General features: G+C 42.4%; 1 protein-coding gene across 3 annotated transcripts; it reads right to left on the bottom strand.

Moving 5' to 3' along the window:
- Positions 1 to 19311: 19311 nt before the first annotated feature.
- Positions 19312 to 69741, bottom strand: insyn1 (inhibitory synaptic factor 1). Of its 3 annotated transcripts, XM_085765006.1 has the most exons (4): positions 68282 to 69741; positions 68087 to 68238; positions 66111 to 67808; positions 19312 to 20633 (listed from the first exon to the last, which is right to left on the bottom strand). In XM_085765006.1, exons 3-4 carry the CDS (start codon positions 66252 to 66254, stop codon positions 19815 to 19817), a joined length of 963 nt encoding a protein of 320 aa, XP_085621132.1. In that variant the 5' UTR covers positions 66255 to 67808; positions 68087 to 68238; positions 68282 to 69741; the 3' UTR covers positions 19312 to 19814. The 3 variants fall into 3 exon arrangements, with proteins under 3 accessions (XP_085621132.1, XP_085621140.1, XP_085621147.1); XM_085765014.1 differs by lacking the exon at positions 68087 to 68238 and having other exon boundaries at positions 68329 to 69741; XM_085765021.1 differs by lacking the exon at positions 68282 to 69741 and having other exon boundaries at positions 68087 to 68262.
- Positions 69742 to 72089: the final 2348 nt, after the last annotated feature.

Raw genomic sequence — 72089 nt, 5'->3', positions numbered from 1 at the left:
CTTTCAAAGTAAAAATAAAAAGTAAAAATGAATTTTTGCCGTTAATGAAACCTACATCATTTGATAATTTTGTTAAACAAAAAAAAGTTCAGACAGAATTATCAAGATTGAACTGACCAGAGGCAGTGTTTCCCAACGTTTGGGCCGCCACAGACTCTCACAAAATAATAACAATAAGAATTTTTAAACAGCGTTACATCACCTCTCATCTCTGCCAGTCAGTCCACCTGCCGTCTCTCTCGCGTGCGGTCGCATCGCACGTACACACACGAACGTACGCGCGCGCACACACACACACACACGTGCACAGACATGGGCACATGGACAGGTTGCGCTTTGCCGCTCGTAAACGGTAAATGCGCTATATCGCGCTGATTGTACAGTGTTCAAACCCCCCCCATCGGATAGTCCGACCACCATCGCTTCCTTCCTCCATGCAAGCAGTATTCCTTGCCTCCATGTCGCTGCTACAGTACAAATTGGTAACTCGGTTCTCTCTCTACCGCCACCCCTCCCTCTTCTTCTCCCTCTTTCCCTCTCTAGTTCGTCACGTCTTTTACCGGTGCTTTTACGTCGTGTCAAAAAAAAAAAAAGAAGTAACGAGCTTGTTTTTACAATGTAAGGAGTAGAAAGTACATATTTTTGCGTATAAATGTAGGGAGTAAAAGTAAAAAGTCGTCAGAAAAATAAATACTCAACACACACACACGCACGCACGCACGCACGCACGCACGCACGCACACACACCGCCTTACTGTAATTCATGTTACCAATTGATTTGTTTCCTTCAAAATGGTTTATGAAGTAAACCATCTGTCTAACCAAATACCATCAACATGCACCACAAAGGGAAACAACAAGCTCAGTTTAATCAATTGTAATTGCATTGTCTCTTTCAACTTAATGTCAGCGGTGGCTCCTGTCTGTGCTCAGTACAAACATACTCCTCAGACACACGCACGCACGCACGCACACACACACACACACACACACACACACACACACACACACACACACACACACACACACACACACAAAGTCCATCTGATTTACTGTTCTGTACACATTGTGCTGACACAGAAAATCACACTATGCATCACAGCTCCTGATGAATAGACCCAATGCAAAGTTATAGTTGGGTTGTAACCGTGTGATATATGCAGGTTACAAAGCTGTATGAAGACTGCTTACACATGAAGAAGTATTTCCGGAACATTGATAAAACTTTACTTTAACAGAAACAGAGTTGGCAGGGTGTTGGACTTCAGATGAATGTTGACTGCACAGGATCCTCCTTGTTCAAACTCAAATTTGGATTGTGAATGTTTAATACGCCATTCAAGGTTTTTAATCTTGTTAACATGTTTGTATGATGTTTTTTTTTATTTTTTTTTATTTTGTATGATACAGTGGTGTGGCAGGGGAAAGTGGGGTCGTTTTTTTTTCCGCATTGGATAATGCAAGCACGTTAATTAAGCGTCACGTTACTCACGATTCATCAGCCACTGATATTGGATCCGTTATCCGTCAATCAAATGTCTGAGACACACACACACACACCGTGCTCAGTCTCGCCCCAAACATTGAATATCCCGCACGCTCGATAATCAATGATGATCAAATTTGCTTTCCTTACTCGGGTAAACTTGTGCGGCAACTCATGGAAACTCGTAGAAGGAGGCGCAACAAACAGGACAAACGTCCATTTCTGAATACCTTTAAAGAAGCCAAGACTCTATGTAAGAGAAAGAGAGGTTGGGCTCTTATTGGAGCGGTTATCATTTCAATGTTCTTCTGCAAATGGTAGACGAGCTGACAGACAAATTAATTTCGCTTTGGGGATTAATAAAGTAATTCTTATTCTTCTTATTTTACACCAAATTGTATTACACAGAAGGCAAGGCAAGGCAAGGCAAGGCATCTTTATTTATATAGCGCATTTCATACCAAGGCAACTCAATGTGCTTTACATAAAGACAAAACATTAAAGAAGCACCACTCCCTTGTGACTGCTACAGTATACTAACCATAACTTGGGTTTTCCTACACACACTCTTTCAGTATCTCTCTATCTGGCTTCCCTTGCTGGGTCTTGCTGGCTTCCGTTGCATACAGTAGTCCTGGCTGATCACCATGTCATGGTGTCATGCACTCTTTTTTTTCCATCAAGAGATGCCAACTGTGACCTGGCCTCCTAAACGATACATTTACAGAAGGGGTTTATTGGTGTTGGCCACAGTAGTTTCACTACATACTATACCCACATTATTTACAGAAGCACTGTTTACCTAAATGATAATGGGGAGAAGGAGGCATAGCAGCAACAGCACAGAATATTTACTGAGTCTGAGTGTTTTTTATTAAAATGACAACTACAGTCTGTAAAACAGGAGAAGCACTTTCACTTGGCCTCCGGGAGGAAATGCCACTGGATGCAAGACATATCATTAGCAAAATAAGGAGTCACTGCCATGGCTGAGTATTTCCACCTTGGAACTATAGCTTAATAAAGACAGTCTCAATAACACAAACAGAAAGACAGGTTTTCATACCTATGGAAACGATCCTGTCAACTTGTAGGATGGATTTCAGATATCTCATCTCAGATATTCATGATGCAATGGCAAAATAACAGTTATTAGAGAGAAGCCAGGTGTTTTTAAAGCAAAGTAAGATTCAACCATGCATGCTTCCCAAAATGTGACTATTGCACAGTTTCTTTGTAGTGGTTTTTGCAAACATATGCAGCTTCATTTGCTTCCCTGGTCATTAACGAAATGAAGAAATTAAAAAATGTAAAAAGACCCCACGAGCAACGAACAGATGCTTTTTGCCATATTTTAGCTAAGGGAAGTAGTTAGTATTATTACATATAAATACGGAGAGTAGCCTATAAGTGTGTCCAAAATGGCAAATCTTAAGGAGAGCAATCAAAGCATACCTTAAAGTTATCATTTGTTCAATTAGAATATGTTCATGACACATATTAATGATAATATGGATGGGTACCTTTCACATTTGAATTAATACAGTACCGATACTCGGTACCTGGGAAATGGTACCGGTACACAACGGTACCTGTAACCTACAGCTCTTTTGGTACTGCTTCTCATTTCAAATGGAGAGAGAGAGAGAGAGAGACCCTCCCATAGACCAGCGGCTAGCCTATCCACTTTCGTTGATGCACGCGATTCAAAGGTGCGTTCAGGTACCGAAATGTGGTACTGTTTGACTTCACGTGAATCGATACTCGGTACTTTGGCAAGAATCGGTCGGTAGCGAAGCGAACTGTGCTCTTTGCTACTCTTTTTTTGTGACTCACAATGTGACTGAATGTGACTGGACGAAATGCATTTACACAACTTGGTTGTGAAGCCAGTAGCATAGGTGAAAGTTATCAATGTATTTAACTCACACTGATTAACCCCCCCCACAAATTACAGTTGAGTGATCCCCTGGAATTTGAATTTAAGCCAGTTTGATTACTATTGACTTAAAAACTTACTAATTCCAGTTCACTGTAGCATTATGTGCTACAGTAACATTTTGGGCTCTATTTTAGTAAACTAGCGCAGGCGCAGCGGATCTGCCCTGCGCTTCGCCTTTGCTTCGCCAACGGGGAGTGTCCAGGAGCAGTTTGCAATTTTCCTTCATTGCACGGCGAAGCGCAGCGGGGCGCATACCGCCTACTTCCCTCCCACCGGCGCAAGTGGCATAGAGGGTGGGGAGAGGGTGTGGATTGGATTTAACACAGCCGAGTCAGATCTTCACCAATCAAATGAGCTCCTCTCTTCGCCTTTAAATCCGCCGCGCGCGAGGCGCAAGTTTGATTTTACTGTGGAAGAGGGAGGCAATTGACTGCCCAGCTCGCAGTGCGCACACGTCACCAAGACCTCACAGGCAGGTTTCCACAGTTCCAGGTACATTTAAATGCAATTAATAATCACAATAACCCCTATTTATTGTAACTATCTGAATCAGCACATACAAGTATCTATATCGAGTCCCAAGAGCAGGACTGTGAGGATGGATAACTGCATGTTGCTGCTGTGTTGACACTACACACTGTGCCGTTGCGATGATCCGCTATATTTATTTATTTACTTATTGATTTATTAGAGGGCGAGGGGCCGCATCGTCACGCGACCATAACAAATAAAACTGAAAACAAATAAACTATCATCTCTCACAGCAAGTGAGACAGGAGGAAACTGATGTTCTGGTCTGGTCCAAGCTCGCAGTGTCCGAATATATGGTCGCGCGAACAGACCTCACGGGCTGATGATGCAAAAGTAGTCTGGGAGGGAGGAGGTTATGATGTTATCCAGGTTTGCTCTGACATATTGAGAGCTGTTGCCCAGTAAATAATTAATTTTATAAAGACACTAATATTTAGTAACCTACTATTTAAACCCGTGTGCACAGATCACAACATAAACAAACAGCTGTGCGTAAAGGAGGCATCACGGAGCGTCTCTCTTTTTCTTTAGAAATTACCTGAGATGGGAGATGTGAATATCTGCTCACTATCTGATGCCGAGGCTGATTGTGGTTTGCTGTGAGAGATGATAGTTTATTTGTTTTCAGTTTTATTTGTTATGGTCGCATGAAGATGTGGCCGCTCCGCTAATAAATCAATAAGTAAATAAATAAATATAGCGGATCATCGCAACGGCACAGTGTGTAGTGTCAACACAGCAGCGACCCTCACAGTCCTGCTCTTGGGACATCCACGGCTGCTTTTTTGCCCCAGTCCCTCCCTGGTTTCATCTGTGTTAATTCAGTCAGGCTGAGTTTCCATTACGCATGACGACAGCCTTTGATCTGTCATCAGTGTGACGGGACAATCGATAAAGATATGCGTGTATGTGCTGATTCAGATAGTTACAATAAATAGGGGTTATTGTGATTATTTATTGCATTTAACTGTGCCTGGAACTGTGGAAACCTGCCTGTGAGGTCTTGGTGACGTGTGTGCACTGCGAGCTGGGCAGTCAAATTACCACTGCGCTGGCGAGCTTTCGGCGCACTCTCGGCGCTGTCTATTGGGAACAAATTGTCACTGCGCCAAGGTGAATCTGTCGACACCTCCCCCTGCTGCACGACCACTCCCACCTCGGCGCACAGCAGTCTGCCAATTTATCAAATCCGCTGCGCACGTTGTTGCACTGGACAAAAATACCACTGCGCCAGGGTTCGCCTCGCTGCGCCCCCCTGAGTTGCGCCAGGAAAATAGAGCCCTTTAAGTGAAGCTTGTCATACCTAAGAATAGCTCTGAAGCTCTTCTAAATCCTGGAGGAGATTGGAGACATTTAAAAAAGGGGGGAGGGGGTTTAAGATGTAAACATAATAATTTTTTTCATGTCTAAAAGTAATAACAGATACGTCACTGTGACAATTTTGGGCCAGTTAGGGCTAATTTCTGCCTCTCAGTTGCTGGATAAATATGAGCTCTGGTTTAGTTTATTCAACTGCGGCAGCAAGTAAGAAAAGAAGCTGAAATAACACATATCACAACCCATTTCCTTGTGATTAGGCATGCTTCTCAGCTGCTAACAGGATTTAAGACACGATAATAAAGATAAAAAGGAGACATTAATAATTTTGTTATGTTAATTAAAGGCAAGAGGATTAACAACAACACAGGAGCCTTATAAAGCAATAAACAGACAGGGGCTCTGACATTTTTCCAAAACCATTAATAATAAATGAATTTGGTCCCTGCTGCGATCAAACAAATCATATGGGATGAGAAAAAACAAAACAAAAAAAAAAACACTTTACATTCTCATTTCACTTGAGAGGCACTTAAATTTGAATTCCAGGCTCTGAATAATCCAAATACTATCATAAACACAAAACAGACATATTTCTCCATTTCTATGAGCACAACTACTGTAATTTATTCCCTCTCAGCCACGTAAACATTGAGCTGAAACTATGATCGGGTGCTTGACTGTGAGTAGTGGAAAATCCAGTTGTGGACTTTTCAGAAATTCAGTTTTAGAATAAACTTCTCTGGTCCTATTTGTAGGAAATGATTACAGTCCAATAATGAGGCTGCTAATCAGCCTTACACCATAACCTGCAGCTGTGCCTGTCTTGGTCATTTCCATTTTGGCTCCATTCCATTCAGATTCACCCAGTGCCATAGAGATAGAAGAGTTACGACAGCTTTTGATGTCGCCGCCAGAGCGGTCACGTGGTTTACTCCCAATAGTTCCAAACAAAGCTCCCACTGTCATGTTCCTCTATGGGACAGACAGCAGTGAGCTTGCTTTTGAATGGTAAAATATTAAAATAAATCGTACAAAGGTACATTTACAACTGTTTATTGGTTGGTATTTCATTAACTTAAAGTTTCTTGCCGTGCAGCCATAGAGTATGGACGTGGTCCACCGCCATGAGGGGAATGTTTGGAACTATTGAGGGCCCCATATCCCGGACGTTGGTCAGAATTATGTCCACCGTTTTTTTTACAATGGAGTCCTATGGAAGTGTCACCAGTATATCAATCGCTCTGGATTCACCCATTTTACACTGGTAGAATCTAACATTTAAACACTGTGTCCACCAAATGTTATGTTATTGGCGCTCACAGCGTCTAGTTTCTATACAGATCCTATGAAGTTTGACGTTCACAGCGCTGAGCACCCTCACTGGAAAACGCTCTTGGCGGTGACCATTTTTTCTTGCCACAGTCAAAGCGCTTTGAGTTGTAATCTGTATAACTTTTAGAACAGCGCAGCACTCGCCAATATCACTTTTCCCACTTTGACCAATCAAAATACAAGAAGGGGCGGGACATGGGTTAACAACAACAACACAATCGGATACATGGATCAGTTTATATCATGCACCCACACTTGTTTTGACGATAGGCCTACCTCAGGGTCCATGTCGAAAGCTGCTGCTAATAATATAATGTTTTCTTACGCTCGCTGTAGTGTTTACATTAAACAAGGCAGGAACACTAGCAACAGCAAGTTGCAGAGACATGTCTCACCTCATCATTATTTCTTTATGGCACTAGACAGTGCAGGTTCAGCCTGACTTAGCTAACCTCTGTGGGCTGTGTCCTTTAAATGATTCCACTCTTGACTCGGCAGTACAGACTTCTATATTTTATTGTACCTGAGGGTACAGGACAATTTCACAAGAACGGGATATCAAGACAGAGCCCTCTGTCTTGATATGACATCATGCAACTAAACGGATTTATTCTGCTTCTTATCTCTCTGCCTGTTGAAATAAGCCTTTGTGCCTACATTATCCAAACTGCACATAATTGCCTTAAAAACCTGAGATTACTATCACCCGGCTCCTATTTTAAACATTCTTATTTGCAGTTGTGGCAGGTATTTATCCGTCCCATCGTGTTTAAAATGGGTGTTTCTGTAATATGTGGTATCCATGCCGGTGTTTCACTGTCAGGATTTTGTCATGTGAGTCCTGTCTCATTGGCATGGCTTACTTACAGCTCTTAATGTACCAACATTAATGTTATTAGTTACACCTGTGCTTTTCCTGCAGGTTAAAACATCTGCCATGAGAAAAGGTCTGCTGGATGTTTTAAAGGTTAATGATGAGGGTAGTCACCACCTGTGGCTTTTACTGCTACACACTACTGGTCATGGTCATTGATTTGTAGACAAATGTCATGGAGGGCTGCGGACAAATTGAAATGCTAGCTGCTGGAAAATTACAGATAGTGTGAAATAGACAGCGCTGTGAGGAATGGAACAATATTAGTGCAACTGCTGCAGTCAGATGGCACATAGCAATGTGGCATTAGCACCAGTGACATGTGCTCGGAGCGTTTACCCTGAGTTGTATGATCAGCTCAGAGATGACCTAAGCATTTGATGGGGTTAATAGGGCGGCACGGTGGCACAGTGGTTAGCACTGTTGCCTCACAGCAAGAAGGTCCTGGGTTCGAATCCCGGGCCGCCCAGGGCCTTTCTGTGTGGAGTTTGCATGTTCTCCCCGTGTCTGCGTGGGTTTCCTCCGGGTGCTCCGGTTTCCCCCACCACTAAAAACACGTCGGCTAGGTTAATCCTCCAGTCAGTGCCCCTGACCAAAGGCACTGGCTCATAATCTGGAGTTGGTCCCCGGGCGCTGCACCGCGGCTGCCCACTGCTCCTCAGGGATGGGTTAAATGCAGAGAAAGAATTTCACTGTACTAGCTGTATATGTGACTAATAAAGTACCTTTACCTTTAATAGCCCAGCAACTAGGCTCAAGCTTTGGCCTGGTAAAAGCTGATTGATATGTTAAGATTGATTTTACATTTGTTAGCATAATGAAATGGCTTAGTGGAAATGATTTTCAGTGGTTTGGTTACTGACAGTAAAAAGCTAATGAAAATTTAACAAAGCTAGCACTGATTGCTGACCCTGAAGAAGCCAGAGGTGGATTAAGAAACACCCGAGCTGACCAGTGGACTGTTTCATAACCTGCGGCTGATGACAACGCTCAAATCGATTTGCTTTGTGTGACAAAAAAATACTGTGGAGGCACATTAATGCTGTTTTGGATGAATAAAGAGCTAATTTGAATTCTCGAATGTATGTTGGAGCTGGCTGTGAAGATGTGCTGAAGATCTGTTTAATTGATTTCATCTCTAGCCTCTGCTTCTGTGGGCGGTTGAAGTTTATTAACATCGCAAGATAAAAGCTAGCTATCACTGGCGTGTTCAGCTATTTTAGTCTATTCCTTTAGAGAAAAGAATTGCATGCCCTCCATCATGTTTTGCATGCAGAATCCTGGCCGTGTGTCTGAACAGCTGAGCTTATTTAGAGAACAGAGAGTATTATTGAAATCATATTTACACCTGGGCAGTGGGCGGCTCTCACCACTTAAATTATTCTAATTTACGACCATTTGAATACATGTCACAAATGCTGTATTCAGCTTCAGGATTGGCTGCCTGCAACAGCTGGCACATGCTGCTAGTCAGTGTGCCACTGTACATTGTGCCCAGGCACCCACTCTCATTCCATTCATTTTATTCTCTTCATATTTGAGCAAATGGTTTCTACATTACACCACACCACACTGTCTTTACCTGCCCTTCATTCAGGAAATGCAGGTTCCAAAGCCATCACATACAGGTAGTTGAACATTTGAGGTACGAAGGTGTGGGTATATGATCACAGTACATCCTGTGTTGAATGACAAACTGACTCACTGGAAAGGAAATTATGTTATCCTGTGTGGAAGTAGGGAACTGTGAAAAGGGCGTGGAATAAGTAAGGTGGCTAGTTAGGATGACCCTCCGGGGAGCACGCTGGACCCTGGACATACCCATAAAATGTATGAAAAATGATTAGGCTGTGACTAATTACCCGTTTAGTGTCGCCGAAAGTTGTTAAACAGACCATTGCCTTTTAATACCTAAAGTAAGGAATGGGATTAATTAAGCAGAAATGTATTCTTCTTCTCTGCCAAGTCTCTTTCTCACAGTCTCTAAAAACACCGTGTGATAGGGTTTGTACCTCGGGGAAATAGTTGGTAATGGCCTGAGAAAGGGATCTGCTTTTCTCAACTCAATACTTCTTTTTGGGTGGATGAATGAAAGTATAAGTACATGAGCAGCTGCCTCTATAAAATGGAAGGCAGAGGGAAAAATGGAATTCGGTAGACGGAAGATTTATGGCTACACAACTGTTCGTTGGAAAAGCACGACCTTTAAAGGTGAAATCCATAATGGTTTTTAATAAATATACCATTATTAATAGGTATTCATATGATAAAGAGTAGTGAACCACTAAAAATAGCACACATACCATGGTTGGAAATGGTCTACTCTGTATTCTACTGCTGAGAAATCTTGATTTTTGTTTGTCGGGTTACACCTTTCCGGTTGACAATACAAATGCTGTCTAACTTCATCACTTCAGTAAACACTTCCATCAGTCAGTGACATTTACGCTGCATACCAACAGTGGAAAGGTAAAACAAGCCCACAAACACAAATACTCCATCACTCTTATTGCAGAGTGAATTACAGAACCCTATTTATTTTGGCTTTCATCATTAAATAATAATAGTGGTGTGGGATGACATCCAGGTGGAGTGCAGCTTCTTTGGCTTTTTTTCCAAGCACCTTACATCTGTGAAGTGTGAATTTCAGCTGTAAAAGGATGTAAACAAATATGTTTCAGCCAGTTCTTTAACCATCGGCGCACATAGGGCCTCTGCTACCCATCAGTCTCCACTTTATGTTCTGATCTCACCTGACCCGCTGTCACCTGTTGCTCATCCACCATTGTGTCAAAACTTCAGTGAGATCACATATATAAACCTTATAGATCCATGTTGTGCTCACACCCTCCCCTCACCCTATGAGAGATCCATCAAAGATACTGACTGAAGGTATTATCTCATGTGAGATATCCATTAGGCAGCTGTGGGAACACTGAAGCATGGCATTATATGTGTGAAACACGATCAAAACAAAAAATGTTGTGCATTTATCACGCTGTGAGTGATTTCTCTGGCCTTCATTGAAAGTGAGTTAAACCTGTGCAGCCACCAGAGTCGTTCCTCAGCAGTTCCTGGAGCATTTTATCTTTAATTGCCACGCAAACAGCCCCTACGACTGTGTGGCAAACATCATGTAGTGCAGCAGTATTACCACAATTAATCACTTGCCATATATGCTCATGCTTTGCACTTCATTTTCCATAATGTCTCTGTACAGTCCTTTATTCACTCATCTCCATGGTCTCTACTGGAATGTGGGCATGTTGAATGTGGGTTTGGGTGTTTTATGTGGGCTAGGGTCACACTGGTGATTTTCCTGCAATATTGTCATTGGTGACACTTTTGTGTGCATTTAAATGTACTGTGGCAAAATGTGACCAATAGACCTTTTCACAGCAGACATCTTAACTTGTCAATGCAGGAAAAGCAGGTGTGTAACTACAGTAATAACACTAATTGTGGCTCCACTTCATTTAAATCTTGGAGGAAGTCATGCCAGAAAGCCAGCATGTACAATACCAAGACTCTGGCTACTGGTACACTTAAATGCAATACAACTTTGATTAATGTTGCTACAGTAGTTACACCTGCATTTATCATTTATTTAAGTATAATGTCCCTTACAGTATGCATGCTGATGAACAAGACAATATCTACGTCTTGGGGAGGAAGCTGATAGACTTTCAACTCCTGTCACTATACTATGTACCTTACAGCTTTTAAACGAGAGACGAGCTGACTGCCAGCCTCTGACACACCTAGTAATAATGCACTCAACTTGTTTTTCACTGCTAATACACTTACACCAAAAGGGACACAGTGTCCATTGTGCCCTGTGCGATTCACTAAGCTGCAATATTGAACCACAAAAACATGAAGTCCTTAGTGGTTGCTACACTGCAAAACGCACTCTGCACTTTAATTCTTTTACACTTACTTTTTCCTGGTTGAGATGAAGAGCATTTGTTCATCAGTTGGTGTGTGTGTCAAGGGCCGCATCGTTGTGATAGCGATAACCAGTCACATCAGCTCCTTTCAACTTGTCCTCTCCATGGCCTTTTCATAGTGCGGTTTAGGATTGATCATAACGAAAGATATGCAGCAGTTATTGTCAGTTGGCAAATTAACTCACCTCCTGGCACATGTCATGTTTTACTGCATCACCAGTCAATATAACACCAACCCAGTGCAGATGAATTTTACAGTTATTTCAGACATTTGTTTTTACATTGTTGTGGAATATTTTCGTCTAAGTTGTCACTGTTCTTCTTGGTATTCGCATGTTGCAACAGTTGGCCTCTTATAGCTCCGTGCGAGGTGGTAAATCTGGTCTGAAGGCAGCAGCCTGTCAGCTGGGAGATTTACACTTTACATGCTCTTAAAGTCCTGGTCCGACACCGAGGGTGCCAGAAACCCCTGCCAGATTGCCAGACACTAGGCCAGAAAAAGGCCCACACAGCCATTTAATGGCTCTGCTTTCTAGGCTTTATAGCCCATGCTGATGTACTGAAGACACAAGCAAAAGAGAGCATTGATTGACCACTTGGACAAGACCATAACTTAAATCAGCTACATTACAGGCCTTTTGCAGCCATAGGATCCATTTTAATTGAAAAGCAGTCATGTTTGTTTGTGACGCAAATTGGCATCCCACCGAGCATACTATCCCATACTGAACCCCACTTAATATCTCTATCTGAGGAATGAATAGTACTTGGAATAAGTAGGAACAAGACATCTATAAAGGGTGTGAGTGGACTCAGTATCCAATCATGTGATTCGCCGTAACTACAGCAGGAGAAAATGTATTTGGAAATTAGTGGCCTATATGTTGGAGTGAGTCACATATTTATCTCCTGTCTGTATAACCAAGCTGCCCACAATGCTTTATTTGTGGAAAATGTGGTAAAGAGGAGTTTTGGTTTCCTTCTTCTTTTTTGTGAATTAGCATTTCAGCCTCTGGTGCATTTAAATTGGGTTTGGCAGTGGTGGTGCCTCTTTAATTTATTTATTTTTGGATAATTAATGTATCCCCATCAGGTTCATTCATGTCTTTCCCACTCCTCCAAAAACTTGTCCGTTTGAAGACCTCCACTATTATATTGCCAGAAGCTGAAAAACACTCACAGCAAAGAATTAAAAATTGCTCCTTCTTGGATGACTTCAATCATTATCTGGACCTACTACATATATCAAGACCTTCCTTCATCACTTTCCTGAAAAATGACAGCACTGGTAGGCTGATGGATTTAAGGGTTTCAGCATTTTTTAAACATCCAGCAAAGTTGAAGTTGAAAAGTTTTAGAGCTCAGGTGGATATTATTCAGATGGGATTTGTTTCCCATCATTCATCTTTGCATCTACTCAACATTATATTTGAATATACCAGTGATTAAATGATGTGATAAGAGTAGCGAAGACTATGAAGCACAACATGCCAAGAACAGCGTCTGAAACTGTTTATGGACATTTTTTTTGTCCTCTCTGCCTGATTGTGGACTGAACTTAAAGGAAATCACTGAAGTTTTAATTAATTTGTGTTTATTCCTCTTGCTGTTAAAGCACCTGACTTAATGAAATCCCACCGCTATTAATCTTTTGACATACCTCTGAGCTACTTTGTCAGCAAGCCACCGTGAGAGCACAAACCAAGCTTGACATTTGACTAATTGCAGTCATTTGAGAATGATCACTGCTATAATGTATTGGAAATGCACAGCAGCATAACAGAACATTCAGGCGCCTCTCTCCGTCTGGTGACCCCCTTTACTTAAAAAAAACTTTGCAGTGAGTTAAGTACAATAGTAATTAATGCCCTTTTCTTGTTCTTTTGTCCGAGGTGCAGTTTGATTCTTTTTTTTTTTTTCAAGAGATGCTGAAGACAAGGAACCAGTCCCAGGCACAATCAATCATCCAGAGCTGCCAACATTTTCCACTCCCTTCTGTTTCATAGTGTAGCCATAGAAGAATGACTCTTACCTGTCCTTGGCACTGTGCGAATTGCTGTGTTTGAAGACCTCAGTCATAGCCTCCTGGGCTGGGGGGACTCATTACAGCCAGAGGAGACAAGTGCATAGGGATGAATGAAAAGGTGTGTGTGTTTGTGTGAGTGTGAAAGCAAGAGAGACAGACAGAAAGAGAGGATGGAGAAAGTAGTAAATATGAGCTATGGGGAAAGCCCCTTGTAAGGTGAAATAAGGGGCACTCGGGGACTCGCCTTGTACATTGCACCTGTCTTATCACCATTTAACTCTTATTTGTTGGTCTTACTAAACTGTCAGCAGTTCCCTGCCTTCTTGGCCTTTACCTGTAAAATGCCATGGAAATGCTGCAGGCTGCCAAACTGGAGCTGTCTGGAAAAGACTGCTGCCGCCTTTTCTTCGAATTCTTCCATGTATTGTCAAAATTAGATGTGCGCATGCACACACAAACACACACAAAGCTGCACTCAGCTCCATTTATATTCCGCCGTCCACCTTTTCAAGTCACTTAAGAGCAACTTCCTCTAATTAACACTTCCCTTTCACAACTCGCTAGTAACTTAGTGATTCATATTTCCTGATCATGCTGTTCTCTGAAACATGCTCTACCCGCTCTTGCAGTCGGTGTCAATGATGTTTCCTGTAATTGTGTATTTTTCTGGATCGATTCAATTGTCTCTTGATGTATTCCTCGCTCAGCTGAGCATGTCATTACACACATCATTTGTGTGCAATTTAATGCGGTATGCAATAAGGTTATATTTCTGTGGTAGTTCATTTTGAGGACCCTGAGCATTTCGGCTGCAGCTATTTTTCTCTCTGTCTCTCTTCACTTGCTCTCTGAAAATTGCCTGAGCAATGATTCCACAGTCCTCTGTCTTTGCTCGGTCATGCCACGTTTTTAAGTTCACATTGGGAGATATTCCAATTATCAGTCAGATAATGTGATGACAACTTGTCTCTAACTTTGTGCCTCTTAAAGGGATATTCCGGCGTAAGTTTAACCTATGGTCCAACGCACCGTGACACCGAGTTAGACCCCCCCCCTCGAGAGATGAAGTCTGCTGACCGCTAGCTTCTCTAGTTGTAGCAACTTTAGCAAGTCTATTTTCTCCACGCGCAAACCGCGATCAAAAAGCCACTCATAGCCATAAATAATGCTAAGAACAGCACCAAACTGCATCAACAGTACAAACAGGGTCCCATCCCATAATACGAGGCATCAAACACCGGTTATAGCTTTGCCTTGTTTCTATTGAAAAGAGACGAAAACAACTCACCCACTCTCCTCCAGTTATAATCTCTCGAGGGGGGGGGGTCTAACTCAGTGTCACAGTATGTTGGACCATAAGTTAAACTTATACATATTATGGAAATATCACATATTATGGAAATATCACTTTTTGAAGGCTCTTTAATTGGAAGTTTGGCTTGACTTCCGGCCCCCAAAATGTGATAATTGACAAAAAAATCAGTAATTTGCTGGCTCCCTTTTTAAATTTGCGTAATACCACCCCTACCTGTACCGGTAGAAGGTGTTGGGTGGGGCAAACAGTGGTTCATTTGCTTTTAAAGGGACAAGCATGCTGTAACCAGCCGTTCTGAACAGGGCTATTCTGACTGGATGAAAAGAGAGCTGTTATGTTTGATCCTTGGGGTAGGGTACCGAAGCATATCAAAGACACGTCTTTAAGACACCTGAGAACTATTTTGATTTGTGCAAAAGGGGCATAATATGTCCCTTGCAAAAGAGATTCTGAATCTCAATGGGATTATTCCTGGTTAAATAAAGGTAAAAAAAAAAAAAGTCTCCTTTAAAGCTGGGCTGTGCTGATCAATTCCTCCCAAGTTCACTGCATCTTGGAACTGTAAGCATCTTTTGCTTCATGCCTTTTTTATCGGATGTCGCAATTTTATGATGTCTGCTGAATCGTCGTTGTCCTGAAGAGTGTTTGTGTGCCATTGCATGCTCTTTACCTGACCTGCACTTCTACAGTATTCCCCCACGCAAGGTCTAGTACAAACACTAAAAATGATTTGGTGGCTTTATTTGATCAAGGCCTTATGGTTGCCTTCTCTTTGACCTATAGAATAATTATTGCCTCCTATTACCTTTCTTTGTTTTGCTTGACACACTGTTCAATCACAATGCCACGGTCTATGTGAAAGTGACAGGGTTCTCATTAACTTTAATTACTGTGTGCCAAGTCATCTGATGGTAGTATGCTGTCCCAGGAACCGCCCAGCCCCCCCTCCCCCCACTCTCAGCCACAGGCCCTGTCCTTCATCACCTGGGAAGGTCTAATCTTATCTGCGGCTGTTGCATGGCTCTTCATTAATCACTCCCACTGCCCAATCAAATGGTGACTGATGGTTGACGTGGCCTTGTCTGGCAATACTTCAGGTGCTGGTAGCCACTCTTTGGTTGGCCAGGGCAAGACCTGCAGTATAGATCCTGCGTGGCCCAATGTCACCGGTGTCGGTGTCTGTGCACAAACAAGCCAATATGTTCTACACGGGCCACAAAGTGTGTCAGGAAACCGTGTGGCAACTGTCCTGTGCACCTGAAGTTCTACACACTGTTCTGCTCCCTCTGACTTTGTGTCATCAGGAGTTGTGAGCTCTAAACCTGACTGTGGTTTGTTGGATGTGCATGGGTACTATACATTTCTGCTCAATGATTCAAAACTTTTCCACGTGTTTGATCAAACCTGAGACGCTGAATCACTCTCCCGTCTCTCTGTGAGCTGAGCTGAAGATGTGCTACGACTGTAGAGCAAAACCATGAATGGAAAAGGGGTGTGAACGCTTGAAAACTAAATATTTGCAGGTAGAAGAAGGAGGAGGGTGGTGGAGTAGAAATAGTTTGTTCTTGTAGCAGCAGGATATAAATGGCACAAAGATGAAACAAATCAACCTTAGGTAGCCACGGCCTTTAGCCAATCCATAGTAATCAGTGAGACTGCATTGAACTCTCCGCTTCATGGACCCTTACCAATCAGCAGAGAAAACAGATCTGTCATCTCCTTTCCTCTGCCCACTGATGAAGGCAAGGGGCAGTGAGAGTGAAGTGTGGTAATTATGTATGAAGGGTAGGTTGAGGAAGAGGCTGGGGGCGTATGTTGCCGTGTTTTTAGTGTCATAATCACCTTTTTAAAGTGGTGTTGCTCCACACTATTTGTCAGTCACTCAACACAGTGTCCCGCCGGCAGTAATTAGAGGATTGATCAGGGATGTGAACTAATACATGCCCACTGCTGATGTCAAAACACAGATGGCATGACTCACTTTGCAGCCCTCTAAAAGAGATTTTGTTTAATCTTGTCTTACAAGTCTGGTCAAATGACTTACAGGGGGGGATGTGCGGTGTCTGTTTGTATTGATCTCCATTAATTGCTGTGACAGTGAAGTATGAAATTCAGCATCAGGCATGTGTAATGCATAAAATATCACTTATCTCTTTGCTCGGTGCGGCCGCAAACATATAGACAAAATGCAAACACATATGCACATACACGTATATCGACACGCAACATCTGCTATGCAGTGGCATCACAGAACGATCCTCCTGGTAGGCAATGAGTTGCCATTAGCGTGCTCACGTTTTCATAACCTTTGGATGCCTCCCATCCTTGTCCTACAGAGAACTGAGGACAAAGCTCTGCCCTATTAGAGATGAATAATGAGCCTGTTGGCAAAAGAGACATTTTGCTAATGTTTTGTCCAAATATCTCAAATCTGTCTCCAATGATAATGTATTCTGCACCAGTGCCAAACAGCTCTGTATTTGAAGAGGTGATTTCATCGCCGATATGACTTATAAAATCTTTAGACTGGAAAAGGAGAAAAAAAAAACCTTCTCACATTGAAACGTCTGGCGGGTGTATAGGCATCACAATAAGGGCTTAGTTTGTTTTCCTGTAATTGATGCTCTGCCTGTGTGGCGGCATAGCTTTGTTTGTTTATGCTAATGGCTGTGATGACCTGTTGGTCCCCAATCTAGCAGGGAAATGGCAGCCAATGCTTTGGGGAGTGAGCCATTGATCTCTCTTCAGTGCCTCTTTCTTCACAGGTACTTGGGATTAACTGAGCCAGAGCAAGACAAAAGAAACCATTACAAAACCACCCCCCCCCCCCCAAAAAAAAGAGGAAATAAAAATCACCATATTACTTCTGGTATATGCATGTATAGCGCATCAGCTCCAGGCTAAGTGATGCTTGTGTGGCTTCTACCAAGCTGCAGTGTAAAAGTGCTCACTCTGCTTCCCTTATATAGGCCTCTTGAGGCTTGATGCTGCCTAAATAGCACAGCTGTAATTCCCCGAAGCAGTGCACTAAACAACTGGTGTACATGAACACACAAACGAAGGCAAAGAGCTGGGCTGTTAATGGGTCTGCTTAATCCAGAACACCTGATCATCCTCAGTGTTGCCGTGGCCTGTTATAGATCCTATAAGCCATGACCGAACGGTGTATCCAGGCTACCAGTGCTGGCATGGGCAAATCACTTTGTAAAGTTCTCAGCAGCGCCACTATGGTTGGTTAATTTTTTGAATGGTAATTAAGCTTGTTTCTAGTCACATTTTTTTAAACAGTAATTGCTTTTGTGAGGTTGTCAAAATCGTTGCAGCTGGGATGATCCGTTTCAAATGTATTTTCCTTTGACTAGTTGTTGATGCTTTGAGAGTAATTCTTCTGATGGAAACTTTCTTATCTACATAAATTTAGTCAAATATTTTAATGATGAATTGAATTATTGGTACCACTGAAAGCAACAAATGTCTTCGGATGTACAATGAAGAAGCCTGTGACTGCATATAAAGATAATATTTCACAGTGGTTTTAACTATCTACATCACGCTGAAACCTAATTCACCAACTCCCTTACAAAACCTGGAAGCATTGAGTTGGAGAGGGAGCGTCTTTCTGTATGAATGTATATGCTTTGACCATTTCTCCCTGCTGCGCAAGGTTAAGTCCACATTAGGTGATCACAGGCACAGAGGTGAGCTTCACAGGAGTCAGCAAGGATTTTCCTCTTTGAGACTACGGCATTTTACTTTTCAAACTGGAAACACAACATTAGGAAAAGTAAGAGTGAGCATACTGGCAGAGGAAGCTCACAAAGCCGTTCCCCAGGGTACATTATTGTTTGGAAAAAAGAAAAAAAAAGAAAAATCTTTGAACAGAAACTCTTCTCTTTCCACCATCAGCCCTCACTCCTGGACATACACTTTTTGAAATGTCAGTTCTGTAGGGCCACAGTTCTAATTTTTTGTTCCACTCAGTGTAAGTGAATAGGTCTGACTGTGAGTTTTTGTTCACAGTTCCCAGGAGAGTGGCATGCATACTCAGCAGAGAAAGACCTCTCACTGGAACCACCCTCTAACATATTGATCAGGAGTGGCTATTGGCGTTAGCCTGTGAATAAAATTCTGCTCTGCTGAGTTCACTTCCTGCTGGGCGCCTGCATGGTGAGACAAAACCTTTGACATTTTTTTTTTTTTGTGGACTCTTGTTTATCTGGGATCCTAAGCCTGATGTCGTCACCAGCAGACACAGGAAGACAGAAAATAGGAAATGTCACATTTGTTGGACCGCACATGTTCAAATTACTTTATCTGTCTTTCTGCCTGCCACGCTTACGTCCCAGCCTCTGCAGCAGACCAATAAGCCATCACATCAAGATGATTTATAAAAATCAGGGGCAGGTTAATAGTGTTGTTTTCTGGTTCTTCACTCAGTGTTGCTTCTTGACATCAAAAAGAGGAAGAGGCTTGTGCATCTGGATACATTTCCCCTGCTGAAAGCAGCAATACCCTTGACATTTAAAATAACCTGAACATGAAAAAAGACAATGTTTATACAGATTCAGAGTACAGAATGTGCAGCGTTTTGTATCCACATTATAGGAACAAGCATTTTTTTTTCTTTTTTCATTGTGATTTATACTATTGTACGAGGAGGGAAAGGACCTCTTCATACTCTTCATACTTCACTTCCAATTTTGAACACTTCAAATGTTCTTTAAAAATGATTGCTTTTGTAATCTCTGTCATTGTTTCAATGATTACACATAGGGAATCGATGCAGTGTATCTTTAAACAGTAGAGCAGGCACTAACCTTTTGGTCCACCACTAACTTTCATCTTTATGATCTGCTTTGCTTCATTTCATTGTGTTTTCCCTGAGCCTCAGAATGACTTTAGGTAGTCGAGTGATTTCCCATATATCATTTATTTATTTAGTAATTAATTTATTTGTGTATTAATCTATGAGCTATGTATTTAATATTAAATAATGCACAGTCCTCTTCATGAGATTTATGATAAACTTAGGGCTTTCTCAGTGGTCCTTTGTTTTCTGTTTGGTTGGAATATAGGGCAGTACAGTTTGGGTGCTCTTGTCAGAGACAGTTTGTGTGCTGCTGTTTCGTAACAGTTTTTTGCGGCAGCCGGGGTTTAAGAGACCTTTCCTGGGTAGTGTGTGAGCTTCCGTCATCCCTTTCATTGGCGAGGAGACATACGAAGGGTCCAGACAGTTATGGAGGAGCGAGTGCTCAGAGGAAGAACGTTTGGGGGCGACCGAGCTGGCCAGGAGACTGGGCTCAGTATCGCTCTCTGGCGTAGCACAACCACTCTTGTCCTCCTGTAACTCGTCTTGCTCCTCCTCCTCGTCATCATCACAGCACAAAGCGTGATACAGAATTTTGTCACTGAAACGCACCCGTTCTCTTGTGCCGGAGGTCCGGGAAGTCTTGTGGCTGTGTGTGGAGCTGCTGGCCTCCTCGCTTGATGAATCTGGAGTAATAATGCGGGGCCCGTTGGGGATGGGCAGCCCGCCATTCATCTGGGAGTAGACCGAGGCAGTGGTGGGGGGCGGGGTGGGGGTCTGCGTCTGGGTGGGGATGGTTCCGCGGCCCAGCTCCGGTCGTAGATCTCCCGGTTGCTCACCAGGTCTGCGGGCGGCGGCGCCGGCAGCCTCCAGGTAGCTGCAAAACTCCCAGCTATCAGAAAGCACATCCGCGTTGAGGAAGTCCAGCCTGAAGGCCTCTCCCAAACCCCGCTCGCTGCTGGACGTGCTGCTGGCTGTGGCCACCGTCCAGTCATCTGGCTCCAGGTCAAAGTCAAAGTCGGACGTTAGTTTATCGATCTGACCCACCACCTGCAATAGAAAGAGTGCAACAGGAAAAAGCTTGTGAGAGAATATAGAGAAACAGACTTACATAAAGTGGAAAAAGAGATAATTCAAATCCAGACATCTCTGAATATGTTTTTTTTTTGTTTTGTTTTTTTACAGCAGCATGTCTCTTTAGATGGTAGATGAACAGTCTGTTCTGACTGAAATATCTGAACGACCACTGGATGTTACTGGCACTAATGCTAGATGGATGATGAGCATAGTCAACGTAATACCTGCAATTTAGTTAGCTTTTAGCTCAAAGCGCCAATGTGCCAGCCTGACAGAGCTGATGGCGTAGCTGTAAACTCCCAGTCCAATTTTTGTGTCCACATTTGACATAACAGTGCAGACACGCATCATAAAACATTACATATAAAATATAAAACGGAACATGCAAAAACTGATTCTCCTTTTTACGGTTGTATAATGTGAATACACTCACTGAGCACAAAAGTTGACAAAAGTGTGAAAGAAAGTTAACAAGAAGTATTAATTGTGAAACTTGCTTTTATATAAATCTCTGTGACAGTTTACCCTTACGCCATGAAATTTCCAGATGCTTTATATCCCACTGATTTACCCCCCACAGGCAGGTTTAACAAAAGCTAAGATTTATTCACAGCTGCTAATAGATCTGTGTTTGCCTTTACAGCTTGCCATTAGACTACTTTTCATCCATAAATCCTTAATTGTTTGTTCATGGTTTTAAAAATTGTTTTTATTGCCGCCAAGGCCTCCTGTGGACAGGTGTTGTAAATTAGCTTAATACATGAAGACAGAATTAAATATCCACTGGAATGGGGTTGTAGCATTGAGGATGTGCCCTGACTCATCAAGGAGGCTTCTTCAGCTCTGAGACACAGGAGGAGGACGGTGGGGGAGAAGAAACTGAAGTGGCCTCTGAGATGAGTGGTGAAAGCTGCACAGACGTAGTTCAGAGATGTTTACGTTTTGTCTTAATGCTGTACTGTATATCTACCAGGATGAGTGAGATGAACCTACAAAGACAGACGTGTAGCTTTATGGCATGACCACAGTGCCTTTGCTGTGCACACAATGATGTATGTCAATTTAAGTGTCATTTGTAATGTGCATTTCAGACAACATGAACTCACATGTTCACCTGCTGCATGGAAATCTATCGCATAAAAGCATTTCATTTATTGTTGCCTCAAATTTAACCTCAGTGCTCCTGTCATCAGCAGCCACAGTGTTGAGTGTTTTCTGAATAGAAAGCACTTCAGCTGAAATCACACTGGTGTGCTGACAACACTTGCCCTCCATACTTGAGATTTTAGCACCTTCAATCAGCATGTTCTGCTCTCAACAGCAATCTATTGTAACATGAAAACACTCAGCATGCATGTGCTGTAGCTTGTAAATGATACATTTTCCCAAACCATATGGCAATTAAACCCAGTGGTTTTAACTCCAAAAAGTTCAGCTGAATAGCAGAGGCCGTGTGGTTTAACCATGAGATTTTTTTTTGTCTGCCCCTATAATTATTTGCAGTGTCTGCTCCTGCCTGGTTCTTATGACTACAAATGAGTATGGTTGTATCAACAACACAAAGTCCCGTCCCTGCATGTAGGATTAAAAATTCTTTATTCATTCTTCGTCCAGCTTTTGAAAAGAGAAAGTATGAGTCTGACTGAAAATGCAAACATAACGATAAAGGAGGAGTGCTGCTCAGCTCGCTCAGGTGATCCAAATGCAAACATGAGCTCAATGATCTACTGCAATTGAATCTGAAAAATCAAATAACATACATTTTCCCGATGAATCCTTCAAAAATAAGAGCTACAAATTGAAGATAGAGTAAACCTTTAAAAAAGAACGAGAGGGCTTTTGCTCACATTTTATATATGCAACTCCTCAATCCTTTGCTGTTACGGTGATATTTTGTGCTGTTAACTGAACCACCTGCATTTAAATCTTGCTACATGAGCCTGCATGCATGGCACCAGCTCATCAGTAAGTGAACTTCTCTGCAGATCTGCCAGTTGTGGCGTTGTACACCTCTCGAGTACCTGGACCGTGCTTCACTATTGGCTGACTGCCCGGAGGGAATTGGGCTGTATGAATCCTCTAATCCTTGAATTACTCAACCTGTTTGCCGTGTGATTTGCAGACTTTTTAGTCGCAGAGTTGTTAATGTATGACATTCCTCCGACCCGGAGGAGTATGAATAGCTTTGTTTACTTGATTACACAACTTGAACGAGGGACTTAATTCAATCAATGAGTTAAAAAGTTATCTGTCAAATGCATTTCAGATGTCTGCCATGACACCAGTACAGGGTACTGATTGAATAACAGCTATTGCAATGAGCAGCCAGTCATACTGAAAAAGTCTTATTTAACAAACAAACAAAACAAACAAAAAAAACTCAGACATTATGCTGCAATATGCTGAGGAAAAGGTAAAGAAAATTGCAGTTGTAAAGTTTATAGTTGATCATCACCCATATGTGACTGTTTCTCTACAATGGATCGGGACTGCTTATTATCCAATTTTATTATGCACAGGGTGTTAAAGGTAAGCTGTGCAACCTCTAAAGTATCTAAGCTAATTTAGTTTGATGACTGTCTCAGCTCTAAGGGTCTGCTGATTCTTTCTAGGTCACAATGCAGCACATGCTCAATGAAGCAACAATGAACACTAGTCCCTGCTTTTTCTTCCAGTCCAAGAACGTGTGATGAAGGAGCTCCGGAGTGAATTGGAAGGAGCAGATTGCTTTAGCACAAAGGATGAATGAACACATCAGGAACCAGTCATTAACAATACGCACAAAGTGTTTGAAATAGAAAACGCATAGTGAAAATCTAACATGAGTCTAAAATGGAGGGCAGAAGTAATTATGAGACTCTACAATCAGGCCTTTTCTATGAGAATCCTATCATATCTGCATGTCAGTAGAGCTAGCACACTGCTTTAAAATATTTTCAGTGCTAGTGTGCCCCTACTGTATGTAATAACAGGTAGCTGTGTAAAAAATAAACAAACACAGTGAGAGCAAACAGAATTAATCCAGTGCTCTTTCCCTCTGCGTTTTCTGTACTAACACTTAATAATCCAATACACACATATCTTATCAGATAGAATAATTGAAAACACTTGTGTGGGTGGGCAATGCACAGAGTCACATGTATGAAATGTAGACATAAAGGTTAGATACTCTTATGAGCTTAAATATTTTTGTTTCACTACCCTGAAATGTTCAACTCTGGATATGCAACTTGAAGCTGTGATGGACCTCTGGAGTCAGGCTGTGTATCCCCCATGGACTTTATGGTGCTATCACTCCACAAAATTTATCATGCAGTGATTGCACATCCTTGTGACTTAAAAAACTCCATTTGCAACACAGTTAGCAGTAATGTATAGTACAAGTGTGGGGGTTTTGAGTTTAACTTAAGTCTTTAATTTTCTCTCTGTGCCTCTGCTGACAACTTCACTTACTTCCCTGACTGTAAATGGTGTCTGGTGGAAGCTACTAAAAACTATGTCAATGGCTATAACAATATCAATGATTCTCTGGGTGTGAATGATTAGCACAGAAATTATAGCCATAAACACATAATTAGTTTCTTTTTCAGTAATAATATGGAATATGGTCTATCCGTTGTAGAGGCAGGATTGTAAAACCAGCACTAAGCAGAACTGATCTTGTTTATATACAGAGCAGTAACTGGAGTATTTTTTCCTCTCTCTCTTTCCCACTGCACACCATCAGCCTGCAGCCAAGAGTCAACTCTGGTCACAGCACCTGACACGGGGTTCAGTCGTTTCAGTGTTGTCGTCGGTGTTTTTAAAGAGACGCTGCATCCTCGGCAGAGTCAGGCGAGGGTTTATTACTGTACCTCAACACCTCTCTGAGATGATTGGGCCGAGTAATTGAGGGTCAGAGTGAAAGAGGGCACTTGAAAGCCTTGTCTGTGGCAGAAAGCTACAGTGATGGAAAAGACAGGCAAGGATAATCCAAGACAGAGTGATGGTCAGCAATGTAAAAACTCTCCTAAGAGCCACTTGTCGGGCAGAAGGATGATTTGGGAAATAGATTCGCTATTATTACAAGAGTCCTTCCCTCTAATATTCAGCTCCACCTGCTATCATGATTTATTTATTGTGAGTTGGTACCTGCCCCCCACCCCCACCCCCACCCCAAAGCGAGCGCCTGTCCTCTGTTACTGCTAATTGGAAATGTACTGAAACATTAGTGGATGAATAAGTTATTCAACTACGAATGTTTAATGTGTTGTTGGAAAATACAGATTGAGGTCAGAATCAGCAAATGTGGAAATGTTGGGTGTAAAATTGCCTCTGATGGGGAGGGGGCTGTAATCACACCGTTGATCTTTAAACAGATGTTTAACTTGAATAGCTTGTTTTGATGTGCATTGATGGCTCTGTGTATGAAAATATAATTTGTTAACTGGCAAGTGAACAGATGCAGATTGCTTTCCTTTATAAGTCTCTTTTACATTCCTGATGTGAAAATACTTATTTATAATGTGTCCTCCAAAGAGCCAAAAGTATAATGAATCACGATCACGCTCTCAACAATGAATTTGCACTTATGCCGTCAGGTTGGCGCTACGTGCTGCCTCCCAGGAAGACCAACAGGTATGCCAGGTCATTTGTTCCCTCAGAGGTCATGCTGTTAAATGCAGAACTGACCATGTGAATCTTTTTTTTTTTTTTTAATCTTTTTATCTTTTCAGAGAAATCTTTTTTTATCTCTTTATTCTTACCATTGTTATCTATTCTGCTCACTGCATTCTTTTTATTGCACTTCATTGACAATTGCCTTCGTGTTTTTATTATATACATGAGTATTATTTGTACATTCCTATGTCCCATCATGCTACCCCTGCTACGTGTGATGGGTTGTGTATGATTGACTGTATATGTGTGGTCACGGTGGAGTGTAGAAACTGAATTGCCCTTCGGGGTTCAATAAAGTCTTCTGTATCTGTATCTGTGTAATGATCTCAGTGGAGAAAGCGCTCATATTTACCAAGTCCACACTTTATTAGTAATTCTCGTATTCATAAGCAACGGACAGCTTTGAAACATACTGTGGCAATGCAGTTTGCACATATGTAAAATATACATCAAGTGTGAGTTACCAAAATAAATGAGACATAACATCTTCACTGGGTTCATTTGAAATGCACGCTGTATGAGTGAATTTTTCTGTGGGCCGCTTCATTACACTGTGTTCAAGTGGCCTCTCTCCATCTGTTCCTGTGCCACCGGTTCTTCCAGGAGTCATTTTCAGAGTACACGGAGAGATGTTTGCAGTGCTTGTTTGTTAATTATGCAGCATCCAGCATCTAGCATGGCTTTGCTTTTTTCATGGGAAAAATCTGAAATGTGTTCAGTGGAGCCATTCAAACACATCTAAGTGTTATTTCTTTCTCAACATGTCACAATAGATTTCCAGCCTGCCCCTGTGCAGCACTTCCGGTGCTGGAAGCAGTTTGTGCCAGTTAGGAAGTCTCAGCAATTATCAAAATGGCCTCGCACGCTGTCTTCGTAAGTAAAACGTTTGCAAATATTGTTTTAATGCAGTTAGCTCCTGCAGTTTTGCAGTTACTCTGCACTCTGTACCCCATGCTTATTTCCCCTCTGTTTAATTCTCCTCCAAGATGTGAGGAGAGGAGCTTTGGAGCCTCTCACATTGCGGTGATATGGTTTATCTTATCCTCCAGAAGCTAATGCATCACTCCCGAGTTACTCTGTAAGAACATAATTACTGGATTCACTAGAAAAAATTGGCCAGTGACTCGTAAACCTATGCTATCTCTGCCAGGCATCTCAAACACTGTTGAATAAAACAGCATTTTGGGAGCCCTTTGTATTTCGTGTTACGTACATAACATGACCCAGTTGCATGCGTGAACAACATGCAGAATGTTCCATATCAGCACAACACTGTTGGCCACATGACTTTGAAAGTTCAGGGCAGATTGTGGAGCAGAAGGCTGGTGCTCTGACTGAGCTGCACAAAATAATGCACACGTCTGCTTGCGGTCTTGACAGGGTCTTATATGAAGACTGAGACAGTAGCAGAGCATTTAGACACATTTTGTCCAAAAATATGAGTGTGAAATTACATTTTTACACTTTCTCTCTGCTTTGAGAATTTCACTGGAATTGTAATACAAGTGATTATATTAGCCTCTGGTCTTCACGTCACACAGCACACAAACGTACAGCCACATTTTAACCTTTAAGGAAATTAGTGTTACACACACTCTCAATGTAAAATGAAAGATTTTGCTCAACAATGTAGCAGCAAATTTCAAAATTCCAAACACACAAATTGTGTCTTCATCTGTTTGAAATATATGCACGAAAAAAGACCGGGCCCCCTCACTTATGCTGTGCAAGTGTGATTGATTGAACGTCCCTGAGGTGAGGTAAATGTGTATACGTGCATATGTTTCTAATGGCCTTTGTGGAAAGGTAAACACCCCGTATCATCTTGTGTGCATGTTAAAGTGATAACATCTGCAGACTGACACAGCATCAGAATTGCAAGAAAGTGTGTGGAGTGTGATCAGTAAAGAGTCGAATGTGCCTTTGTAAATCTGCTCCCTGCATCACAGAGATGCTGCTGATCATCCTCTATCATCAGCTTTGGCAACTTGGCGTGCCTTGTTCTTGCACTAACGATACAGTGCCATAATGAGCTAGGTTAAGTATTCATGTGTTTGCGTGTTTCAATATTTGCAGAGAACACTCTGCTCTACTGTATGTTTTGCTCGCTACGCTGCATGTGACACACTGTTAACGCACTATGGGACTAACTTGTCGATATGTTTCTGCAGCAAAGACAGCGAGACTAATTCCTGTATGCTTATTCTACTGGTGTATTGAGTGTTTGTAAATGCAGTTGACTCTGCAGTGGTCCGGAGAGTCTGTGGGTGGGAGACATTACTGACAAGCAAAGGGGACCTGATTTAGGTCAGGCCATCTTGATTGGTGAGATGTGTTGCATGGTGTTGGCACAGGGATAAAGTGTCCTTTGAAGTGTTCGCTGGAAGCATTTGGTGTAATTATCCTGTCATGAGAGGGGCTATAAGCCTGAGACTTCATTAGGCACATGCCTCCTGCTTTTTCATCTTTTCTCAAAAAAAAAAAAAAATGCTCATCTTTATGGAGGGCTTAAAGTGCTAAACAACGCTGTGATGAGTGTAGGGCCAATACCTCCTGACAACTCACTAATCAAAAGCATCATTACAAACTTCACTGGAAAATGTGCCTCATTTATCCCTTTGGGGCTTTAGAGGAGGTGGGCTTCTGCAGTCCTGGAGGCTTGGGAAATCAACCACTTCCTTAGCCAAATTTGGGTCATTAGACTGAGCAGACTCATCCACCTGCTGTATGGCAAATTTGGAAGGTTTATACTATTATCCTGGAGAGGTTATGGGTTGTACAATCAGTGAGGGAGCATGGGAACAGCAACAGGGAGGCAGCAGATGCAGCATGCGTGGTGCTGGCAGAGCACACTGATCATTTATTGAGGTTCTCCTTCATTGCTTCTATCTGTGTTGAGAAGCCTAGAGCCGGTAATGAGCAGAAAAAGATGGTAGCGCCACGCTACAGGGCCCCTCAGTCTGTCTGCTTTACTGAGATAGCACTCGGATTAGGCCTGAGTACTGTCAGGTCACGCTGTTCACATACAAGGGAAAAAGGTGTGTATGTGAGCACAACAAGGCCACACTGACCTGTTTTAATGACTCAGTCGAGTTTTCATTAACAACATGTTGTCTTGCTGTAGAAGGCCAGTAAAGATCCAAAGTGATTGTAGATTGTCGGAGCGCAACAAATATGTGTGCGAGTCTGTGTGTGTATGGTGGGTTGGGGGGCAGGGGTGAGTGCAGGTGAACTGTACTGGGAATCTCTCTGGCAGGGGAGAACACAACTCTACAGGAACCAGGTCAGCCCAATCTGGCAGTAAATCCCTCACACTGCTATTTCACACCGCCACTTTATCCACAGACCAAACCAGTAAACAGATAAGCAGTAAGTCTACACCTCAACGAGTTCTGTGAGGTCTGAATGTGCGTAAAATCTTTGAAGAATTTTACTGTAGTTAAAGTAGATTTCTCACTATAAATGTCTCATAATTCTTTAATATAACAATAAATCGGCACTACTTACTGTTTAGTGCTTAAAAATATCACAGCATAATATGGTGACAGTATATTTCCTGTGGTGTCAAACCCTCTTTACAGCTACTGTTATGTGTAGCAAAGCAAAGTGAAAGGTTGAGGTTGATTTAAAATGAAGTATACTACTGTACTAACCAACCAGAGTCACTGTTTTTGAGTCATCCCTTTAGGAGCCTTCTTTGATTCTTTCATCATTATATTGTAGTTTGTAGTGGTGTGAATAGTTCAGTTGAATTCAATTGAAAGGATTTCCTCATTATCAAAAGAATATTTTTAAAATCTTTGTCAGAGAGGACAGTTTTGACAAAATCTTTCTTAGAAAAACACCAAGTGAAAGTTTACATTAAGGACCAATTGAAACACTACACTCAGGGGTGCAAATACTGATGCAACTCATGCAGCCATAGAAAGGCACACACATTAACAAAGGTCTTCACCCTTGGTCATGAGTTCTGTCTATTACCCCTTTCCCACTGGCCAAAAAACCCGTTTAAACCCGCTAACAATCGGCTTTTGGTGGCAGTGGGAAAGACGCATAGCCTAGAAATCTAGACGCACCCTAGCGGCAGCAAAAATATTTGCTCCGTAGGTGGGTCTAGAAACGAGCCATAGGAACTTTTTGAGTCTCGAACACCGATTGTGTTCACCAATCACAGCGCTCTGTCTGTTTAGAGAGTCGTTGGGCGGGCTTAACGCAAAGCGACATACATTTTAATTGGCTTGTCAGGCTAACGTCATCCCGCTCTTTGCTCTGATTAGTCGTAGCGCTACCCTATTGCGTGCAGAGGCAGTTTGAAAGACAGCCTTCATCCCGCCCCTGGATTGAGCCGAGGTCTACCGGTCGTTTCCAGACTATGTTAATGATATTGTCTGGCTTGTCAGGCTAAAAGGCGCACCAGGGCTTGACGCTAAGCTTTTTTCCAAGTAGCACTGTGCTACCATGCTGAAAAATTTAGTAGCACACAACATTTTTTAGTAGCACAATAAAAATTTAGCAGTTTTGGTGAAAATATCATTTTCAAACACATAAAGTAGATTTAGCCTATAATCCTAACCCTGTAGACTAATTTTTAATGTTATAACTGGCTCTTTGCCTTAACAAAAATCAGGAAAGACAAACAATGCAAATATGTGTGAGAAAATAGAATGTTCATTACAACCAATATTAGTTTTTAGTTTTGCGTTGTATGTGTGTGCATGTGGCCCAGGGGTGGGGGTATTGATGAGCAGTGAACCTATATTTCCCTCAGTATAAAAAGCTGAACATTACATACAGGGCTCTACACTAAGATTTTTTAGGAGCACAATGAAAAATGTTTAAGTAGCAGGCAGGCTGTTTAAGCCTTAAATAATGCTGAGGGTCCAACATGACCCATTTTTACATTTGAGAACAGTAAAAACACCAAACATTTTTCCTCAACAACCTGTCACACAAGCAGCTCCATGTTGCCCCTGTGTGATGTTCAGGGACAGGTCAGACAGGGAGCTTTGAGGTTGAAGTTTATATGAATGTTGCACTGTGAGACTGTGCACATGTCAGCTGTTCTCACCGCGACAAGCGTTTTTTTTTTGATAGCTCCGCGGTAGCCTCGGAGGCCACGTCTTTCCACCTGCTTCCTTCGCCTTTCAAACGGGGCAGAGCTCCGTGTGAAACAGTAGGAGAGACACAGCCCGAGACCGTGTACCGGAGGAAGAAGCAGGTCGAACGTGCACGACAAAAAAGCGCTTCGCACCGAATGTGCGCTGCTACGGTGTCGCCTTGGCGTGCATGACGCGCGTCTACCTTGAAAGTAATGTGCGGAAAAGACGTTACATCTGAACGGCCCCGATGTGCACAAGCTTTAATCAATGCGGCGGCCAAAATCACCAAACAGGCAGGGGGGAAAATACTGCTCACGTTAAACAGCATGCAAAGCAGTGCATGCAGTTTCGGTCGGAGTCGCACTGATGCGACTGAATGCAATTTTTTATTCGCACGGGATATTATCAACTCGCAAATGCGAGCAAAACAGTCGCACTGTCGAGCCCTGCGCACTGACCCGTGTCAAACGACTCGGCAAGCGACACGGGTTGAAATCACCTTCAATCAGCTCGCCTCTGATCGGTCAACCCGCTAATGCAGCATGATGACGTGATGACGTTGAGCGTTACGTGACGTCATAACATCGAGCCAGTCGCGTCTCATATCACGTACCAAAATAAAGCGCTCTGCTCGCATTCGAGACTGGGATTTGATCCAAAGATCAAACAACACTGACCAAAAAAGATTGAAAAAAAGGACACAACACGTCCGTCGACATGTTGTGTCGACGGACCTCACCCTCTGCGGTGGGCGGCTGTGGCATGACGCTGTGTTTCTCGCACCGCGGATGAAAGCGAGGCGACTGGTTTATGCTCTGTCCGACCCCCCCAGCATTTTGGTCAATGGGAAAGGAGTCAAATGCCGATTGTTAGCGGGTCAACCCGCGTTTAAAAAACCTGCGTCGACCCGCTAATTTTAGTGGGAAAGCGGCTTATGAGGAACATACTCATATCTGTGATAAAGACACTAAAAAACAGCCAGCCACAATATCACTCATATAACTTTTTCTTTTATTCTGCAAACTGCAAACAACCCACTCGGCAAAATATTTTGCAGTGGTTATTGGTCGCTTCAATCAACAAATTCTATTAGAGTTAGCATGCAGAAGATATCACCTGCTCTATTTTTCTAATTAAAAACCCTCCTTTCCAGATTTGTGTTATGGCTCCTACCATGGCTTGTCTTCCTGGGCTGGGGATAGATGATATTGCCTAATGACAGTTTTCATGCAGCAGTACTGGGTGTTATTTCACAATTCCAGGGGTGTAAATGGATTTACACACCCCTCAAAATCTGGAATAACACGCCAAGTTGCCAAAAAAAAAAACTACCCCAAGGCGAACGTTTTTTTATCAGAGTAGAATGTGTTTTTACTGTTTTCTTGACAAGATTCTGCCGTCAGATCTCTCTGCTCAGTTGGTGGTGAGGAAAAATAAGGGGAGGTGAATATACAGTCTGTCTGTGGAGGATCAAGGGGGCAGCTCTGTTAATAACTCTGAGTATCATCCATGACAGCTGCCAGAGTGTCTTCAGTTGTTGACACAATTGTACACTCATGTCAACAAGTCGCAGTCCCTGCTAACACTCAGACTCACTGGTTCAAAGCAAGTGAGGGTGTAGATGTTTTGTTGCTGTGTGTTTCTGATATTACAGATGGTTTCTGTATTGATGGAACTCGTGTCACATATTGAACGTCAGCTTTACACTCTCAGCTGTCCATGCTGTTTTAATTTTTCTTGAGAAATCAGCAAACTTGATCACTATATAGCGCAAGAAATGCCTCGAGGCACAGTGCCTAGAGCTGCATGATGTTAGCTGATAGAAAACTGTTGCGATTGTTCTGAGGTCAGTGGAAAAACCCTCAAGTCAGTAAAAATTAGAGTTAATTCATCTTTTGAGAATTTTGCCTCTCAAAAGCCTCAACAGAACTGAATTTTGCGTAACAAGCCCATTTTTCAAAAACAACAAAATAGGTCATTTGTCAGTGCCATCTCAAACAACAAACATGGCTATTCTTGAAAGAAAAGTCTCATGCTCTTTCATGTGCTATTGCCCTTTGGCTACATAAGGAGGGAACGCTGTAAGGACTGAGATTAGATGTAAAATGTGAGCTCAGATTCATGCACTTTGTCAATTGTCCCCCCTAAACTCCTTCCAAAGCACCTTTTACTGTGGTGTAACAACTTCAAACTGCTTCTGCCTTTTCTATTGAGAGAGGACAGTCATTACCCGCACAGCCTCAAAAGGTTACTAAAAGGAAAGCACGGACTGAGGTGTAAGCGTCAACCAGCACTGTTGGTTTCCTGGTGAGGACAGTCTGTGTGATGTTGTGTGGGGCAAATATTCTAAACATGCAGAATGTACACATACAGTAATCTAAATACAAGTATTTGCAATGGAGCAAAAATATTCCAGTTGACGTGCTCTGGTCTTTTCACCATGCAATCTGCAGCCCTGCTCTATATGCCATGATGCATTACATGTACAGTGTTTTGAACTATGTGAACACGTCCCTTCCTTTCATTCAAATGTCAGCCATGAATCTGCTGTGCCTATACATGTACTGTAGCTGTAACTTTGTTTTTTGCAACAGCCATAGCTTGCTGTGAGCAGCATCAGTACTTGTTCACGCACAGGAGTCACATATCCTGATGAAGTCAGACATATCCATCAACAACATGCCAACGACAGAAAAAATAAATGCTGCACTAAAATGTAAATTAACTGCCCGTGTAGAACAAAAATAAATAAATAAATAACTGAATTCACCTAAAGAAGGAAGGAAAGCTAACCAGCATGCTCTGGGCTCAAGGGCTTTTCCTGTTCTAGCATGTGTACTGTATATTTAATGATGCTAATTAGCTGGCACCACAGAAAATATATGTGATTATTGATCAGTAATCAATGTTAGTAATCATCACACCTGCCACAAATGATTAATTTTATACCATTTTTCATGTTAAAAAAGAACACCGTCACGTTCACCTACAAGTTTGTACCAGGTCCTTGAAAATGTATTTTTTAGAGTCTTTTCAGTGCAGAAACAATAGTGCGTTAGAAGACACCGTTGGTGCTTTGAACAAACATCGAGCTACTGACTCTGCTGCCCTGTGCATTTCAATGCACTACAACAGTCTTTTCAGCTTCAGAGCACTTGTACCATTTGTCACTTTGGTTAAACTTGGGGTTAGTTTTCATTGCTGCTCATTGTCGTTGGGCCACAGCTTTGGAAGAAATGTCCAGGCTGAGAGAGCAGCAGCTAACCCCACTATTAATACAGGGCATGCAATCAATATGCCACTGGCATTTCTAGGTTTCCTTGGCCTGCAGCGGTTATCTTAATGGGAGTGTGCTCCCATTTTCTTTTATTGTGTGAACCCATATATCATTACCCACCAAATATAGCTGGATCTACCAATGCCGAAGTCAAAACACTGAGGCTCAGAGAAAAGCAAAAACATTTATGCAATTTATTTTTATTTTAACCTTCTCCCTGGGGTTTTATGGCGCTGGCTGTAAACGTCAGGAATTCATTTATAGATATTTGATTTCTGCACCATCTTCTTTGTCTTTGCTTTGTACTTTCAGACAAATAGTTCTTTGTGGTGATTATCAGCCAGCCAGTGTTTGTAGGGGCATTATTCCTCATGAGCCACAATATAAAAGAGCAGGACGATGTGCTGTGAAGGGCTTGACATATGAGCAGGGACAGATTTGTGTGGAGAGAGATCTTCCCCCTTGCTGCTCCCCCGGAATAATCTTGAAATGATACACCCTCGAACACATGCATTATTCTGCTGAAAGCCACTGTGATAATGAAGCAATGCATCTGGTCAGCAGCAAGGTTGCATAATACGTTGTGGTTTTGAAAAGGAATTCTCAGCTGCTATTAAGGCAGCTTCAGTGTGTGCCAAGAAAAATGTCATATATTTCCTGACGCCAACCTTCTATCTCCATGTGACAACGAACCGTGAGATTTCTGTTGTTTAGCTGTTTAACGATTTGAGGATTTTGAGTTAGGAGAGGCCTGATCTTGCAGTGAGGTTACACAAGTTGAAGCTGGTGTGATTTATTGCTGCCGTAACACTTCCAAGGTGCTATGATACGTTTATTCTTATGCCTCTTCTCACACTGATGTTGTTGCACTAAGCACTTATTTGTGGCCACTCCGTTAGCTTGAACAGATCTCCTCTCTGACCTCTCATCAACAAAGCATTTTCACCCTCAGCCTCCTGTGACTGTGACTCACTGTCTGGAGGTGTGCGCTGTTTAAAATAAACAGTCTATTTTACCTTGCTGTGGTAACACATACGTATACTATGATAGGATCTAACTTACAGTGACGCATTATCTAAAGGTGTTATTGACTTTTTTTAAGCTGCAAAACTAGAAGCAGTAATGGACTAATGACAGAATTAATTTAGTTAATTTGTGATCCATTAAATTAAAAAAACAAGAAGAAGAAGGTGAAAAAAAAAAGAAAATCACTAATCCTGTGATCTTGGACAGTGTTTAATGTCTCCTATGGTGCCAATAATAGAACAAGAGTACTTAGTAGTAGTGGAGACTTCAAGAAATAAATAAAAAAACAAAAAAACTGTAGTTGCTCTATTAAAAAAATAATTGGAGATTAAATTTGTGTACTCATAAAATGTTAGTTTGAGCTTTTACACCCAAATGAGCTTTATTTGGTGTGGTGCTAGCAGTTACGAACCAGAAAATGTGCCCATATCTCCGTGAAATCACCCTGGCTTCTGTTACTGTGTTCACAGTGTCGTTCTTGCGCTCACTCAGTGGAGCAGATCAAGGATTATTCTCTTGATGACATAACGAGTCTTGACTTTTTCTCTTTTTTTTCTGTGATAATAGAATTGTTCATGCACACATTTCATATGTGCTGTAACCATCATTAAAGAATCATAGAGAGGGAAGATTATTTGTTTGATGTGTGCATTGGGGACAGAACATTTCATCATTTATAGGAAATCAAACAACCTATTTAATTGTGCTGGGTGCTCGTTCGGGATATAATTTGGTTTAATGGCCACCTCTTTTATATATTACAAGCATTTTACCAATCTTCATGTCATTTCTATCTCCGGGGAGAGCCCCATTTGCAGAAGGGTCATGGCTCCCGCAAATATGGCCATGGGAAGTGAAAACAAAGATCTTGAGTGATGGCTCTTTTTGCTCCCTCCCCACCACCGCACCGAAGTAGGCCACAGATATTGGCATGATTCGCTCTCCTACTTCTTTCTCTCAAAACAATTTGTCATTGCTTCCAGGGTTCTGCCGTTTCTATCTGTGACAATCTGTAGGGCAGTCACCTCAGAGAGTGACAAAACCTGTCACAGTGCGTCACTTTCACTCTCTCTCTGGCAAGCGGCAGGACATCTTTGAGTCTGCAGCACCTTTATCAGATATGGCAGTTCCTAAAGCTCTGCCTATAACAGCAGGCAAGTTGGAGGAGAGGAGCCGGCGACTTTACAGAGACCTATTTGCAAACAAAATCACTGGGAGACATTCCCCACAAGGCACCATCTGGCTGCCACACATACCTGCCTCCATCACTCCCTCACCATCACAAGCTTGTCTATTTATAGACTCTCCTGTCCACCCACCTGCACATTGCATCTAGTAAAACAGCAACCAAAATCTAGCAAACTGAAGAATCTCCTTCAGGCAATCAATCACCAGGGTGACAGATGTCAACACATCTCCACGTAATGTGTGGATAACATCTTCCTAACAGTTTGCTGTTGCTAACAATAGAAATGAACAATCAGCCGGCTCCTTGCCAGACCTTGCGGAGATGGCGAGGCTGGCAACGACCTTCTTTGTCATTATCTGAACTCTTCTCCTATTTTTAGCTCGGCTGTGAGAGAGTAAATAGTGAGATGAGCTATGAAATAGCAAGAAACAGCTCGGTGCGAGGTGACAACTAGGTGGGGGCACATGGGGAGAGGGCGCTGGGTGTGATCTAATCTTTGTGTATTCCAGGTTGGACAGAGCAGAATTTGTGATGATGTGCGATGTCAGCTGTCAGACACGGCCTGGCTATTGGAGTTATCAATAAAGCAATTAGTGTCTCATCCCTGAAGGGATTAAACTGAATTCTGATTATTGGTATTAAGCTATTGAACAAGCATTCCACGGCGAGGGATTGATATTGAGAACCCTAACGCAGAACGCAGGCATGCACTTGCAAGCTAGTCGGACATTTGCTGCATTTCAATAAGGTCCACAGTGACTGTATTTTGAGTGTTATAAGACGCCTCATAGCAGTCTACTACTTTGATAGCAATGCTGTAATGCGACATTTAATCAAACTTAAGCAAGGACAGCAACACAGTGCCGCAGCAATAGATGTTCTGTCTGCAACCAAATGATTCTCCTGTATTTATTTGTGCATTTTAACATATTCTCTATCCATTTATGCTTAATCCAAGTTTTTATCCGCTCAGAGCAAGAATGAACTCCCATGTAAAATACAGCGTCTGAATAAGAGATTAGTCATTGAGTCCAGATGTGCTAGCACGGCTCCCCATTAGGACACTGCAACAGCCTCTTTCTTCCTTGCTCGCTCTCTCTCTCTCTCTCTCTCTCTCCCTCTCCCTCCCTCTCTCTCCCTCTCTCTCGATTTCATCAGCCATCTCATTGTGAGAACAATTAGTCAATGTGCATGGATCAACTCTTTTAATTACATATTGAAATATTACTCATAAACTCAAAAACATATTGATTACTTGCCAGGGATCTGCAGAGAATACATATATGTTCCCCTCAGAACTATACCACAGCATATTTTCCTCCCAAACAATTCTCTTGATTTGGGTTTTTAATGCGTTTGTGTGTGTCTGTGTGTGTGTTGATAATTATAGGTTGCAGAGTTGGCAGGGAAACATGGTGGTGGTGTGTGGAGAAGCGCTACCTCACTCACTCAAGCCCTTCCGGCAAGAGGAGCCTGGTAAACAAATCTCGCCAAAAAGTGAGGAAAAAATTGTTTAACCAGGGAAGTATTCTACATCACTAAAAATATACATTTTTCTATCTTTACTGGACTTATTTTTGACTCTCCCCACTGTTGGGAAGTGGTTTGTGATTTTTCCACCAGATAACTGATTCCTTCCTCAATCTGCATTGGGTCATTTGCATTTTGAATCTCTTTCCCATTGATAAGAAAATAAAACAAACGTCAGAATGGATGGAGTCGGACTGTGAGGCTCACACAGTAGTCAAACCAGGAATATATACAGTAGTCCATTGTAATAAGCATCAATCATCCATCAGATTTCCTCCCATACTGCCAGACTCCACTCTGCTATCTCATCAGGGGGAAAAAAAATCCCATAACACAGTGGGGTTCTCTACCTGCATTCTCTGGGAACATTAAAAGGGCCAATTATCAGAGACAAATAAGCAATGTACAGTGAAGGTGAAGGACAGGAGAGGCAATTTTCCGTCCTTTTCTCCTCTCACTTCATCTCTTTGCTTTCATGCTTTAAAATGCCAGTCCATAAACAGCGGGCCCATTGTACTGCGCTGTTGACACAAATTGGAAGGTGTGAAGAATGGAGATGTATTGTTCCATGTAAGGCATATTCATCTTTTCAATAATGTTGGCACTGGTAGGGAAGAGAAAGTGTGAAGTCAGGCGCAGCATGTAATTAGCAGGTAGAGGTATAGTACGGACGCTTCGCCGAGCCATCTGTGGGGAACATTTGTGAGAGTCTCGGCGACAGAGCTTCCCTCGCTTCTTTGTCTTCATCTGTGCTTCTCAGTGACCCTCTCCTCTATATTTTTAGCCTGCCAGCGAATTGCCTCCTCCAAACCTACTGTAGTGCCTGTTTGCAAGTCTGCATGATGCAATAACCGGTGTCCGCCCAGGCACCTTCTGATGCAAGCTCCTCACTTTTCACACACAAGGTTCCTGGAAACATTTGAAAAGGGGCTGCATTAATAATCCATGGATTCTGTGTCCGTGCGTAAATGCGGCGCCGGCCTACAAGTGCAAAGTCCTTACTTGGCCACTGTTTTGACACCTTTCAGGGTTTCTCCCTCTCTCTCCGGCAGCAGAGCTTTGATTGATGACAACAAAAGCAGTGGTGAAATCTGAGGGCTGGATGGAGAGATAACTGACTGGCTGAGAATGACTCAGTCTGTAGCAGAGAGTCAGTCTGCTGCAGCCTGGAGGAAGAGAGAGCGAGACAGGAGTGCAAGAGCAAGGGGGAGGGAGAAGCAGGGGAAGGGAGAAGATATCACGGGGTAAATGAGGCCTTGCGGTTTGGTAGTGCACATAGCTTCATCATCCTTGGCTCATGTTTGGGAGGCAAACATGACTGGGCTAATGTTGCTTTATTTGAGAAGAGAAACACCACTGACAGTCAGAGTGATGTGACCAAACACACAGCGGGGCCGTGCCAACAGCATTCTATCTAATCAATCTGCTGTGGGAGGACAGAAAACGCACACAAACATCACGCACTCACGCAAGAGCACACTAACAATTGACACCCGCAAAACTACAGTATGTGTGCACACACTCCCATAAACACAGCCAATCTCATATCTTCTGGCAGATACTCATACACCCACGCAAACACATGCATCAATCACCAGCTCTTTTTTTTCACTCTCAAATAAAAGCACACTGTCACACACTCACACAGAACGGATACATATATACGGCACACGCCAAATCAGTCTGACTGCCAGGTTGGCTCATGCTACTTTGATACTGATGGGAAACAATGATTATTCTGATGGCAGCTTGTACGTCTAACCCAGAGGTTACAGAGTTTTTTTTATAGGCCAACAATAACCCTTCAAAATGGGTACCGCTTGTCTGACATCATCAGGCAAATTCTCTTCCTGTGTGACCTTGGCTTTTTATGTGGTGAATCTGCACAGATGCAGAGAACATGCAGCGTGATCAAGTCAGTCACGCCAGAGGAAAAACTGCCCCTCTCCCCATTCCCATTTGTAGCCATCATTTATGCTTCATGTTTTTTTGTCACAAGGTGATGGCTGCCAATGATGTCAGAGTGGCGGCGGGTGCAGTGTGGACATTGGCGTTGGGGGCTTTGGCGTGCTCTCCCTCTTTAAATAGCCTCAGATCTAATCTGCAGACAGCAGCAGAGTTCTGACAGATCCTGCCTCGGTGCCTCCTCCCACTAGGTGACACATTCTTTATTTATTTTTCCTCTCCTCTGCTCTGGTATTCACTCCATGGAGCACTGGCCCCTCAAGCTATTGTCAGTTCCGTTCTCCTTCCATGTCTGAAAAACCAAATGGATTTACAGGGTTTACTGTCAACCCCTCCCCTTTTCTGGGCTTATAAATGTGGCACAGTCTTCTATTTCTACTCTTTTATTTCCACAATCTCCATCCCTTTATGATGAGTTGGCCTCTCCTCTCATCATGGGAGACCGTTGTTGTGGCACTAGTTTAACTTGTTTAAGAATGGCATTCACAAGTGATATGTCCTGACCTGTCAATACAGTACAGTACAGTCTGTCCTCAACACTGTACAGTCCACAGAGAAAGACTGAGGAGATACTGTATGAGACTACACAGGACTTCCTGTCCAGTTCAGTCCAGTTGTTATGTTCAAGTGAAAATAAAGCCCACTAGCGACTGTTGTAATTATGACGGGGCAAAGGAGGAGGATCAGGCTGCAGTGTTTTAGAACATCAACATCAGAGGGATGCTTTCAGGTCAGTGGATGGATGAATCAACAAAACTCGACCCTAGCACAGGAGACCGCTGCTTGTTTCCTGCCTTTTACCACAAGTCAACATGGATTTCTGTTAACCATGATCAGCCATAACCTTGGTAACCACATCATGGTTATTATTGTAACTGGACAAATGATGTCATCCTGTTGGCAGCAGAAATTGCTGATTGATGTTACTGTGGAGGACAGTGACTTTATGATTCAGTTTGAAGGACTTGGATGTAAATGTCATGCATGCTTATGACAACATAACATCTTTTCCAGCTCAGGTTACAAGCTGTTATTATGTCAAAGTAATAACTTATCTGGTGCGTCCCAGTGGCTCATCTGGTAAAGCCAATACGTACAAGAAAAGGTACTGTCTTTGCCACTAGAGCCCAGGTTCGAGCTGTGGCCCTTCGCTGCATCTCTCTCTCTCTCTCTCTCTCTCTCTCTCTCTCTCTCTCTCTCTCCCTCTCTCTCTCTCCATCTCTCTCTTAAAAACTTTTTTTTTTTTAAAAGAAGCAATAATTTATTGTCATCGTGCTCTTGAACTGCTTTAAAACATAGTTCATTGTGAGCTTCAGTCCCGTTAAGTGCTTCAGAGATGCACTAAATCACTATGGGCTCCATCACACCGAGCCTAAGTCTTTCATTCAAGACACGGGGCTCTAATTATATAGCTATAAATGAGTGTAACTAAATGAATGACGCAATTCATCAAAATATAGTGATAGTAATAACTCACAAAGAGTGAGGAGAGTGGAGTGTGTTTCAGAGAATGTGCTCGAGCAGTCAGCATCATAGCAGAGTGTTGACTCCACTGTGGAAGTGCCTCATGATGAGTAATGTGAGTAACATCACAGATGCCCATGTCCAAGTTTCACCGAAGGCTTTAACTGTGATTCTGTTAGCGAGAATGTGGACTTTTCACTTTCCATTGAAAAGGGTTAGGCATCCATTAATAATTCCTGACAAGTTTCACCTCGTGATTTAACTGTTTAACCACAACTAACCACTGCACCAACAGAAAACATCAAAGCCTAGGGATAATCCAGAGGCAGCAGTCTCATCATGTGGCGGCTCACATAACCATTTCAATGCAAATGCTGCACATGGACTAGCATCCCTCTACACACCATGCTGACAAGACTGGAAATTAGCCAGTATGTAATGCCGCACCATATCTCTGCACTGCATTCTGTATTCTAGTGGAGGCAGCAGCTGTGTGGACGTACTGTATAGGACGTAGTTTTACTTTATGCAATTGTGTAATGACATGGTGAAATCCAATTCTCCAAGATATTCTCTCGACCCTTCTCACTCCATGCACAATTAATTTGATACAAGCTTGAAGCATAAATCCTAGATGATTATGCTGTGCTCAGGACAACAGCAATGAATATTTTCATATACTCAGAACTCAAGAACAGCAGGAGACAGGTAAATTAGTTTTGTTGTATTATTATGTAGATGCCCGTGCATTCTGCAGCATCGACAGGATTCAGCAGTTGAGGTGTGTATATATGCATGCTGTGGTAGGTCACAGTTATTAAAATTGAAAAAAAAAAATAAGGCCAAAAGTAAATATCCGTGTTTGTAGGTTGTTTTTAAAACCGGCGTGTTTAGTTTTCCCACCAAAAAAAGGATGACATTTTAATGTCTGAAGGATTTCTGTGCGAGGCTAGTTGTCATGCTGTGTCTTTTGAGCAGTGATCCTGTGAGGCGAGACTCTTTGGTAATGATCAAAATGTAAATGTGATCGTAGCAACCCCCCCTCACAGTCCCCCACCTTCACAACACAAGCACAATTAAAAGCACAGTCGTTGGGGCTGGAAAGTGGCCAGCTGTTCTGGGTTAATAGATGGGCTTGGCCAGACGTCTACGAGGTGACCGCGAGCTGGCAGCCTGCTGGATAAGGTCGCAGATTGTAAGTGGACATGTACTTTGCTTCCCTCTGTGTGCAGTTGTCACTGGACATGATGAAGTACCCTGAATCTCCCTCCTTCTCCGTCTTTAGCTCCCTTGTCTCGCCCTAATTCTAACCTTCACAACCCTTCTTTCTCTTTCCAAGGCCAAAGCAAGTTGTAGTGCTGACAATGTGGGTACCATTTCCCTGGCCCCCTGACTTTATACCCCAGAGTGGAGTGTCTTTATTGACTCAAGGGAGTTCAAGGACTAAGAGAGCATGGTAAAAAAAGAAAGACAGAGATGGGGAGAAAGAGACGGCAGGAGACAGGGCCCATGCCCTTTGATAACCCACACCCTGTCTCTGAAAAAACAAAACACACCGTTACCAGTGCTTACTTGGCATTCCCCTACTGTACTTTCACATCAATGTGCCCTCAAACGTAGAGGAAAATCAGCACAGGGGCAGCGAGGATCTGCTTTGACCTGGAATGACGTGAAATGGTATGCTAAAATATGTACATTGCTCTAAATATTCACCCGGTGTGTCCCGGTTACAGCTATTTCTTATTACAGTACTGCTCTGCTTAGTGGTTTCATTTGGCATCTGCTCTCATTTCCTGAGAGAAAAAAAAGAGAAGAAAGAACAAGATGGTGGTTGGTTGCTCATCAGCCACAAATGTTACTCTGGCTTTTTCTGGACTAGAGTCGTGTTACTGATGTTGAACAGAAATGTTGGTCAGAGACGAGCAGTAGGATATATTGCCTTTTTAAGTAGCCAGGAAAGCCAGTGCAAGCACTTAAGGTGTTATGCATTATGCATGTGCACTGCGTGTTATTAAAAATCAGAGATTAAAACACATTATGTTTTATTGACTATAGTTAATCAATGAAGGTGCCGCCATTAGATCACAAGTAAAGTCTGTTTTTTTGTTGTTGTCTTTTTTTTAGGTTTGTCTGCATCAGCAATGTTGATAAATACTGGAGTAGCACAACCTATATTCTGAAATATGATTGACTGAGAAACATAAAATGCTGATTTTCCATCTGCAATGCAAACTTTTAAATTATGTATGTGAATATACTGTACCTACTCAATAATTTATAGAGTCAAACAAATGACTGATTTGGCCAGAAAAGTATTTGCTCTGCCTCTAATGGAGGAAATCAGAGGGAAATGGAGAGAAATCAAAGGATGTGAGCAGAGCAATAAATAATAGGTAATGTTTGCATAGACTCTGATGGATCAAAATGCATAATGAAATATTTATTTAATGGGTCATACTTTATTTGGATAGTCCAGTGGTGAAAATAAGCGCCCCCATTAAAAGACTTTAATATGTCCCTAAAATGCTTTGGGTGTTTCAAATGCGGCTCATAATTGTGTGAGAAGTAGTCAATATATCTCTGGGCTAGAGTTAAACTTATGGTTGGGGATACTTGAGTAGTACGGTGTCCTTACAGCCTGAAAGCTGTAATGCAGTAGAAACAGGAGGAGGAATACAGGAGCGAGTTTCTCGCAGTTCTGTCTTTGGCTTCGCATTGGCCTGATTAGTAGTCTGTCTGCAGTGGAGGACACTGGTCTAAATTTAACAAATAAAAAATAAGGAATTGGACTCACCCTTCCAACTTGGTGAGAAGAGGGCTGAGCAGACCTCAAATGCTCTCATGGTGCAGAACCTGTGTGTGTGTGTGTGTGTGTGTGTGTGTGTGTGTGTATGTGTGTGCATGTATATGTGTTGTTGTTTTCTTTCGCCTCTGGCCACAATTCTGGCACTTGAGCAACAGTCCTGTGTCTGACCATGATTGGGTGCTTCTAATGACATGCCTCAGTGCTGCTGGCAGGGTGCTTTAGGCCCACACTTACACCAGCACTGCTACTGTATTGCCGGGATCCAGCTCAGGGATGAAACATCAATGAATGCTTAGTCTCTCAAGTTGCAGGGCATTATGGAGGCACTTTAATCACTGGTATCAATAAACATGGAAACAAACATGTATCTGAAGAGCTCTCATATGCAGAGTTGATACTGTATTAAGATGGCTCCATCTGTAGCTTTGCAATTAACAGCTGACCAGTAATGAAGGAATAAATGGGAAAGAAAAAAAAAGATTAATGTGGCAGATACGCATGTCAATGTAGCAGCGGCTTTTAGTCCCTCATCTCTGCATTGTCACTCTGAACATGCCACTAAGTGTCCTCAGATAGTGAAGGCAGATGCTCCTGCAATCAGTGCAGTCCACCCAATTCATTAGCCTCCAGATACCCAGCACTGATGTCAAAAACTCACCGTTCTGCTCCTAGTAATGAAAGTGGCAATAAATGGACAGCTTTGTGGGGACCGGGAGAGAGTGAAAAAAGACAGAGAGCGCATCTATCAATTAAATGACAGGGGCAGAGTGTGTGCGGTGAATTAAGAGAATCCGATGGCCTATTTTCCCTCTCTCATTGGAAATCATCAACACTAAATACAGCAATAGCAGAAAAAAGGAAAGAAATCCAATAAAGTATAAAACTGATGGAAAATACAGCCACTGGCTGTCACAAAAGTTTACATCGTGTTTGTCGTCGGTAAAATTCTCCCCTGCCCCAAAATGAAGTCTCACTGTTAAGAGTTGCTTCGGCTTGCCGTGGTGCACCTTTCATCAAATAAATTATATTTCTGAATTGAACTGCTATGCTTTCTTTATTGTCCTCAATACTGTGAGCGCCCAGCACCTCCCACAAAGTCCAACATTCTCTGCAGCAGTTCAGAGGCATGAGACACTTCTGACAGTTATTTTGACAATGTGGTGTGAAAGGAGGATAAGAAGTGGGTGGGTGGGCTGAGTGACGATGTTGTTAGCGGTGCCAGCACTCTTTTTTCCTTTTCTTCCTTGAAGCTTGTTTTTGCCTTTAATGGCTCAATGCCCCTCAAAGAGATGATACCCGAGGCAACCTCCAATTGTTTGTTTTCTCTTTCTTTCGTTTCCTTATTTTTTCTTTAAAGATGATCAGTCTGAAATGATCTCTTTCCTATTTTATTTGTAAATCCAAGATAAAGGACATGTATACTGAGAGTACATGTGTATGTGTTTGAGCAGAAAATAAAAGCCAACCGAAGCATCTTAAATCAGACGTTTTAGTATGCAGTGTATTTGAGGCCAGTTATTCTAAGACAATATGCTGGCCTGCAGACATTCATGCACACCTCATTACTAAAGTACTGACATTGAAGTGTTCAAACATTATTTATTTGTTTTCTGCAGAATGTAAGACTGGGTTGCACCATTGGTGCATAAAAGCCCCAGATACAACAGTGTTTTCAATACGCAAGATGTTCGCCAAAGTTAAGTTCTCTAACTTCTGGCTTTGCAACTAAGTTTGTTATTCCTCAAGGATATTCACTTGTGTCCTGGAGTCAGAGATCAATAATGTATCCTCTGCCTCCACTAGGCTCACTGATTAAAAAAAACAAAACAACAACAACATATTTGTGAAGTAGCATTTATTGATCTTTGTTAACCCCATTTCTATGTTAAAGAACATAAAAGCTGGTTTAAATTCATTACTTTAGCAACATTAGCATGCTAGGTCAGGTGAGTTTGCGGCTTTAAGTTTGTATGCACAAACAAATGGAAAGGAAAGCAGAGGGCTGAGCTTGTTAAGACTTAAATATCTATCAATATGACAGATATGGGTTTAGCCATCAGTCAAAGCATGCCAGTGTCAGGAAACACTAGCTGTACTTAACAACCAGCTAAGACAGCCAGTATGTAGAAATCAAATTGTTATAGCTTATGGGTAGTGTTGCTCCTTCCTTCTTCCCGAGGTTACGCTCATACATATGTATAGTGCTGAGGCAGACGGGCAGGAGTGGGTTGAGAACAGCATGAGGCTGTGTTTTGCACTGTGTTTATCTAATTGCCTGACCACCAACAGTTATAGGCAGATTCAAATTCAGCACTAAATGTTTCCTGAGCTGTTCTCCACTTCCCAACCCCAAAGCCAACCTCCCCGGAGCCCTGTGGAGGCAGGGCAAACAGCCGATACACCTGTGGCGAATAGAGACCACAGTCAACCTTTATCAATCTGTCAATCAGCCACGTACTGTCAGACTGAGTTTCAGAGCATCAAGCCCCTGCTACCTCTCCTGCAGAATTTGGCTTCAGAGTAGCTTCCCCAACTGCTAATGTTATGTCCATGTAATTAGACCAAGGGAGAGGTAATGGGGTCACTCTCCTCCAGGTGTCCGGATGGGCTACATCTGGTCAAGCAGAGGAGAGGGCGTTGACAGAGTGCAAATTCTCAGAGGTGCACTCACCCAAGGAGTGCCACTAGGTTTTCATATATGTGACCGTCAAAGAGACTTTTTTTTGTCATTTTTGCTGCAGGCACCAATTAGTGGAGTGGGAGAGCTTTGTGTGAGATTTACATTCACAGCTATGTTATGTGCAAAGGTCATCATAGTGTGTCCTGCTTGTGTCAAACTGGAGTGTGAAGAAAAAGTTTGGAAACTTACACTCCTTGCATGTCTCTCACTGTTTTATTTTATTCCTCTAGAGGCAAACAACTCCCCTGATGAGCACACTTTTTACCTGGACTTGAATGACAAAAAAATAGTGCCAGGTTTCAAAAGAGGTTTATTGTAGGACTTATTCAGTTTCCATTCAACACTTAGTTTCAAGTTCTTAACCAATCAGTAAGATAATTAACTAAGAAATTAAGGTCTGCAGGATAACTTAGAAAAAAAAAAGTGGGGCATCATAATGGCAACTAAGCAGTGGTTTAAAAAGCATTATGGGAGTTTCTTGCAGAAAGAGAGGGTACACTGATCTGAGCAAATTAGAGTAATGAGTAGGAAAATTAGGTTTTCATTTACATACGCAATGTGGAGAGATATGGCTATCACTCACTTCCAACTGTTCCCTTAACTTTTTTTTTTTAGGAATGCCATTGTCTCAGTGCATACTTTTTTCTATAATTTGTATTTTCATTCTTAAAGGTAGAGTCTGTAGGTTTCTTTGTTGTACACAACATTTAAACTGGGCTGAGTAGGAGGGCTGCCGCGGTAAGCATGGAAGCACAGTGGGCCACTAAGGCTGCTCCCAAATAGTTGGCCAAGAAGTCATTAGTCGACCAAAATTTAATTGGTCAATTGGTTGCAGGAAAAAAAAAACATTTGGAGCCATGTCTTGTCAAAATTAAGTCAAAATCAATATGACTGAACTGTAAATGAAAGGCTATAGGGCTTTTAATTTGAAAGGCTAAATACAGGAAGTTGTGACACTCACTCACTGTCACTGTCACTTTTCTTTTTTTTTTTTTTTTTTACATTACACCGGCAGGTCCCTATTTTTACCAAAACATTTTGATCTTGGCCCATAGGGGGCACCACAAACATCATAAACGCATGACTGAAACCTTGGAGAAATCTGGGGCTTGTAATGGGTATGTATTGCTTGGAGCTTTCAGGGACAGAGTGGGTGGGGTGTCGGCTGGGTGAGGGTCAGGATCGCTGGTTTGGGTGGAAAAGGTTAGTCGACTAATCGCAATCTCAAATATTCGGGTAGGTGCTTAGCTCAGTTGGTAGCACCCACCCCATGTGTTGAGACCATAGTCCTCATTGCAGACGACCCCGGTTCGAATCCTGCGCCGACCAGCCCTACCCCCGCCTCCCATTTCCTGTCTCTCTCAACTCTCCTGTCCGTTAAAGGGCAACTTCGGTTTTTTTCAACCTGGGCCCTGTTTTCATATGTTTTTCTGTATACGTGAGTAATGGATAATACTTTTATTGAGGTCGCTGCAGTATTGAGCCGGGCAGGCAGCCTGCAGCCCAGCTAACGCTCTTCCACGGGGCAAGTGGCTCCCGTCAAAGTTCGCCCTATAAACGGGCATTTTTTTCAAGCTGACAGGCTCAGATAGTTACAATGAGTGTCCGACAACAAACTAGAAAGGAGAAATCTCTACCTTTAGCACGTCTCTTCTTCTTCTGACTGGCAGTAGTCATCCCGGTCAAAGTGGTCACAGCAGACCCTGTGGTCGGCACGGCGCAGTGCATCGACAGGAGTTTTAGTATCCATTTGTAGCACAGCTAACTGTTAGCCCTAACTTGTGAAAGCTCTGTGAAAGCTGCGCGAAGAGCTGCCCAACATTTTGTTGTTACAATTTGTAAATTCCCCGGTCGTCTCTCTTCACCTCAGTCAGGTAACAGTATTCCCCACCGGTGTTTTTCAGCGAGTTATCGCGAGATTTCAGAACGAGATTTCTGGCGTGATGAGATTTGGACACAGATCACAGCAAACACTGACCTCCAGCTAAAGGTAGAGACTATTACATTCATTTCTCCTTTCTAGTATTTTGTCGGACACTCATTGTAACTATCTGAGCCTGTCAGTTTGAAAAAAAATGCACGTTGAAGAGCGTCAGCTGGGCTGCAGGCTGCCTGCCCTGCTCAATACTGCAGCGACCTCAATAAAAGTATTATCCATCACTCACGTATACAGAAAAACATATGAAAACAGGGCCCAGGTTGAAAAAAACCGAAGTTGCCCTTTAAAGGCGAAGAAGCCGCAAAACTTTTGTCTACTAACACTTACATTTAAAAACTATTTCAGCTTTTCACTGATAGCAGCTTCAGGTCATTGTTGATCTCTATTGGTAGGGAAATAGTTTTATTGAATACATGGATTTCTTATGTATCATACTTTTTTTTTTTTAATTACAGTACAGTATTAAATGGACTTGGTAAATGGACTTGCACTGGCGCTTTTCTAGTCACTCGGACCACTCAAAGCGCCTTACACTGTTCTTGTTGCATTCACCCTTTCACACACACATTCATACAGCACTGTTTGCAGACAGGCTTTGGGAGTCCCATGCCGTTACGGTACGCAGGTCATGGTTCGGTGCACACAGTCATACAATGAATACGTCTGAGTGAATATTAAAAAAAAAAAGGAGGGTGATGTTTAGCTCAGTAAATAAAGAAGAAAAAAAAGTTGAGTCCTCACTCCAATCTAGGTGGCGGTAATGAGCCTAAAAGCTGCCAGCAACTGTCGTAACAGATGAAGAAGAGAAGGGATGAGAGTGTGAAGTAGAGGAGCCGCCTGCCTCATTTATGTCACCGCGTGGCTTCTCAAAACAACAGCGACGGCTTGCGACTGGTCAACCGGAAAAAGGCTGTGGGCGATATTTCACGAATGCATGGTGCATCACTAGAAACGCATCAAACACGTTAACGCATATAAGACAGCATCACCCCGATATGTCAATCACTGGTGCAAGGAAAATAAGTTGTGTGCAACAATTTATCCCCGCTGCTTTTAAGCCTCTTGACATGAACACAGACAGGACGAAAAACATCTCCAATTTTACTTTTATAACAGAAGATGGTTTTTAGTTTTACATTCAATTAGTGTCCGTTGCACCGAACCGTGACCCCCAAACCGAGGTGTGACCGAACCGTGACTTGTGTGTACCATTACACCCTAATCATTACGTCTTAATAGTTGTTAAAATAAATTGCCACCTTAGCCGACAATAGTGTGACTGTAAAAATGGGTGATACAAATAAAATCTGATCAAATTTTGTCTCGTATTCCTATTGAAGGGTAGGAAATACTATACACGTTTGTGGAGCCATTTTTAAAGACACATAAACATCTATTGTATGCAAGACTATCAAAATACAACAGGACCTGTGTGTTTGCTTTCACTGATTTTAACCCAAATCTGAGTGGATGCACTTAATTCAGCACTTCTTGCAGTGCCTTGGAAAATGCCTTAAAGTCACAGCAAGATGAGAAATTGTTTTTCCATTTTGTAAGCTAATTTTCCATGTAAAAACATTTACATTGAAATAAATGCCCTCTAAAAGTGCTCTTTTAAAAATGTTCTTTTGGTCTTAAATCAAAATCCAATTTGGATACTAATTTAGTTCTTGTGCTCTCTGGAAAATGGTGTCTTCATTGTGTGCTGCACCTCCATCGCATAAAAATCGTCTTTCTCCTCCTAACTGATATTACATTAGATTACATTTCGGAATGATGCAGCCCCACACAATGCCCTGCCTTAATATTCTGTATAAACTGAAAGTACAGGACATCAACTTAAGAGAGCAAGAGGTGCTGTTGTTAGTCTTTTAGTGTTTTGTCGTCAGCATGACCCTATTTTTCCCTTTTCTTCAAACCTAAAGCTGTACTGAAAACACACATCCCTTTTTAAGAGTGGGTGCCACAACAAATTAAGCTAATTACAGCCCATTTAATATTCCCTCCATTTATGTCACAGCAGATGTCATTGACTAAATGTAGACCAGAGCTATTTTGGTTTTTACAAATGACTCTGCATAGCAATAGTGATGCAAGACAGATGGATGTGACTCTTCTTTAGGGCAAAGGACTTGTGAAATATCAGCATCAGTTAAAAATAAGTGAGTTCTGAAAAAAAAAGCAAAGACTTGGATAAAGACAGATCCTTTCATGCTTCTTTGTGAACCTTTGCAAATTCGCTTTGGCTAACAGCCTTTCTAGTCATCTCCCAGTGCAGATGAAGGAACGACAGGTGTTAAATAGCCAGACCCAGTTTTTTAAATTTATTTATTTTATTATGGTCGTGAGTCTGCAACTGACTTCCAGCCATAGAATTAGAGGATGAACTGCTGACCCTCTGGCTCATGCTCCCCCGAAGAGGAATACACTCCCCCTCCCAGCCCTGGGCATCCGGCCCCCGCTCTGAAAAAGAACTGTTGTCTGCAGGCCAAGAGATAAGCCTCCCCTCTGTCTGCCGCTCTTTTCTTTTTTCTTCTCTGTCTCTCCCTGGTTCCTCCTTTCTCCTCATCTTTTTTTACACTTCCTCCAATTCCTCCTCCTCATCTTTCCTTGATTCCCAGTCTCTAACCCCACCGCCCCGCCTCACACACACACACACACACACACACACACACACACACACACCTTCCGTACACAGACTGCTATGGATATCGGATGCCCTCCTGTGCTACACCCTTGTCCTATTTGTTTTGTGCTGACAAAAGCCTCCCTACTCAAACCCAACAATGGATGACCTGTGTGTCTTCACCCTCACCTGACTGAAAGTCCTGACTGTGGGCAAACCACTCCATCACGCTGCCCTCTTCGCCAACATGAACAGCTGATTCTGGGTGTTATAATTTCAGCTATGACCTTGAAAGGCAGCGTGGAGGTCACCATTGCAGCCTCACTACACTTTGTCTCTCCTTCCCTCCTGCTTCTAATCCATGTCAGTGGCTCAAAAGCCAAACAAGGACAGGCTCTAAACATTAGGTCAATTAGTCACGTAGTTTGCCTTTTGGCAAGTCACAGATGCACACAGAATTGGTAATAAACCTCAAGCTGCAGACCTGGGCTCTATGATTTATGTGGTTGTGCCAGAAAATTTAGCAAGGTGGGGATCACTGCAGTCTTGATTAACCTTAAGTCCTTGGTCACACACAGCACTTGTTTCGTCACACTGGACCACACATTGTATTGATCATCACACAAAATTCATTTAACACTGAAACCATAAATGTATTATTTTACATAATAGATAAAAGCACAGAATGGATTTATTCAGGACGTGGCATGTTCATCTTCATTTGTCAGCATGGCTACAAAGTGCATGATAAACTTATTTGAAAAAGTCAGTCCGTATCTCATCCCGTCCAAAAAGTCATATTGAGTATCTCTATCAACCATCTAATTTCCACTGAATAATCTGTGCTCACTCACTGGGAGCCACAAAACTGTGAGTCATAGTTGAATTGAGGACAGTGGAGAGGCTTTAGTTGTCAGACTCTTCAGCTGTTTCGTACTCTCCTAACCACACACGCATGCAAATATGGATTTTGCTGTGCTGAAGTGAATATACTGTATGCGAGTGTATTACGTGCAGCTGTGCATATGAGTCAGTGTGGATGGACATGAGGAAGTCTTGTGTAATGGATTCTGTAGAAATGACTTTGGTTATGGTGATTAACTAGACAGAGTGTTTTCAATATATTATTAGTGTGATGCAAGCCAAGGAAAATAATGGAAGCACCAGTTACATTAAGTCAGTCAATCAAACTATTCATTTCAGTCAGTCTTGAAATGCATGACCACACAGTCACAAGCTTTATTGGACAGGGTCAAGGTGTCCACCACTAAGATCAATTGGATCTGTCACTGAAACGGCTTGTGGTGTTGACATTTGTCTTTAAATTAATTAAATTAATCATGCAATTGACCTCGTAGTATTGTTGCAATTAGAGGTTGAATTATTGCTGTCAGGATTACGCTTTGTTTGCCTTAATGCAACCTGGAAATCCTTGTGGACTGTTTTTCCTTAGAGGGCCTCAAACTAAACAAAATGCTGAATTATATCTCAGGTTGCAGTCAACACTTATTTTGTATTATTGATTCATCTAGATTCATCTTCTATTCATTACAATGTCTAGAGGAGATTGAAGCAAACTTTATCTCTAAATAATTTAAACAATTGATTGGATCTTAAAATAGTCACAGATAATTTTCTGTTGATTGACTTATTTATAAATTGAACAATTGCTGCTACTCACTGTCTTGAATTAAGATACTAAATTATATTATAAAGTTCCTGCTTCTCTTGATGAATTCCTCTGCTAAAAACAGCCTTACGTTTTATGCTCTTTAATACCCCCAGTTCATATTAAGTGGCCATATAATATGCCATCATTTCTCCAAATTAAAGACCCATAAATGCAGATGATCTTGTCAGGTCTTCACTTCCCTACTTTACAACACCACTTTTGTCCTTGTCACGAGCACATCTTTCTGTGATCTTATGTTGTGTTTACATATAGCCTATCTGATCACATAATACTGGTGTTATGTTATGTTGGCATATATTTATGTTTCTGTCATAAAGGAGGTGATGATATTAAACTAGCCAAAGACGTTGATGGTACTTCCTGGGCCGTTAACATTTTGAGACCCTTGATCAGGTCATTCGCTTTATGATCATGCAACCATGTGACATCTTCCCACAGGCCTCCTCCCTGTGAGGACCTTCACTGGTAAGCAGCCACGTGTCAGTATGTCCATGTGACACTGCAAAACAATAGCCCACAGAAAATATTGAATATTTCGCACTGAAATGAACTATTATCATTTAGATGCTGCATATGATGACGGAGGACAGTGTAACAGAAAAATGTATAAGCAAATGATTGGCACGGCACAATGTTAGAAACAGAAAATGAGCCAGAAGGTTATTAACCTTGGGAATTTGCTAATGCATGTTCATCAGTAAATTCATCAGTGAATTCATTTTTTTCCAATCACCTTTTTGCATAATCATAATTAGGATTTTTCTCACTAATCAGAACCTGCAGCACACGCTCCTTGGCAGTTCACATCAACCTGCAGTCCCATCCCCAGTTAATATCCTTGAGAATAACAGCACACCAAAAAGTCTAATTATATTTTTCACCCTCGTAGACCTTGCTGTATCATCTACTTTGCATAAAAGTCAGAAATCTCCGGCTTCATCATCTTGGTCATAAACTGCCAACTGCACAGGTGACCGCACAGATGACAAAAAATATTAATCACCCCAAACAGTTTGTTGACATGTCCTGTCCCCTTCTGCTCTTAGCAGTGTGTCTGAATAATTAGCCTGTCCTCTCTGCTGTGCCTCCTTCATCTTGCCTTGCCCTGCATTAGATGGCATGTTGTCATGCTATTGACAGTGACAGTGGTGGCAGCCATCCATGGTGTGCCACTGGCCGAGTGTGAGCTGTCAGTGCAAGACGGAGAGGGAGAGGGGTGGAGGGGTGTTATTTATATTTATATATCTTATTTTTATTTTATTTTCTACATCTAAGACTGCTTAGATGCTGTCCTTTGCAGAGAATCACAATAACAGTGAAACATGTACAAACACATCATAATGACAAAGGTCACTTTTTAACATCTGAACAAAAATAAAATAATAAAATGAGCTGAATCCAGACTTGAAGTACAAATCATGAATAATGCCAACTTCTTCACCTGCAGCCTAAACACATGTTCCACAAACAGCCACTGGCACACACCTTAATACCCATGCTGGATAAATGGCATTTACAATTAAATCTAACACCACCACAACCTGACAATCAGCCACTGAACCAAAGTGGTTTTAACAAGAAATAGTCTGCTTGAACAAAACGGTTCCGAAGCAAAGAAAGCTACAGACATGTAGGAACCCATACAGTCATTGGCCACAATCTTTTGTTCTCTGTTTTGACACCCACCTCCCAGCATGCAAGTATTCTTGCAGAGCTTCCTGAACAGGTGTCTCACATTGACGCAGCTCTGTGTGTCACTCTGTTTTACTTGGCTTCGTTTTTTCCATGTGAATATTTGAATTTTGTGATTCATAGGTTTAGTACAGCTGTCTGTGATTCACTGTCCCCACAGCCCCCATGTAACACTAGCTCTGCAATACGCAGTTGGCCATATTACTGCAGCATACCCAAAAAACTGCACACTGTTGGCAGATTCACTGTAGTCTAACAGTTCCCACTGCTGGGATTTTCAAATGTTCACTTGTGTAATTAGTGAAAACAAAATAACAGAATCATTCAGTAAGACAGGTCCCACTCAGGTTCATGATGCAGATTAGTTATGACACCCTGGGCCAAGCTCAGACACCCTGCTTAGATATTCAGACAGACAGGCTCCTCGCAAAGTGAAGTAATTAATGACATTTAAATGTTAAATGGATCTCTGTCTAGTTGGCATTAATTAGGTGGATTAGAAACAAATCCTAGTAAGACAATCTAACGTTTTGGCATTTCTAGTGTTCTGCTGCTCACATGGCAAGGTGTGTTACCTCCATATTAGCCCATTACTTCCCCCCGGAGTCTGCAATGAGAGATATTCATGCAAATTCACCCAATCCCTGCATTATTTGCCAGAACATATTTCCAAATTGAGGACAAATCATGGAAAAAAAAAAAAAAAAAACCCAATAAGAACTCAAGGCAATTTTATGAATGTTGTCATGAGCCTGAGCCTAATAAAGTTAAATTTTAATCTCAACAGGCCGACTTACATGCAAATACTTTAATACATTTGGGTCATGTTCTAAGGCAGTGCTTATTCCCAATCTGTGCTAGTTTGAATTTAGGCAAACTATTTCTAACGTTAGACAATCAAAAACCTAAAATTCACAATTTTATTCATGAGGTTCGTTGGAAACACTATGCAGGCTGAGAATAAGCACTGGCTCAATATGGAGCAAAATTATCCTCCAAGAACAGCACAGTATTGTTGACTTGGTGGAATGGATTTCAAGGGCCAAATGCATGATACAAAACAAGTCAGGCAGCTTTCTTTATTTGTGCTGGATTGTTGTAGTGCTATATAAGTCATTTTGTGAAAGTCAAACGTCTTTATTACCAGGAAAGTGTAGTAAAAGAAAATGTGAAAAATGTGAAAATGTAATTATCCAAATCTATTCAATTTAATTGAATTAATCAGTGGACCCAAAATCTCCAAAGACAGCTTGTTGACACATGTGATTACATCACTTTAGGAGCGTGCAGGTGGGATCATTAAAAAAAGTACCATGTATTTTTAATTAGCTGTTTGGCATGTGAACTCTAACACAATTAATATAACACATCTAAATGAAGACAGCAGATGTTGTGCCAAAATTTATGGACCCTAAAAAAATCTGTTTTCTATAACAGTCTGTCCTTATTTTGTCCTCTGTCTGCGTGTGTTGTTTTGCCACTATGCAAAGAAATTATGCCTGGAGAAATGTGCTTAGTAATAAATGACCAAAGTCTACTCTAATGTATAACTCTGACACCCTCCTTATAGAATCATTCGACTTTTGTGTTTTGAGCTAATAAGATCAGAACTCAGTACAAAAGCACTTTGTAACAAGGTAAACAGGGGACATCATTCTTCACAATCCTGTGGCATGTTTTCTAAAACACATCAACAAAAGTAAAATGGTTCATTGAATTTCCCTCCTTCAAAGACATTGTAATGAATGACGGACTTTTAATGTGTCAAAAACACCTGTTGATTGAAGTTGTCAAACTACAAGCATTAGAGCCTTTCTCCCATAATGGGTTCTTTCTTTCTTTCTTAATCATGTCTTTTACTGACATATTTTGGACTTTATTATATCCATTCATTACATTCATGGTACATGCATGGTACATGCTCTAAAATTTTACAAACTGATCTTTGGTATAACAGGAAACTAAAATGTTGATCACTTATTAGGCAGATGCGTTGTTATGCATCACATTTAAGCAATACTCTTATACTGTATATCACTCTTATATACATAATTTATTTGGTTATCTTGGAGCACTTTCTTTACATCACACATCATTGTGGACATGCTACCGGACGTATGAAGACATTTAAAGATCTTGGAAATGTTCCTTTTTTCAGGGCTGGATGATACAGCTGCTTAGAGTGCGCCATCTCAGTTCATTTGTTTCTGCTGGTTAAGACTGAACAATCTTGTTCGAAACTGGGTTGATTTATGATGCATCACAGACTACGGCTAAAAATAAAAGGAAGGGCAAAAAAAGCCTCCTGATGATCCCTGAGTATAACACAGTTCCAAAGATTGTAGCTGGATTAAGCTGCTACACTGGTGAGTGTGTTGGCCCACGCTACTCTGAGCACTTTCACCGGCTGTAAGAATATAGCATCTCTTCAAAACCAGATCACTGTTTGTACATGCATCTGTCCTTGTGATTTAGAAAATAAATATCCACAAACACACACACAAAAAAAGAATGGTCCGTCTGATGAGCTGATGGAGGACAAGCCGTCCCCCTGCGTACAGTATGCTTTGACACAATGAAATGATGTAGCTATTCTTGGAGGCTGCTTGTGCACTTCGATGGATGCCATTTTTCACACCATTAACTACAGCCTACTGGTTTTATTCACATCACAGAGTAGGCCAAAACAATCCTAAACACGCCCACGAATGAGCACAATTGCAACAATTGATCTAAGCTGTTCCACCCAGTCTGTCGCAATTCTGTGCACCAGGAGAAACTATTATCTCCATCCACCCTTCATGTCTTCCTCTCCATCTCATTCTCACTTACACACATTCTCTGTCTTTCTTTGGTCTGCCTTTAAAACCCCCTTTTCATCCTATTCAGCTCGATCCTTGCCGAGGGACAAGCTAAAGGGTTCGCGGCTGAATCACAAAGCAGAAACATGCATGATGAACATTTTTTCACCGCTTCATTCGTAACTAACCCGCAGTAGGCGTCAGTTGATAAAAATCAATGAGAATGACGACGGCAATTTTTGGAGTGTTTACCTCGGCAGAGGTCTAACCTAAAGCCCTCATTACAGTCTATGCTGAGTGCAGGGTTCGCAGGGGGAGGCAGAGCTCAAAGGGCCAGCTAATCCAGTGGGTCTTACAGGCATGATGGGCTCGTCAATATGCTAGGCCTGCATCCTAAAGAAGCTGGAGCTCCACAGCAGAGCTAGGTAAAAGAGGCTCAGGGGAACGCTTTGCATGGTACAGTTTTATTCTCTCCGCAGCTCTCAAGGTTAGATACCGCTAAAGTTTTAACCCGTTGTTTACTACCATTCCCTCCCTTCTTTGATGCTGCCATCTTTTCAGTTCTCAATACTGCTTACTTTTTCATGTACGGGATCGAGGAATTAAAGATTATTCAGATTTTACCGCCACTGTGAGCTACTCTCAGTAAAAGCATCAGCTAAATATGCAAGATGTTTAATATCCTCTCCTTTCATTAAAGCAGAGATGGGCTGTATTTGTATCAGATTAGTCAGTGGGGTCACCATGATGGATTTGTATTGCAAACATGAGCGAAGCTGTGACCACGTCGGAATCCATTTAAATTCAGTTCGACCAGAAGTTGATCTGACATTCTACTTCAAATCCCGAAGCAGTGTTTCATCAGTCCTGAGAATAATTGAGCCTCTGATTCATTCCAAGTCCAGACAAATATATGTGGAGCTCGGCTCAAAGCAGCAACACAGGTGTGGAGATGGCAGGGTGTTTTGTATTCAGTGAAGAATAGATAAGGCTTGAGGTGCCTTGTTCTTGTTGTTTTCCTGAGCAAAGAGAACTCCGCTAGAGGCATGTCACCAAGTTTAATTTAGGAATTTAATTTCCACACACAAAAGAGGTCAGGCAAGGAGGAACAAATTGACAGACACAGTAGGTGGGTACTTGTCATTTCATCCAAATGGCTTTTAATGAGAAGAAACCCTTTGGCCCAGGTATGTTTTGTTGAAGGGTACTTTCCTCTGTGAGTGTTTAAGCTTTCAGTGCTGCCCACTGAGGGTTGTTGGCCTGCAAGGACAGCTGGTGTGCGTGTTCACAGGCTGGAGACTGAGCAAAAACCCTGCCTTAATCTGAAGTAAATGGATTCTCCAGTTGAGATCACTGGGCTGTGGTCAACTGGGCAGTAAATGCACACCAGTGGTGGCCAAAATGGTTGCTTTGTGGGAAAGGATCCCCCAGGACCAGGCTTTGTGACTGACTGCTTGTAATTTCTGATTTCGGCAAAAATAGAGTACCACAATCCACCTTCTAGCCGTATGAAGTCACTGTTAATAGTTAGATTTTTATTTATGTGTAATAACTTGTGTGTCTGCACACAGTTGATGATACTAATGCCCCCCCACCCGTATTTCTCTTGGCGGTATCCAAACCTCCACATTTTACCGTGGTATACGGTATTACCGTGGCCATTTAAAAATCATGTTGTACAGCTCAGACGGAGTCACCAAAATGTAATCCAGAAAGGGAATAGCCCACCAAACACCACATAAGAATACTGAAACAATAACAAAACATGTATTACCAATATTAACAACTTTTATTAACAACAAATATCTTATAACAAAATGTGCCGGAGGAGCTCTGCTGTTCCTTTCTCTTAAGCATTTTGTATTTATAAAATGAGTTCAACATTAGAAGATCTAACCGTCATCGGAGTACGATCAGCTGAGCCAGATCACAACGGATGTGGCGCTGCTCAGCTGTAGTGTTGTTGTCTGTGTGTTTTTATTAGGGGTGTCAACGTTTACAATTTTTTCTACACGTGTAACCGGGGCTACTAACCGACGTGTACACGGTTACACTGGAGATTATGATCTGTTTCTATTCCGGGGGGGGGGGGGGGCTCAAATTGTCTGCCGCCGCGCTGGAATCTTGATTGAAAATCAATGTAGTTCTATGGAAGCTCAGTGACGCTGTTTTCAACTCGGTTCAAGGTGTGCGTTTGATTTCAGCTCCGGGTCGCAAGATGACGTTGATGCGCTGCTTATGTGCCCACGGGGCTCATTGGGGCTCCGCTCCGTAACGGTTGTGCTGAGCGTGAATGCAACCCACCGGCGCAGATAAAGAGAGAGGAGACGGAGGGGTGAAGCGAGTTTAGTGGGTTAGCGGCCAGGCTCTCCTGTACTACAAAGGTGGCTCTCTTTTAACCCGGCTAGATCTCCATGGCAACTTATGCGTAGCTCATAACCTGGTCCCGACCAGGTTATGTTCAGAGTTTAATAATGAAATCGCCTATAAAAGCGCCACTGTTTAACTATTTAACTCATTTACAGCTGGCGTCACATTTACTTTGAAAGTCCAATGGAGCTGGATGCGCTGCTCAGCTGCTGTTGACTTTCTCTCTGAGCGTCTCCGCCTACAGATGTTCAGCTGAGGGAATACGCTGCTCAGCTGTTGAGCTGAGCGTCAGGAGCAAGTTGATAAGCTTCGTAGTACCGCGTTAACTCCGGGGGGACCGCGGGGCTAGAGGTTTTGTTAAGCTGGAACATGAACTGGCTATGCCTCCTTCGCAGTACAAGCCGGAGGAGTCGGTGTTTTTTTTTCCCCTCTGCCTTTATTTTGAAAGGTGAGAGAGACGGGTAGGCTACGCGGAGATAAAGTGAGGGAGGATTGACACGCAGTTCCATTATTATCTGAAGCTTTCAGGCAACGTTATCACCCCAAAAAATACTATATTGGTGAGAAATGGAGGAGGAGGGAAAAAAGGCGTGTAATCGATTATTGATTTTTCTAAACGGTTATGATTTGTTATCCGTGTATCCGTTTACACGTGTAGATGTTGACACCCCTAGTTTTTACAACTTCGGCAAGAAAAAAAAACATCAGCACAAGCCTACAAGATACACATGATAACTATAGCAACATACTAGCCAAGGTTTTTGCAGAAGTTGTCTTTTTCTTGAGGACCAACTCATTATATGCGCGACTTGCCATCTTTTCCTCTCTCTCTTTTCTGAGCTCTCTCGTGACGATGTAACATTCATCAACTTTATCAAACATCTCCCGAATGAAAAACATTATGCTACTGGAGTAAAATTAAAAACTCAACCACACACATGTACTGTAGGTGCTGAACATACACTCATTATTTAGCAGGGGTGGGAATCTTTGGGTGTCCCTTGATTCGATTCGATTCTAATTCTCATATGCACATGTTAATAACTGTAAATTGCTCTAATGGCGCTGCTGAAAAAAAAAACTCCACTCCTCCAGCCAGTTCCTGTAGCTCCACAGACGGTCTGCTGTCACTTTTCTGTTTAACTTGGTGTTTGGCTGCACTTTGTATTTCAAAATATGAAGATCTAACCTACATCTGAGCAACGATCAGCGTGTGTGTTTTATAACGTTTGAAAAAAACATCAATCATCCTCTCAATCTTCAACAGAGGATCGCGTTGCTGATGGGCACGAGCCTAGTCACAGAGATTCAATGGAGCATTTTAATCTTATCAGTTTAAGGTTAATAAGCGTCTTAGTTTCTTGGCTTACTGCAACGCTGTGTACGAAGCCTGTGAGGGCACGCAGAGAGACGGAGGAAATGTTAATAAAAAAAACAATTTTTGAAAATTATGATAAGAATAAGAATAAGAATTGCGATTCTTACATGAATCGATTTTTTTCTCCCACCCCTATTATTTAGTAGGTAATAAAGTATATTTTTTTTAAATGACGGTAATAAAACTGATACCCTTGCTATTTTAAGATACTGCGGTATACTGTACCTTATTACCGTATTACCGGCCAACCCTATCTCCAAGATCTAAATTTGTAGTGAAAATTCATTCTGACCCATTTTATAAATTGAGGTAAAATCTGGAGTTTGCAATACAATGTTTGCGGTGTATACAATGACCCATTTTCTCCGGGAATCATCACATTTCCTATTATCACTGCCATGCGTTTCAACGTTCCCCTAAATATTCCCCAGTAACAGGATCAACTGTTTCAAGGAATGAGAGTGTGTTTACCAGTGTCCATTATATTGTTCTGGTTCCTGAGTGAAAGTGCTGGTGATTATGATTACACCTCTCCACCCTACGCCCCACTCCCCACCACTCATGGTTAAATCTTGAAGTGTTCTACCTTGGCAGTTTTCTGTTCCCTGCCCCGCTCAGCAGCAGCATCAGCAGGGGGGGTAAGAGGGGGGGGGCACAGAGTGAAGAGAGGATATGGGCCCTGCAGAAGAAAAATAGCCTTTTGAATTTGTTTTGGTCTCCCCACCACTGGCTGGCTCGATCGTGGTTCGGCTGACAGATCTGAGGCCAGTATTTTGGACAACTCGCTGTCCACACCGGGCTTGAACAATGTAGCATTTAAGCGCGGCCCAGATATAACAGAGCCACGTGCAATAGCCTTGCTGATCAGATCATCTACATAGCTGCTTTTTTTTTTTTTTTGCCTGACTCCATTTTAGCACAAAAATGTCTTTACAGTAGTTGACGGCTGGGCCAATGGGATAACTCGTCTGGTATCGGGTGATGAATAGGAACTGAACAGACCACCACATTCATGCCACATGTGTCTGACTAAGCTTGCCGAGCACAAACTTGTCTCTTCCAAAAAACAAGCAGAACCTGAAAGGGAAGGATGATAGTTTTGCTGCTGCTCACAGGTGAAAACATGATGACTGGGATTTTCTGTGCATCAAAAGCATTCATGACACACTTTCAAAAGCCCCTTTATATAACTCTAAAACTGCATGGATGGCCAGTGTCATTAATAGAGCTGTTACTCAGTACTTCATTCCTAAAAAGCTGACATGTGGAGGACGCTTTTTTTTCACCTGACACCAGTGTTTTCCTGCTGCCTCCTCTCCGTTGTCTTCAGGCTGCTGGTAACTGAGTAGAAGCAGTAAGCCGAGTCCCCGGCACCGAGCATGAGGATGTACAGACAACTACCACAAGGCCAACTGATAGAGGACTGTGTCCTGCACATGCTGTACTCTGCTACTGATAATTGCTCTTTGTCCATCTTATATTCACTCGTCTCATTTAGAGGTTTAATTCTAAGAGGCCTGGCTGCGTTGTCTTGATACCAACACAGGCGAACGTCATCGTCTGGCCATTGTATGATTCTGCATAATAACTACATCCAGCCTATTACTGCGGCTTGCTTCCGTATTAAGATGTAGCTCACTGCCAACGCCCTTCCCCCCTTCAGTCCATGATCCTGCCTTTTTTTTTCCTTTAGCACTTCCGTAAATTCTTGCAAATTACCAGTCTGGATGTCTCTAATAACCAACATGAGTGCGCTCTTACATTTGTGTAATCTAGTTTCAACGAAAGTAACTATTCAACGTTGGAACATTTCACTTGGTCTCTTCAATCTGTTTGCTGATGTGTTTTCTCTTGTTTTTCCTCAGACTACTAAGTCCAAGGTTGACATGTTACCTAAATGAATTATTTCCTCTAGAGTTGCACTCCTGCCAGTGTTATTATTGCAAATGGAGTAGTTTATCAGTATATTACCTTTCGATGTCCTTCCTTTAGATCCTTCTCATTTTACCTGTCATGAAGCCTGTAATGGATTCACAAGTAAGACAGGCTGCATTTGACTGTAATAGGATTTTGAAGGGAGCAATTTTGAAAAACTATGCGTGCGCTGTGTTGCATTTTTCTTTGTGTACAAAGGGAATTTACTGCTTGAGACTGTGCTGCAGCCGGGAAAACAGTATTACTTTACAAGCTTCTTCTACAAAAATCCTGTTTCATGAAAGATTATAATTTAAAGATATTTTTTATCTGTCAGTTTGGAAGCAGGTAACCACTTGATGTGTGTTGTTAAACTGCCAACAAAAACAACCGACTTTAGTGAGGAACACACCTTCAACCAACCAAACAGTAAGCAAATACATTATGAAAATGGCTTTCAAACAACTGAGAATCAATCATGGAATAACACATCCTGTAATTGGCTGAATTTGATTGCAGTTGCCTGTGTACAAGGTGAAATCCAAAAGTAACAATATATTCAGGAACAAAAAAACTAGGATGGATTAAAAAAAATAAAAACACCTTGTAAATATTTAACTGAAAAAGCCGAGGCCTCACATCCTTAAGTGACATTTTCCTTGCTATTGCTTTTTAATTTAACGTTAATTACTGCTCATTTCTCAGGTCCTCTCAAAATGGCTGACTGTATAATGAGCATTTGGTAAAAAAGAACAAAAAAATCTGTAGAAATACACTTCACTTTGCACCGCTATCATCAATGTTTTTAGTACTCCATATTTCTTAATACCGTGTACAGGCCACACAGGAAACAGTTCCCATTTACATGGCAGTGATTAAAATTTAATGCTAGGTTCACCGCAGGGTTCGATTAGACCGCGCCAAGTGTTGCTTGCAGTGATTCAAACTCTCTGGTAAAAACCATGAACCCTTTTTTTGTCATCATTTAAGATGTGAGTTGGGGCCAGTCCTCCGGGGAAGAGATGTTTAGCAATGAGGATGATGAATTCTGGCAGGCAAGAAAGTAAGACCCATGGGTGACCCCTTTTTTAAGACTACACTGCCTTTATGAGGATAGCAAGTCACTATGGGGTAGAATCAGGGGAGGTGAAGGTCTTTGTAGAAGGACATTTTTGAACAGTTTTAAATTGTCTTATTTTCTGCAATCATATTGGTTGTGTCCAATGTTTAATCATTAGGTTAATAGTACTCAAACAATTATCAAGCACTATTCAGGATACTAGAAACGTCTGATTCCTCTAGGTCATTTTTTAATTTTGTTTAACTTTGATTGAATTAAAAATTGTTAAAAGAAAAAAATAGACATATGATTCCTTACACTGCAATGGGTAGAAAATGCATTTTAATGGCTGATGCAAAAGGCCATGATAACCAAACAGGTAAAACTTAATTGCAAAACGTAACAAAACTTCTCACTTCAATTCACGCAGCGGCCTGGACTGAATAGTCTAAAAGAAGATGTACGCACAGTAGTGGAGAATCTGAAAATGATAGGCAAATTTTATTGCAGTGGTTGAAATGTGGCGTTTTATTCTCTTTTTTGATTTCCAGCTTTTGACTCGACTGGCTCTGTGCACCGAGTAATGACACTGTAGGTCTGTGATCTGGAGCTATGAAAGCGGCTCTGTGAAGTAAGAATAGTAACACACCAGTAACTTCTTAATTTCTTGGCTCTGGAGTGGCAGCTTTTAACTCCTCAGTGCACTGCAGTTCCCCATAGACCTTGTGGGTGATAATCAGTCATTACTGCTCCTTCGCTCAGTTATTTATTTCACCACGTTCACATGGCAATTCATCATTTATTTATGTGACAGTTGTTATCTATTATGTTGTGCCTTTCATGTGGCCAAGAATGAGAGATTTTATGGAACATTAGGCTTCCATACATCTGATGGCGCCACACACTGATCCTGTTTCTTCATCTCCCAATGATACAGTCGGCAATCTTACAGGTCAGTTAATTGCAGGATATTGATACCAACATTATGACTGCCACTGCAGCTAATATGATTTCTTAGCCATTTCAATATGTGGGATTGTGCTCTCCCAATAAAAAATGACATTTGAGCCACTGTGCAGAGCCCTCTCTAATGGGGTCTGGGATAAGAATGGTAATATGCGTTGGAGCTGGCAGAGGCACAGGCCGTGTTTTTGTTTATAAATAGCTCCGGCCAGCATTATTCCACTTGCAGTTGTCCCATAATCATCAATCACTCCCGCACGCAGGCCGGCTTCTCCTGCTCACCAGAGAGAAGGTGCACCGTGAGCTGTGGCCTTGCACCTCCTACTGTGCAAGTACATAAAGTAGAGCGTGGGACAGAGCTGGGAGTCAGGGAGAGGGGAAGGGTAGAGGTTCCTGTGTGGTGATGGAGTGAGTTATGGCAGCTTCATCATGGCTGTTGGAAAAACCTCCTCCTCCTTCAGGTCATTACATGCACTACTATCTGCTGTTTCTCTTCTTTTCAATGCATCTAGCAACACACACACACACACACACACTTGCTCTGCATCTCTGATTGGAGGCAAGGAAGCCTTTATCTGGTTTTCTGGAGGAGCTTTGCGAGAAGAGCTCAAAGCTTTGAAGGCACTGCAGGGGGAAGATCCCAAATAGATGATGAGGGCCATTTTGTACTGTCACATACATGAACAGAGCGTTCTCTATCAGCCATCACACTGGTATTTTGTAGTCTATGTACTTGAAGATGCATGTCAGAGCACATCACACCTTCAGTATCTGTCTTTGTTGATCCGTGTTTAAACTGTGTACTGTAGATGTACGCACACACACTCAAATCTCTCTGTGTTACCATGGCAGTTGCAAAAATACAGTAGGAATCCAGCTGATCCTTAACAAAAACGGTTATATAACTATTGCGGCGTTAAGTCTTGTATCTTATCTAAGCATGCCTCTGTGTTTCCTTTCAGCCTGGCTTTGCTGCTTTTCATATCTACTGTACCTCTGACAATACTCCACTGAACACATGAAGGACATTCGTAATTGCCGATCAGCAATTGTGTGATCGGAAAAGGAGGACAGCCTCGCTGTGGTCGTAATCAACAATATCCTCCTGTTACAAAACCCCCCCCCAAAAAAAGTGAGATCTCATCACTTTCAAATCTTAATCAAAATCTCCATGCTGGGGAAAGAATTTCACACTTAGTTAAATGCAGCCTACTTCGGAAGCACACCCACCTGGCACCCACATTCTCCTCCTGCCTCCATCTCTTCCTCCCCCCACCCCCCGAAAAGCCTGATACATGTAAGCTGATTTTGAACCTCACCTCCCGGAGTTCCTTGGCCACATCCTTGAGCTCTTTGAGAATGCCTTCCAGCTGGTCGATCACCATCTTCATGTGGCTGCGGATACGTTCTCTCGGGCTGGGGGTCTCAGAGGTGTCCCGGGCCGGAGCTCTGCTGAGGGACATCCTTTACAGGGTGACGTGGGGCCAGTGGCCAACAGGCTGAGGGCGTGGGGGAGCCGAGTCGGGGTCCATGTCTTTGGCTACAAGGAGCCTCAGTGCTACTGATCCGAACAGGGGCCCCGGCCACGCAGGGAGACCTCAACATCTTAAAAGCACCTGGGCAGCCAAAACACCTTGCCTCGCCCGCACACTTGGCACAGGGTCACACTCTGACATCCATGTCTTCTGGTAGACGCTTCGAAAAATGACGAGAAAAGGAGCACGGGGAAAGTCAAATGCAGTAAATCCATGGAAAAGGAAGAGACAAAATACATGGGCTAAAGCTGGTATGAAAACTGTTACATAATCATATTGAGCCAACTCATCTCATGTGTCATTGTGTACGTTTGAAATTGTTCCCAAAGAGATGCTATTTAAAATGCCTGTCTATACAGGGTTGTGACTTCTTCTTCCCTTTTCCACATGTCCTGTACAATCTTTTTTACTTGTGAAACACAGTGACATATTGGCAGGCTATCATACAAAAGTAAAAGCAGAAAAGGAATTCATATTAACCCCTTTACAGAACAAGCTATCCAACAGAGATAGAAAAATAGAACTCCCAGCAGTGGCTCAATTTTCAAAATTATCGCGTTCTACATTGGCGGCCAGTGGGGACGAGATTTGCCGTCTAAATATAGTCCCTCAGTGAGGGCTGCTGTCTTTACAGAGAGAAAGGACAGATCCTGGTTGGAAAAAAGGGGATATTCCTCTGTGCGGTGTGGTGTTTCCTCCCCCAGGAAAAATAAAAAGATTCTCAGTAGAAATTCAAATCATTGAAAAAAAAAAAACAACCAAACAAAAAAAAAGCATCATCAAAATAAACTTTGCTTCACATCCATTTTCTTTGCAGATGATGACTTAATCATGTTGTCCTTCATTTCTCGTCCATGAAAGCGAGCAAAAGGTAGATGTGGGTTTTTGCACAGAGCGTCCAGTATCTCTCCCCCCCTCCTCCCTTCCCAAAGCAGGGCTTATTCCAGGTGGCGTTGGATCAGAATGAATTGATTTCTAAGCCAGCGGAACGTGACTCGTGATGAGAATTTGTGGAGGGATAACAAAAAATCATGGTGTCGATGAGACACAGTTACAAGGGGGCTGGAGGGTGGACAAGCATCTTCCTCTGGAATTTGGGTGGCAGCTTGTCTTATGCAACAGCACTCTCCAAGTCCTCTCACAAAACACTGACCCACAGCAGTCCACAGGGGTGTGCCCAAAAACCAAGGGAGCAGAGAGAGAAAAGGATTCTCTTCTCTCCCTCAGTTGTTGCTAAGGGAACCCGGTCTGCCTCCTTGTGCTGTGATTGGATAATTATTTTACTTCTTATCCGTGTAGTGTATGTTTTCTCTCTGGACTCTTTTCAGAGAGGCAGAGAGCTCTGTGCCATCCAGCAGGACGAGATAAATCCCATGAAAGCTTCCCAAAGGAGCCCCAGAGAACAAGCAGGGGGGAGAGCTTCTCGCCAAATCCAGGGCGATGCCACTGCCACGGGGAGCGCCGGCCAATCACACATGGCACCTGGACAGACGGGAAGGAAAACAATCACTTATTCTCTCATGTCTCATCCTCTTCTTCTCCTTTCTACCCCCCGCCCCCCCCATCCCCCTCCTTATCTATTTCATAGTAGCATGAAAAGCAATAACAATAGAGTGGAGGGAGACTCAGAGATGGACTGGAATGAACTGCGTTGACGATTTTTAGCTGCTGTTAAAATGCATCTCTTGCTCCTGCAGCAGCACTTGTCTCACCTCCACACACTCTCACACACACACACGCCAGAACACACACCTACTCACCTTTCCTGTGCATCACTTTGCTGTTGCTACGCCCAGAGCTCACTGTCCACGCACAGCAGGATCATTCAATCTACACACAAGCTGCTGTTTCTTTAGCAGTCCCTCTGTCGCACACTCTAACATCTTCTCCTCTCATCCCCTTGCTGTCCTCTCTTTTTCTCTCTCTCGTGCGCACACACACACACACACACACACACACACACACACACACACACAGTTCTGTCCCTCCCTTCCCTACTTACTGTCTTGACAGAGGGAGAAGCTTCTATCAGCGGGGTTATTTCACTCTGAGGCTGTGGCTCATCAGAGGAGGAGTAGAAGTGGAGGATGAAGCTGTGGAGGAGGAGGAGGAGGAGTAGGAGGCAGGAGGCATGAGGTGAGAACGATGAATGGCCCTGATAGCACTCTGAGAAGGGAGAGAGGAGGCTGAGGATGACTAAGAGCCAGAGCGGTGAGGAGAGCTCCTGCTTTGGATTGTGATGCCGCCGCGGCCGCTACCATCACTCAGATAACTGCGCTGCCAAAAACACGCCACCCGTCATCCCTGTCAGCGTTCGCCTGCATCGGGAGGCAGCAGACAGAGCGGCTGAGTTGCTGCTGTGAAAAAGGAGCTGTGTGATTCCAATGACAGCCTCTCCCTCTCTGTCTATGTGCCTGTGTTTCTCTCTCTCTCTCCCTCTCTCTCTCTCTTTCTCTCTCTCTCTCTCTCTCTCTCTCCCCCCTCTCTGTCACTCTTTCTCCTTCTCCGTCCCTGTCTCTCTGCCCCTGCGCCCTCACTGTGTCCTCGCTGACTGCTGGATGAAAGGAAGCTGATGCCAGAGTTTATCGTGGGGCTCAGGTTCCTGCCAGCACCACTCGACTGTTCTGCTCGGCTCTGTGGAGGAGGGGCTTGGTGCTTTAAAGGCACAGAGTATCGCACAGTCCCTCCTCTGCCTCGCTCCTCTCCTGTCTTCTCCTCTCTGCTGGCGTCTACACTGCCTCACTATCTCCTCTCACACTGCCTATCCAGCCTTTGTCACAGTTCTATCGAAGGTGTTATATCTCTTTTAAATCAAGATGAAATCTTCCTCTGCTACCAGCCAAGCAGTCTCTGGGGACGAGGTGTCCAAAAATCCTGGGCTATTACATCATTAATATACAAAGCAGGTTGGTGTTTGATGACCTCATCTGACTGAGAGAGACAGAAATAGGGAGGGAGCACCAGCATGACTTTTCCTCTCCTTTGTCCTCTTCATCAGGTTTTTTTTTTCACCACAACACACAGCCCTGCATAACCCCGCCAGAGGCAATTACCCTAATATGAAATTAGTTTTCTAAAGGAGATAATGTAACCGTAAAGCAAATTCTTGAGGACAACTTCTTGAGGAATGCACGGCAGTTACCAGAGGGTTTTGGCAGATAACTGTAGTGAACAGCCAACGGCTCAATGCATTTCTTAGCATAATTGTAAAGAGAAATGCAGAGTAGATTCAGGTTAGGTAGATTTTCCATGCAGATGAATTTGTTCTGGGGTCCTCTGTGGTTTCTACTACCAGGATCACAGACGTTATGCTGATGCTGTAAGGCTAATTGGGGGAATATTCCGCAGTATAATAAATTCTCTTTCGCATGTTGTCTTTGATTAATAAGTGATTGAGTTTGGCTTTTAAAAAACATAATAAAGAAATGCCTCGTTCTATGTTATCAAGTACACAGTCTCGCTGCGTTATCCCAGAACTTCATCGCATGTTTGATATGTCACATGTGCATTGCTCTCTATGGATTTTGACGCCCGCATTGGGATCCTGTGTCTTTCCCCTGCATTTCCACATGGCTGGTGCAGCGTTGCACAGACAAGATGCTTCTCACAAACTGCTCCCTGCAAGAAACAGGTGTCCTTGAGCATGTTCCCTTTGTAGCTTCACTGCTTTAGTCTCTCTGCACATATGGGAGGCTCCCTCCTGACAACACAGCAACAGTTTGTGGTACTTTTTTCTCTTCCCATCATTTTTTTTTTCCCTCTCGGCACTGCAAAATACCTTTTTTGCTTGGATATTCATGGTGTATTTAATGGAACTGTCCCTAAAAGAGAGAATATGTACTAAATGACCTCTCAGTGGAAAGGCCCAGGTGCACAGCACAGATAGCTTCATGTCACTGATGCCTTCATTGGAAGGGAATTGGATTATTTCCCCCTGTAAAATATATTTTTTTAATGCTAAGGTCATCTCGACTCGTGAGTTTTACTAGGCACCTGGAGAGGGTCCAGCAAAATATTGGTTCCACTTAATATTTCTGCCTTGGATTTATTGTGCCATGCTGTTTATGGAGACATTTTATAGAACGTAATTTTTTCTCTAGTTGGGCACAGCCTCACAAACAAGCACAGAGATGCATAAACAGACTAATACACTAAGGCACGCACAGGCACAGACCCACAGAAAGACACATTGAGTACACACACATAAACACCAGCAGTGCATTTCGATCCAGAGGAAACTATACTGGTAATTTGGTACCGTAAGAATAAAGCCAGGGAGAGATTTTATTTGACTTGCATTGTTTACCTCCCAATAAGCTATCATACTCCTACTCATTTGATATAGCCAGGATCAGATGTCTTTTTTTATTGCCATTCTTTTTTTGGCTACCCTCCTCACAGTCTCTGGGTTCATAGCCACTGATAAAGGATGTGCACAGGATTTATTTTTTATAATAAAATGGAGCGAGAGGAAAGCAACAGGGATCAATACAGATACTCTATATCCTCCCTGTGTCCATACAGCATTCACATGTGTGATCACATGGACAGGGAGCATGGAACATTTCGGGTTATTTATGAGTACTGTAGGTGCACTCATGCGTCAATTGAATATATAATAGAAAAGGCTCAGATGTAGAAAGTAAAAAATACATGTTTCATCCAAGAGAAAATCACCTGAAATTATTAGCTATATAGGTCTTTACAGAGCTTGTAGGAAGTCATCAAAGTTCTGCATGTTACATGATAGGAGGTGCTATCAATAGAAGTAAAATCAATGAATCCATTAAACATAATATTGAGTTTTTCAGGTTAATGTTTCAATGCTCAAAATAGTTCAAAAATGTTTTCAGGTAAAGTTTGACATATTGAGAAATGCGCTTACTCACTCTCTCACCAAATGTTGGATGGTAAATAAACTAACACTATAAATCTACAACAGCTGGTTACCTTAAAACCAGTATAACAGGTGCATTTACACTTGCATGTGTGGGTATACGTACAACCCCTTGTCTTCTATATAGGATTTAGTTTTTTTTTAACGTGCTTTAAACAAAACCATGTTTCTGAGCAGACTCATGTTCTCAAGCGCCTCCTGCATCCACCAGTGTGAATCTTCGATACTGCCGTTATACTCTTCCCGCAGCATTGCTCCTGCACTCATCTTTGAACTCCTAGGTAGAATTAATTTGCATATGTGCCTGACCCACATCCCCAGCATGTGCATAATTGATAAATCTGTCCTTCTTTGACCTGTAACTGCCCACTCCCAGCATAGCACAGTTGACTAACTCTCTGACTGAGACGAAATCTTCCAAATTTTTTTTTAGACTTTCAAATATGCTGCCACCATAATAACGAATGCATGTCAGTGCTTTGTTTTCTGGATTTCAGTCAGTGTGATATTGTTTAGCATCCAAAATCTGTATGTTGGACTTTCCCAGCAGCATTTGAACATAATTCTAGATATCCCACCTCTGATCATCTGATTCCTTCATAAGAGGGACAAAACACAAACCTCGTCCTACTTTGTTAACAGATGAGCCTCCGTTTGTGGTATTATTCCTTTAATTAATCTGCATCCATTATGTTTTTCCTTTCCTGGCCATTGTGTGGCACTGTGGCTTAGTTGTGACGTGTTGCTTTTTCCTCAGCTCTCTCTGACTGAGGACTAAAATGGTGGATGGACAGACAGGGAAAAGTTGCATGTTCTTGGTGTTCAACTTAGGCGATGAATTATTTACTGTGACATTACACGGCTTC

Source organism: Trachurus japonicus, chromosome 3 (assembly GCF_045865225.1).
Source record: "Trachurus japonicus isolate A0001 chromosome 3, Traja_1.0".
NCBI lineage: Eukaryota > Metazoa > Chordata > Actinopteri > Carangiformes > Carangidae > Trachurus > Trachurus japonicus.
Note: the sequence above shows the minus strand (reverse complement) of the source record. Positions and strands in the feature narration are given on the sequence as shown.

Bases quoted from the DNA above. Each gene is read 5' to 3' on its own strand.
- insyn1 (XM_085765006.1), bottom strand. From the start codon at position 66,254: ATGTCCCTCAGCAGAGCTCCGGCCCGGGACACCTCTGAGACCCCCAGC. The intron at 20,634-66,110 runs GTGAGGTTCAAA...TTTCTATTGCAG, and splicing joins TGGCCAAGGAACTCCGGGAG to GTGGTGGGTCAGATCGATAA.